Raw genomic sequence first — 72,089 nt, 5'->3', positions numbered from 1 at the left:
CTATTTTCAGTTGTATGTATTCTATATTCTAAATTCAGTGTTCTGCATTCCATGTTCTATAATCCATATTCGGTATTCTGTATTTTTTATAGTAAATACTGTATTCTGCTTTCCATGTTCTAAATTCGGGGTTCTATATTTTCTATCCTATATTCTATATTCTGTGTTCATCTTTCTACATTCTATATTCTATATTCTATATTCTGCATTCCGAAGTCTATATTCTATATTCTGTGTTCTACATTCTATATTCAGTATTCAATATTCTGCATTCCGTATCTAACATTCCATATTCTGTGTTCTACATACTTTATTCAGTATTCTGTATTCTATATTCTAAATTCGGTGTTCTACATTCCATGTTTTTAATTCTGGGTTCTATATTTTCTATTCTATATTCTATATTTTGGGTTCATCATTCTATAATCTATATTCTATATTCTGCATTTCGTAGTCTATATTCTAAATTCTGTGTCCTACATTCTATATTCGAAATTCTATATTCAGTATTCTGTTCTCTATATTCTAAATTCTGTGTTCTACCTTCTATATTCTAAATTCTATTTTCAGTTGTATGTATTCTATATTCTGAATTCAGTGTTGTGCATTCCATGTTCTAAATTCTGGGTTCTGTATTCTGTTTTCCATATTCTATATTCTGTGTTCTAAATTTTATATTCTGTATTCTATATTCTGCATTCCGTATTCTACATTCCATATTCTGTGATCTACATTCTATATTCAAAATTTTATATTTAGTATTCTGTATTCTATATTCTTATTATAGTGCATTCCATGTTCTAAATTCTGGGTTCTATATTGTATACTCTATATTCTATATTCTGTGTTCTAAATTGTATATTCTAAATTCTATAATCAGTATTCCGTATTCTATATTCTATATTCTGGGTTCTGCACTCCATGTTCTCAAATCTATATTCAGTATTCTGTATTCTAAATTCTATATTCTGAGTTTTGCTTTCCATGTTCTAAATTCTATATTCAGTATTCTGTATTCTATATTCTAAATTCTGTGTTCGGCATTCCATGTTCAAAATTCTGGGTTCTCCATTCTATATTCTATAATCTATATTCTGTGTACTACATTCTATATTCTAAATTCTATATTCAGTATTCTGTATTTTATATTCCAAATTCTGTGTTCTTCATTCCATGTTCTAAATCCTGGGATCTATATTCTGTTTTCAATATTCTACATTCTGTGTTCTAGATACTATATTGTGTATTCTATATTTTGCATTCCGTATTCTACATTCTATATTCTGTGTCCTACATTCTATAATCTAAATTCTATATTCAGTATTCTGTATTCTATATTATAAATTCTGTGTACTGCATTCCATTTTCTAAATTCTGGGTTCTATATACTATGCTCTATATACTTTATTCTGTGTTCTAAATTCTATATTCTATATTCTATATTCAGTATTCCATATTCTATATTGTATTTTCTGGGTTCTGCATTCCATGTTCTATAATCCATATTCGGTATTCTGTATTCTATATACTAAATACTGAATTCTGCTTTCCATTTTCTAAATTCTGGGTTCCATATTTTCTATTCTATATTCTATACTTTGGGTTCAACATTCTATATTCTATATTCTATATTCTGCATTCCATAGCGTATATTCTATATTCTGTGTCCTAAATTCTATATTCTAAATTCTTTATTAAGTATTCTGTATTCTATATTGTAAATTCTGTGTTCCGTATTCTATGTTCTAAATCCTATATTCAGTATTCTGTATTCTATATTCTAAATTCTGTGTTCTGAATTCCATGTTCTAAATTCTGGGTTCTATATACTCTATTCTATTTTCTATATTCTGTGTTCAACATTCGATATTCTAAATACTATATTCAGCATTCTGTGTTCTATATTCTAAATTCTGTGTTCTACATTCTATATTCTAAATTCTATTTACAGTTGTATGTATTTTATATTCTATATTCAGTGTTCTGCATTTCATGTTCTAAATTCTGGGTTCTGTGTTCTGTTTTCCATATTCTTTATTCTGTGTTCTACATTCTATATTCTGTATTCTTTATTCTGCATTCCGTATTCTACATTCCGTATTCTGTGTTCTATATTCTATATTCAATATTTTATATTTAGTATCCTGTATTCTATATTCTAAACTCTGTGTTGTGCATTCCATGTTCTAAATTCTCGTTTCTGTATTCTGTTTTCCATATTCTACATTCTGTGTTCTACATTCTATATTCTGTTGTCTATATGTTGCATTCCGTATTCTACATTCTATATTCTGTGTCTTAAATTCTATAATCTAAATTCTATATTCAGTATTCTGTATTCTATATTCTGAATTCTGTGTTCTGCATTCCATGTTCTATAATCCATATTCGGTATTCTCTATTCTATATAATATATACTGAATTCTGCTTTCCATGTTCTAAATTCGGGGTTCTATATTTTCTATCCTATATTCTATATTCTGTGTTCATCTTTCTATATTCTATATTCTATATTCTACATTCTGCATTCCGAAGTCTATATTCTATATTCTGTGTTCTACATTCTATATTCTGTATTCAATATTCTGCATTTTGTATCCAACATTCCATATTCTGTGTTCTACATTCTATATTAAGTATTCTGTATTCTATATTCTAAATTCGGTGTTCTACATTCCATGTTCTTAATTCTGGGTTCTATATTTTCTATTCTATATTCTATACTTTGGGTTCATCATTCTATATTCTATATTCTATATTCTGCATTCCGTAGTCTATATTCTATATTCTGTGTCCTAAATTCTATATTCTAAATTCTATATTCAGTATTCTGTATTCTATATTCTAAATTCTGTGTTCTGCATTCTATGTTCTAAATTCTCGGTTCTATATTCTCTATTCTATATTCTCTATTCTGTGTTCTAAATTCTATATTCTAAATTCCATATTCAGTATTCTGTTTTCTATATTCTAAATTCTGTGTTCAACATTCTATATTCGAAATACTATATTCAGTATTCTGTTCTCTTTATTCTAAATTCTGTGTTCTAAATTCTATATTCTAAATTCTCTATTCAGTATTCTGTTTTCTATATTCTATATTCTGTGTTCTACATTCTATATTCTGTATTCTATATTCTGCTTTCCGTATTCTCTATCCTTTATTCTGTTTTCTACATTGTATATTCTAAATTCTATATTCAGTATTCTGTATTCTATATTCTGAATTCTGTGTTCTACATTGTATATTCATATTCTATATTCAGTATTCGGTATTCTATATTCTAAATTTTGTGTTCTACATTCTAAATTCTAAATTCTATATTCAGTAGTCTGTTTTTTATATTCTAAATTCTTTGTTCTGCATTCCATGTTCTAAATCCTGGGTTCTATATTCTGTTTTCCATATTCTATATTCTGTGTTCTACATTCTATATTCTGTACTCAATATTCTGCATTCCCTATTCTATATTCTATACTCTGTGTTCTACATTCTATATTCTAAATTCTATATTCAGTAATCTGTATTCTATATTCTAAATATTGTGTTCTGCATTCCATGTTTTAAATTCTGTGTTCTATATTCTAAACTCTATATTCTATATTCTGTGTTCTACATTGTATATTCTAAATTCTATATTCAGTATCCCTTATTCTATATTCTATATTCTGGGTTCTGCATTCCATGTTCTAAATTATATATTCAGTATTCTATATTCTATATTCAATATTCTGTGTTCCGCATTCTAAGTTCTAAATTCTATATTAAGTATTCTCTATTATATATTCTAATTGCTGTGTTCCGCATTCTAAGTTATAAATACTATATTAAGTATTCTGTATTCTATATTGTAAATTCTGTGTTCCGCATTCTATGTTCTAAATCCTATATTCAGTATTCTGTATTCTATATTCTAAATTCTGTGTTCGGCATTCCATGTTCAAAATTCTGGGTTCTACATTCTCTATTCTATAATCTATATTCTGTGTTCTACATTCTATATTCTAAATTCTATATTCAGTATTCTGTATTTTATATTCCAAATTCTGTGTTCTGCATTCCATATTGTAAATCCTGTGATCTATATTCTGTTTCCAATATTCTAAATTCTGTGTTGTATATTCTATATTCTGTATTCAATATCTGCATTCCGTATTCTACATTCCAAATACTGTGTTCTACATTCTATATTCTTAATTCGATATTTAGTATTCTGTATTCTATATTGTAAATTCTGTGTTCCGTATTCTATGTTCTAAATCCTATATTCAGTATTCTGTATTCTATTTTCTAAATTCTGTGTTCTAAATTCCATGTTCTAAATTCTGGGTTCTATATACTCTATTCTATTTTCTATATTCTGTGTTCAACATTCGATATTCTAAATACTATATTCAGCATTCTGTGTTCTATATTCTAAATTCTGTGTTCTACATTCTATATTCTAAATTCTATTTTCAGTTGTATGTATTTTATATTCTATATTCAGTGTTCTGCATTTCATGTTCTAAATTCTGGGTTCTGTGTTCTGTTTTCCATATTCTTTATTCTGTGTTCTACATTCTATATTCTGTATTCTTTATTCTGCATTCCGTATTCTACATTCCGTATTCTGTGTTCTATATGCTATATTCAATATTTTATATTTAGTATCCTGTATTCTATATTCTAAACTCTGTGTTGTGCATTCCATGTTCTAAATTCTCGTTTCTGTGTTCTGTTTTCCATATTCTACATTCTGTGTTCTACATTCTATATTCTGTAGTCTATATTTTGCATTCCGTATTCTACATTCTATATTCTGTGTCTTAAATTCTATAATCTAAATTCTATATTCAGTATTCTGTATTCTATATTCTGAATTCTGTGTTCTGCATTCCATGTTCTATAATCCATATTCGGTATTCCCTATTCTATATAATAAATACTGAATTCTGCTTTCCATGTTCTAAATTCGGGGTTCTATATTTTCTATCCTATATTCTATATTCTGTGTTCATCTTTCTATATTCTATATTCTATATTCTACATTCTGCATTCCGAAGTCTATATTCTATATTCTGTGTTCTACATTCTATATTCTGTATTCAATATTCTGCATTTTGTATCCAACATTCCATATTCTGTGTTCTACATTCTATATTAAGTATTCTGTATTCTATATTCTAAATTCGGTGTTCTACATTCCATGTTCTTAATTCTGGGTTCTATATTTTCTATTCTATATTCTATACTTTGGCTTCATCATTCTATATTCTATATTCTATATTCTGCATTCCGTAGTCTATATTCTATATTCTGTGTCCTAAATTCTATATTCTAAATTCTATATTCAGTATTCTGTATTCTATATTCTAAATTCTGTGTTCTGCATTCTATGTTCTAAATTCTCGGTTCTATATTCTCTATTCTATATTCTCTATTCTGTGTTCTAAATTCTATATTCTAAATTCCATATTCAGTATTCTGTTTTCTATATTCTATATTCTGTGTTCAACATTCTGTATTCGAAATTCTATATTCAGTATTCTGTTCTCTATATTCTAAATTCTGTGTTCTGCATTCCATGTTGTCAATTCTGGATTTTGTATTCTGTTTTCAATATTCTATATTCTGTGTTCTACATTCTATATTCTGTATTCTATATTCTGCTTTCCGTATTCTCTATTCTATATTCTGTTTTCTACATTGTATATTCTAAATTCTATATTCAGTATTCTGTATTCTATATTCTAAATTCTGTGTTCTATATTGTATATTCATATTCTATATTCAGTATTCGGTATTCTATATTCTATATTCTGTGTTCTGCATTCCATGTTCTAAATTCTGGGTTCTATATTTTCTATTCTGTATTCTATATTCTGTGTTCTATATTTTATATTCTAAATTATGTATTCAGTATCCTGTTTTCTATATTCTAAATTCTCTCTTCTGCATTCCATGTTCTCAATTCTGGGTTTTGTATTCTGTTTTCCATATTGTATATTCTGTATTCTACATTCTATATTCTGTATTCTAATTTCTGCATTCCGTATTCTATATTCTATATTCTGTGTTCTACGTTGTATATTCTAAATTCTATATTCAGTATTCGGTATTCTATGTTCTAAATTCTGTGTTCTGCATTCCATATTCTAAATTCTGTGTTGTATATTCTCTTTTCAATTTTGTATAATCTGTGTTCAACATTCGATATTCTAAATACTATATTCAGCATTCTGTATTCTATATTCTATATTCTGTGTTCTACATTCTATATTATAAATTCTATTTTCAGTTGTATGTATTCTATATTCTAAATTCTGTGTTCTGCATTCCATGTTCTAAATTCTGGGTTCTGTATTCTGTTTTCCATATTCTATATTCCGTATTCTACATTCCATATTCTGTGTTCTACATTCTATATTCAAAATTTTATATTCAGTAATCTGTATTCTATATTCTAAACTCTGTGTTGTGCATTCCATTATCTAAATTCTCGTTTCTGTATTCTGTATTCCATATTCTACATTCTGTGTTCTATATTCTATATTCTGAATTCTATATTTTGCATTCCGTATTCTACATTCTATATTCTGTGTCCTACATTCTATAATCTTGATTCTATATTCAGTATTCTGTATTCTATATTCTAAATTCTGTGTTCTGCATTCCATATTCTAAATTCTGTGTTCTATATTCTATACTCTATATTCTATATTCTGTGTTCTAAATTCTATATTCTAAATTCTATATTCAGAATTCCGTATTCTATATTGTATATTCTGGGTTCTGCATTCCATGTTCTATAATCCATATTCTGTATTCTGTATTCTATATACTAAATTCTGAATTCTGCTTTCCATGTTCTAAATTCGGGGTTCTATATTTTCTATTCTATATTCTATATTCTGTGTTCATCTTTCTATATTCTTTATTCTATACTCTGCATTCCGATGTGTATATTCTATATTCTGTGTCCTATATTCTATATTCTGTATTCAATATTCTGCATTCCGTATCTATCATTCCATATTCTGTGTTCTAAATTCTATATTCTAAATTCAATATTCAGTACTCTGTATCCTATATTCTAAATTGTGTGTTCTTCATTCAATGTTCTTAATTCTGGGTTCTATATATTCTATTCTATATTCTAAACTTTTGGTTCATCATTCTATATTCTATATTCTATATTCTGCATTCCGTAGACTATATTCTATATTCTGTGTTCTACATTCAATATTCTATATTCTTTATTCAGTAGTCTGTATTCTATATTCTAAATTCTGTGTTCTGCATTCCATGTTCTAAATTCTGGGTTCTATATTCTCTATTCTATGTTCTATTTACAGTGTTCTACATTCTATATTCTAAATTTTTATTCAGTATTCTGTTTTCTATATTCTATATTCTGTGTTCTGCATTCCATGTTCTAAATTTTGGTTTCTGTATTCTGTTTTCCATATTCTGTTATTTGTGTTATATATTCTATATTCTTTATTCTATATTCTACATTCTGAATCCTATAATCTATATTCTGATTTCTATATTCTATATTCTATGTTCGCTAGTCAGTATTGTGTATCCTATAATATAAATTCTGTGTTCTAATTTCCATGATCTAAATTCTGGGTTCTATATTCTCTATTCTATTTTCTATATTCTCTGTTCAACATTCGATATTCTAAATACTATATTCAGCATTGTGTGTTCTATAGCATAAATTCTGTGTTCTACATTCTATATTCTAAATTCTATTTTCAGTTCTATGTATTCTATATTCTAAATTCAGTGTTCTGCATTCCATGTTGTAAATTCTGGGTTCTGTATTCTGTTTTCCATATTCTTTATTCTGTGTTCTATATTCTATATTCTGTATTCTATATCCTGAATTCCATATTCTACATTCCCTATTCTGTGTTCTACATTCTATATTCAAAATTTTATATTCATTATTCTGAATTCTATATTCTAAACTCTGTGTTGTGCATTCCATGTTCTAAATTCTCGTTTCTGTAATCTGTTTTCCATATTCTACATTCTGTGTTCTACATTCTATATTCTGTATTCAATGTTAGACATTCCGTATTCTGCATTCAATATTCTGTGTTCTATATTGTATTTTCTAAATTCAATATTTATCATTCTGTATTTTATATTCCAAATTCTGTGTTCTAATTTCCATGTTATAAATTCTGGGTTCTATATTCTCTATTCTTTATTCTATATTTTGTGTTCATCATTCTATATTCTATATACTATATTCTGCATTCCGTATTCTATATTCTATATTCTGTGTTCTACATTCTATATTTTAAATTGTATATTCAGTATTCTGTTTTCTATATTCTATATTCTGCATTCCATGTTCTAAATTCTGGGTTCTATATTCTCTTTTCTATATTTTGTGCTCATTATTCTATATTCTATATTCTATATTCTGCATTCCGTAGTCTATATTCTATATTCTGTGTTCTTCATTCTATATTCTAAATTGTATATTCAGTATTCTGTATTCTATATTCTAAATTCTGTGTTCTGCATTGCATGTTCTAAATTCTGGTTTCTATATTATGTTTTCCATATTCTAAATTCTGTGTTCTACATTCTATATTCTGTTTTCAATATTCTGCATTCCGTATTCTACATTCCGTATTCTGTGTTCTACATTCTATATTCTAAATTTTATATTCAGTATTCTGTAGTATATAGTCTAAATTCTGTGTTCTGCATTCCATGTTCTAAATTTTGGATTCTGTATTCTGTTTTCCATATTCTATATTTTGTGTTCTATATTCTATATTCTTTATTCTTTATTCTACTTTCCGTATCCTATATTCTAAATTCTGAGTTTTACATTCTATATTCTAATTTCGATACTGAGTATTCTGTATTCTATATTCTAAATTCTGTGTTCTAAATTCCATGTTCTAAATTCTCTCTTCTATATTCTCTATTCTATGTTCTCTATTCTGTGTTCTCAATTCTTTATTCTAAATTCTATATTCAGTATTCTGTTTTCTATATTCTAAATTCTGTGTTCAACATTCTATATTCGAAATTCTATATTCAGTATTCTGTTCTCTATATTCTAAATTCTGTCTTCTGCATTCCATATTCTCAATTCTGGGTTTTGTATTCTGTTTTCCATATTCTATATTCTGTGTCCTAAATTCTATATTCTGTATTCTATATTCTGCTTTTCGTATTCTATATTCTTTATTCTGTATTCTACATTGTATATTCTAAATTCTATATTCAGTATTCTGTATTCTATATTCTAAATTCTGTGTTCTACATTGTATATTCATATTCTATATTCAGTATTCGGTATTCTATATTCTAAATTTTGTGTTCTACATTCTAAATTCTAAATTCTATATTCAGTAGTCTGTATTCTATATTCTAAATTCTGTGTTCTGCATTCCTTGTTCTAAATCCTGTGTTCTATATTCTGTTTTCCATATTCTATATTCTGTGTTCTACATTCTATATTATGTACTCAGTATTCTGCATTCCGTATTCTATATTTTATACTCTGAGTTCTACATTATATATTCTAAATTGTATATTCAGTATTCTGTATTCTATATTCTTAATATTGTGTTCTGCATTCCATGTTCTAAATTCTGGGTTCTATATTCTATATTCTATATTCTATATTCTATATTCTGTGTTCTATATTGTATATTCTAAATTATATATTCAGTATTCCGTATTCTATATTCTATATACTGTGTTCTGCATTCCATGATCTCAAATCTATATTCAGTATTCTGTATTCTATATTCTAAATTCTGAGTTCTGCTTTCCATGTTATAAATACTATATTCAGTATTCTGTATTCTATATTCTAAATTCTGTGTTCGGCATTCCATGTTCAAAATTCTGGGTTCTACATTCTCTATTCTATAATTTATATTCTGTGTTCTACAATCTATATTCTAAATTCTATATTCAGTATTCTGTATTTTGTATTCCAAATTCTGTGTTCTTCATTCCATGTTCTATATCCTGGGATCTATAATCTGTTTTCAATATTCAGCATTCTGTGTTCTAGATACTATATTGTGTATTCTATGTTTTGCATTCCGTATTCTATATTCTATATTCTGTGTCCTACATTCTATAATCTAAATTCTATATTCAGTATTCTGTATTCTATATTCTAAATTCTGTGTTCTTCATTCCATGTTCTAAATTCTGGGTTCTATATACTATACTCTATATTCTTTATTGTGTGTTCTAAATTCTATATTCTATATTCTATATTCAGTATTCCATATTCTATATTGTAATTTCTGGGTTCTGCATTCCATGTTCTATAATCCATATTCGGTATTCTGTATTCTATATACTAAATACTGAATTCTGCTTTCCATTTTCTAAATTCTGGGTTCTATATTTTCTATTCAATATTCTATAATTTGGGTTCAACATTCTATATTCTATATTCTATATTCTGCATTCCGAAGTCTATATTCTGTATTCTGTGTCCTAAATTCTATATTCTAAATTCTATATTAAGTATTCTGTATTCTATATTCTAAATTCTGTGTTCCGCATTCTATGTTCTAAATCCTATATTCAGTATTCTGTATTCTATATTCTAAATTCTGTGTTCTAAATTCCATGTTCTAAATTCTGGGTTCTATATACTCTATTCTATTTTGTATATTCTGTGTTCAACATTCGTTATTCTAAATACTATATTCAGCATTCTGCGTTCTATATTCTAAATTCTGTGTTCTACATTCTATATTCTAAATTCTATTTTCAGTTGTATGTATTCTATATTCTAAATTCAGTGTTCTGCATTCCATGTTCTAAATTGTGGGTTCTGTATTCTGTTTCCCATATTCTATATTCGGTGTTCTACATTCTATATTCTGTAATCTATATTCTGCATTCCGTATTCTATATTCCGTATTCTGTGTTCTACATTCTATATTCAAAATTTTATATTTAGTGTTTTGTATTCTATATTCTAAACTCTGTGTTGTGCATTCCACATTCTAAATTCTCGTTTCTGTATTCTGTTTTCCATATTCTACATTCTGTGTTGTACATTCTATATTCTGTATTCTATATTATGCATTCCGTATTCTACATTCTATATTCTGTGTCTTACATTCTATAATCTAAATTCTATATTCAGTATTCTGTATTCTATATACTGAATTCTGTGTTCTGCATTCCATGTTCTATATTCCATATTCGGTATTCTGTATTCTATATACTAAATACTGAATTCTGCTTTCCATGCTCTAAATTCGGGGTTCTATATTTTGTATCCTATATTCTATATTCTGTGTTCATCTTTCTATATTCTATATTCTATATTCTGCATTCCGATGTCTATATTCTATATTCTGTGTTCTACATTCTATATTCTGTATTCAATATTCTGAATTCCGTATCTAACATTCCATATTCTGTGTTCTACATTCTATATTCTACATTCTATATTCAGTATTCTGTATTCTATATTCTAAATTCGGTGTTCTACATTCCATGTTCTTAATTCTGGGTTCTATATTTTCTATTCTATAATCTATACTTTGGGTTCATCATTCTATATTCTATATTCTATATTCTACATTCCGTAGTCTATATTCTATATTCTGTGTCCTACATTCTATATTCAAATTCTATATACAGTATTCTGTATTCTATATTCTAAATTCTGTGTTCTGCATTCCATGTTCTAAATTCTCGGTTCTATATTCTCTATTCTATTTTCTCTATTCTGTATTCAAACTTCTATATTATGATTCTATATTCTAAATACTATATTCATTATTCTGTTTTCTATATTCTATATTCTGTGTTCAACATTCTGTATTCGAAATTCTATATTCAGTATTCTGTTCTCTATATTCTAAATTCTGTGTTCTGCATTCCATGTTGTCAATTCTGGATTTTGTATTCTGTTTTCAATATTCTATATTCTGTGTTCTACATTCTATATTCTGTATTCTATATTCTGCTTTCCGTATTCTCTATTCTATATTCTGTTTTCTACATTGTATATTCTAAATTCTATATTCAGTATTCTGTATTCTATATTCTAAATTCTGTGTTCTATATTGTATATTCATATACTATATTCAGTATTCGGTATTCTATATTCTAAATTCTGTGTTCTACATTCTAAATTCTAAATTCTATATTCAGTAGTCTGTAGTATGTACTCTAAATTCTGTGTTCTGCATTCCATGTTCTAAATCCTGTGATCTATATTCTGTTTTCCATATTCTAAATTCTGTGTTCTACATTCTATATTTTAAATTGTATATTCAGTATTCTGTTTTCTATATTCTATATTCTGCATTCCATGTTCTAAATTCTGGGTTCTATATTCTCTTTTCTATATTTTGTGCTCATTATTCTATATTCTATATTCTATATTCTGCATTCCGTAGTCTATATTCTATATTCTGTGTTCTTCATTCTATATTCTAAATTGTATATTCAGTATTCTGTATTCTATATTCTAAATTCTGTGTTCTGCATTGCATGTTCTAAATTCTGGTTTCTATATTATGTTTTCCATATTCTAAATTCTGTGTTCTACATTCTATATTCTGTTTTCAATATTCTGCATTCCGTATTCTACATTCCGTATTCTGTGTTCTACATTCTATATTCTAAATTTTATATTCAGTATTCTGTAGTATATAGTCTAAATTCTGTGTTCTGCATTCCATGTTCTAAATTTTGGATTCTGTATTCTGTTTTCCATATTCTATATTTTGTGTTCTATATTCTATATTCTTTATTCTTTATTCTACTTTCCGTATCCTATATTCTAAATTCTGAGTTTTACATTCTATATTCTAATTTCGATACTGAGTATTCTGTATTCTATATTCTAAATTCTGTGTTCTAAATTCCATGTTGTAAATTCTCTCTTCTATATTCTCTATTCTATGTTCTCTATTCTGTGTTCTCAATTCTTTATTCTAAATTCTATATTCAGTATTCTGTTTTCTATATTCTAAATTCTGTGTTCAACATTCTATATTCGAAATTCTATATTCAGTATTCTGTTCTCTATATTCTAAATTCTGTCTTCTGCATTCCATAATCTCAATTCTGGGTTTTGTATTCTGTTTTCCATATTCTATATTCTGTGTCCTAAATTCTATATTCTGTATTCTATATTCTGCTTTTCGTATTCTATATTCTTTATTCTGTATTCTACATTGTATATTCTAAATTCTATATTCAGTATTCTGTATTCTATATTCTAAATTCTGTGTTCTACATTGTATATTCATATTCTATATTCAGTATTCGGTATTCTATATTCTAAATTTTGTGTTCTACATTCTAAATTCTAAATTCTATATTCAGTAGTCTGTATTCTATATTCTAAATTCTGTGTTCTGCATTCCTTGTTCTAAATCCTGGGTTCTATATTCTGTTTTCCATATTCTATATTCTGTGTTCTACATTCTATATTATGTACTCAGTATTCTGCATTCCGTATTCTATATTTTATACTCTGAGTTCTACATTATATATTCTAAATTGTATATTCAGTATTCTGTATTCTATATTCTTAATATTGTGTTCTGCATTCCATGTTCTAAATTCTGGGTTCTATATTCTGTATTCTATATTCTATATTCTATATTCTGTGTTCTATATTGTATATTCTAAATTATATATTCAGTATTCCGTATTCTATATTCTATATACTGTGTTCTGCATTCCATGATCTCAAATCTATATTCAGTATTCTGTATTCTATATTCTAAATTCTGAGTTCTGCTTTCCATGTTATAAATACTATATTCAGTATTCTGTATTCTATATTCTAAATTCTGTGTTCGGCATTCCATGTTCAAAATTCTGGGTTCTACATTCTCTATTCTATAATTTATATTCTGTGTTCTACAATCTATATTCTAAATTCTATATTCAGTATTCTGTATTTTGTATTCCAAATTCTGTGTTCTTCATTCCATGTTCTATATCCTGGGATCTATAATCTGTTTTCAATATTCAGCATTCTGTATTCTAGATACTATATTGTGTATTCTATGTTTTGCATTCCGTATTCTATATTCTATATTCTGTGTCCTACATTCTATAATCTAAATTCTATATTCAGTATTCTGTATTCTATATTCTAAATTCTGTGTTCTTCATTCCATGTTCTAAATTCTGGGTTCTATATACTATACTCTATATTCTTTATTGTGTGTTCTAAATTCTATATTCTATATTCTATATTCAGTATTCCATATTCTATATTGTAATTTCTGGGTTCTGCATTCCATGTTCTATAATCCATATTCGGTATTCTGTATTCTATATACTAAATACTGAATTCTGCTTTCCATTTTCTAAATTCTGGGTTCTATATTTTCTATTCAATATTCTATAATTTGGGTTCAACATTCTATATTCTATATTCTATATTCTGCATTCCGAAGTCTATATTCTATATTCTGTGTCCTAAATTCTGTATTCTAAATTCTATATTAAGTATTCTGTATTCTATATTCTAAATTCTGTGTTCCGCATTCTATGTTCTAAATCCTATATTCAGTATTCTGTATTCTATATTCTAAATTCTGTGTTCTAAATTCCATGTTCTAAATTCTGGGTTCTATATACTCTATTCTATTTTGTATATTCTGTGTTCAACATTCGTTATTCTAAATACTATATTCAGCATTCTGCGTTCTATATTCTAAATTCTGTGTTCTACATTCTATATTCTAAATTCTATTTTCAGTTGTATGTATTCTATATTCTAAATTCAGTGTTCTGCATTCCATGTTCTAAATTGTGGGTTCTGTATTCTGTTTCCCATATTCTATATTCGGTGTTCTACATTCTATATTCTGTAATCTATATTCTGCATTCCGTATTCTATATTCCGTATTCTGTGTTCTACATTCTATATTCAAAATTTTATATTTAGTGTTTTGTATTCTATATTCTAAACTCTGTGTTGTGCATTCCACATTCTAAATTCTCGTTTCTGTATTCTGTTTTCCATATTCTACATTCTGTGTTGTACATTCTATATTCTGTATTCTATATTATGCATTCCGTATTCTACATTCTATATTCTGTGTCTTACATTCTATAATCTAAATTCTATATTCAGTATTCTGTATTCTATATACTGAATTCTGTGTTCTGCATTCCATGTTCTATATTCCATATTCGGTATTCTGTATTCTATATACTAAATACTGAATTCTGCTTTCCATGCTCTAAATTCGGGGTTCTATATTTTGTATCCTATATTCTATATTCTGTGTTCATCTTTCTATATTCTATATTCTATATTCTGCATTCCGATGTCTATATTCTATATTCTGTGTTCTACATTCTATATTCTGTATTCAATATTCTGAATTCCGTATCTAACATTCCATATTCTGTGTTCTACATTCTATATTCTACATTCTATATTCAGTATTCTGTATTCTATATTCTAAATTCGGTGTTCTACATTCCATGTTCTTAATTCTGGGTTCTATATTTTCTATTCTATAATCTATACTTTGGGTTCATCATTCTATATTCTATATTCTATATTCTACATTCCGTAGTCTATATTCTATATTCTGTGTCCTACATTCTATATTCAAATTCTATATACAGTATTCTGTATTCTATATTCTAAATTCTGTGTTCTGCATTCCATGTTCTAAATTCTCGGTTCTATATTCTCTATTCTATTTTCTCTATTCTGTATTCAAACTTCTATATTATGATTCTATATTCTAAATACTATATTCATTATTCTGTTTTCTATATTCTATATTCTGTGTTCAACATTCTGTATTCGAAATTCTATATTCAGTATTCTGTTCTCTATATTCTAAATTCTGTGTTCTGCATTCCATGTTGTCAATTCTGGATTTTGTATTCTGTTTTCAATATTCTATATTCTGTGTTCTACATTCTATATTCTGTATTCTATATTCTGCTTTCCGTATTCTCTATTCTATATTCTGTTTTCTACATTGTATATTCTAAATTCTATATTCAGTATTCTGTATTCTATATTCTAAATTCTGTGTTCTATATTGTATATTCATATACTATATTCAGTATTCGGTATTCTATATTCTAAATTCTGTGTTCTACATTCTAAATTCTAAATTCTATATTCAGTAGTCTGTAGTATGTACTCTAAATTCTGTGTTCTGCATTCCATGTTCTAAATCCTGTGATCTATATTCTGTTTTCCATATTCTAAATTCTGTGTTCTACATTCTATATTCTGTATTCAATATTCTGCATTCCGTATACTACATTCCAAATAGTGTGTTCTACATTCTATATTCTAAATTCGATATTCAGTATTCTGTATTCTATATACTAAATTCTGTGTTCTACATTACATGTTATAAATTCTTGGTTCTATATTCTATATTCTTTATTCTATATTTTGTGTTCATCATTCTATATTCTATATACTATATTCTGCATTCCGTATTCTACATTCCATATTCTGTGTTCTACATTCTATTTTCTTAATTTTATATTCAGTATTCTGTAGTATATACTCTAAATTCTGTTTTCTGCATTCTACGTTCTAAATTTTTGGTTCTGTATTCTGTGTTCCATATTCTATATTTTGTGTTCTATATTCTATATTGTTTATTCTATATTCTACTTTCCGTATCCAATATTCTAAATTCTGAGTTCTACATTGTATATTCTAAATTCGATACTCAGTATTCTGTATTCTATATTCTAAATTCTGTGTTTTAAATTCCATGTTCTAAATTCTCTGTTCTATATTCTCTATTCTATATTTTCTATTCTGTGTTCTAAATTCTATATTCTAAATTCTATATTCAGTATTCTGTTTTCTGTATTCTAAATTCTGTGTTCAACATTCTATATTCGAAATTCTATATTCAGTATTGTGTTCTCTATATTATAAATTCTGTGTTCTGCATTCCATGTTCTCAATTCTGGGTTTTGTATTTTGTTTTCCATATTCTATATTCTGTGCTCTACATTCTATATTCTGTATTCTATATTCTGCTTTCCGTATTCTATATTCTTTATTCTGTTTTCTACACTGTATATTCTAAATTCTATATTCAGTTTTCTGTATTCTATATTCTAAATTCTGTGTTCTACATTGTAGATTCAAATTCTATATTCAGTATTCGGTATTATATATTCTAAATTCTGTGTTCTACATTCTAAATTCTAAATTCTATATTCAGTAGTCTGTATTCTTTATTCTAAATTCTGTGTTCTGCATTCCATGTTCTAAATCCTGGTTTCTATATTCTGTTTTCCATACTCTAAATTCTGTGTTCTACATTCTATATTCTGTAATCAATATTCTGCATTCCGTATTCTATATTCTATACTCTGTGTTCTACATTCTATATTCTAAATTCTATATTCAGTATTCTGTATTCTATATTCTAAATATTGTGTTCTGCATTCCATGTTCTAAATTCTGGGTTCTATATTGTATATTCTATATTCTATATTCTGTGTTCTACATTGTATATTCTAAATTCTATATTCAGTATACCATATTCTATATTCTATATTCTGGGTTCTGCATTCCATATTCCAAAATCTATATTCAGTATTCTGTATTCTATATTCTATATTCTGAGTTCTGCTTTCCATGTTCTAAATTATATTTTCAGTATTCTGTATTCTATATTCTAATTGCTGTGTTCGGCATTCCATGTTCAAAATTCTGGGTTCTACATTCTCTATTCTATAATTTATATTCTGTGTTCTACAATCTATATTCTAAATTCTATATTCAGTATTCTGTATTTTGTATTCCAAATTCTGTGTTCTTCATTCCATGTTCTATATCCTGGGATCTATAATCTGTTTTCAATATTCAGCATTCTGTGTTCTAGATACTATATTGTGTATTCTATGTTTTGCATTCCGTATTCTATATTCTATATTCTGTGTCCTACATTCTATAATCTAAATTCTATATTCAGTATTCTGTATTCTATATTCTAAATTCTGTGTTCTTCATTCCATGTTCTAAATTCTGGGTTCTATATACTATACTCTATATTCTTTATTGTGTGTTCTAAATTCTATATTCTATATTCTATATTCAGTATTCCATATTCTATATTGTAATTTCTGGGTTCTGCATTCCATGTTCTATAATCCATATTCGGTATTCTGTATTCTATATACTAAATACTGAATTCTGCTTTCCATTTTCTAAATTCTGGGTTCTATATTTTCTATTCAATATTCTATAATTTGGGTTCAACATTCTATATTCTATATTCTATATTCTGCATTCCGAAGTCTATATTCTATATTCTGTGTCCTAAATTCTATATTCTAAATTCTATATTAAGTATTCTGTATTCTATATTCTAAATTCTGTGTTCCGCATTCTATGTTCTAAATCCTATATTCAGTATTCTGTATTCTATATTCTAAATTCTGTGTTCTAAATTCCATGTTCTAAATTCTGGGTTCTATATACTCTATTCTATTTTGTATATTCTGTGTTCAACATTCGTTATTCTAAATACTATATTCAGCATTCTGCGTTCTATATTCTAAATTCTGTGTTCTACATTCTATATTCTAAATTCTATTTTCAGTTGTATGTATTCTATATTCTAAATTCAGTGTTCTGCATTCCATGTTCTAAATTGTGGGTTCTGTATTCTGTTTCCCATATTCTATATTCGGTGTTCTACATTCTATATTCTGTAATCTATATTCTGCATTCCGTATTCTATATTCCGTATTCTGTGTTCTACATTCTATATTCAAAATTTTATATTTAGTGTTTTGTATTCTATATTCTAAACTCTGTGTTGTGCATTCCACATTCTAAATTCTCGTTTCTGTATTCTGTTTTCCATATTCTACATTCTGTGTTGTACATTCTATATTCTGTATTCTATATTATGCATTCCGTATTCTACATTCTATATTCTGTGTCTTACGTTCTATAATCTAAATTCTATATTCAGTATTCTGTATTCTATATACTGAATTCTGTGTTCTGCATTCCATGTTCTATATTCCATATTCGGTATTCTGTATTCTATATACTAAATACTGAATTCTGCTTTCCATGCTCTAAATTCGGGGTTCTATATTTTGTATCCTATATTCTATATTCTGTGTTCATCTTTCTATATTCTATATTCTATATTCTGCATTCCGATGTCTATATTCTATATTCTGTGTTCTACATTCTATATTCTGTATTCAATATTCTGAATTCCGTATCTAACATTCCATATTCTGTGTTCTACATTCTATATTCTACATTCTATATTCAGTATTCTGTATTCTATATTCTAAATTCGGTGTTCTACATTCCATGTTCTTAATTCTGGGTTCTATATTTTCTATTCTATAATCTATACTTTGGGTTCATCATTCTATATTCTATATTCTATATTCTACATTCCGTAGTCTATATTCTATATTCTGTGTCCTACATTCTATATTCAAATTCTATATACAGTATTCTGTATTCTATATTCTAAATTCTGTGTTCTGCATTCCATGTTCTAAATTCTCGGTTCTGTATTCTCTATTCTATTTTCTCTATTCTGTATTCAAACTTCTATATTATGATTCTATATTCTAAATACTATATTCATTATTCTGTTTTCTATATTCTATATTCTGTGTTCAACATTCTGTATTCGAAATTCTATATTCAGTATTCTGTTCTCTATATTCTAAATTCTGTGTTCTGCATTCCATGTTGTCAATTCTGGATTTTGTATTCTGTTTTCAATATTCTATATTCTGTGTTCTACATTCTATATTCTGTATTCTATATTCTGCTTTCCGTATTCTCTATTCTATATTCTGATTTCTACATTGTATATTCTAAATTCTATATTCAGTATTCTGTATTCTATATTCTAAATTCTGTGTTCTATATTGTATATTCATATACTATATTAAGTATTCGGTATTCTATATTCTATATTCTGTGTTCTACATTCTAAATTCTAAATTCTATATTCAGTAGTCTGTAGTATGTACTCTAAATTCTGTGTTCTGCATTCCATGTTCTAAATCCTGTGATCTATATTCTGTTTTCCATATTCTAAATTCTGTGTTCTACATTCTATATTCTGTATTCAATATTCTGCATTCCGTATACTACATTCCAAATAGTGTGTTCTACATTCTATATTCTAAATTCGATATTCAGTATTCTGTATTCTATATACTAAATCCTGTGTTCTACATTCCATGATATAAATTCTTGGTTCTATATTCTATATTCTTTATTCTATATTTTGTGTTCATCATTCTATATTCTATATACTATATTCTGCATTCCGTATTCTACATTCCATATTCTGTGTTCTACATTCTATTTTCTTAATTTTATATTCAGTATTCTGTAGTATATACTCTAAATTCTGTTTTCTGCATTCTACGTTCTAAATTTTTGGTTCTGTATTCTGTGTTCCATATTCTATATTTTGTGTTCTATATTCTATATTGTTTATTCTATATTCTACTTTCCGTATCCTATATTCTAAATTCTGAGTTCTACATTGTATATTCTAAATTCGATACTCAGTATTCTGTATTCTATATTCTAAATTCTGTGTTTTAAATTCCATGTTCTAAATTCTCTGTTCTATATTCTCTATTCTATATTTTCTATTCTGTGTTCTAAATTCTATATTCTAAATTCTATATTCAGTATTCTGTTTTCTGTATTCTAAATTCTGTGTTCAACATTCTATATTCGAAATTCTATATTCAGTATTCTGTTCTCTATATTATAAATTCTGTGTTCTGCATTCCATGTTCTCAATTCTGGGTTTTGTATTCTGTTTTCCATATTCTATATTCTGTGCTCTACATTCTATATTCTGTATTCTATATTCTGCTTTCCGTATTCTATATTCTTTATTCTGTTTTCTACACTGTATATTCTAAATTCTATATTCAGTTTTCTGTATTCTATATTCTAAATTCTGTGTTCTACATTGTAGATTCAAATTCTATATTCAGTATTCGGTATTATATATTCTAAATTCTGTGTTCTACATTCTAAATTCTAAATTCTATATTCAGTAGTCTGTATTCTTTATTCTAAATTCTGTGTTCTGCATTCCATGTTCTAAATCCTGGTTTCTATATTCTGTTTTCCATTTTCTAAATTCTGTGTTCTACATTCTATATTCTGTAATCAATATTCTGCATTCCGTATTCTATATTCTATACTCTGTGTTCTACATTCTATATTCTAAATTCTATATTCAGTATTCTGTATTCTATATTCTAAATATTGTGTTCTGCATTCCATGTTCTAAATTCTGGGTTCTATATTGTATATTCTATATTCTATATTCTGTGTTCTATATTGTATATTCTAAATTCTATATTCAGTATACCATATTCTATATTCTATATTCTGGGTTCTGCATTCCATATTCCAAAATCTATATTCAGTATTCTGTATTCTATATTCTATATTCTGAGTTCTGCTTTCCATGTTCTAAATTATATTTTCAGTATTCTGTATTCTATATTCTAATTGCTGTGTTCCGCATTCTACGTTCTAAATTCTATATTAAGTATTCTGTATTCTATTTTGTAAATTCTGCGTTCCGAATTCTATGTTCTAAATTCTATATTCAGTATTCTGTGTTCTATATTCTATATTCTGTGTTCTGCATTCCATGTTCTAAATTCTGGGTTCTTTATTCTCTATTCTCTATTCTATATTCTGTGTTCTACATTCTATATTCTAAATTCTATATTCAGTATTTTTTATTCTATATTCTATATTCTGTGTTCTATATTTTATATTCTAAATTCTATATTCAATATTCTGTTTTCTATATTCTAAATTCTCTGTTCTGCATTCCATGTTCTAAATTCTGGGTTTTGTATTCTGTTTCCCATATTCTATATTCTGTATTCTACATTCTATATTCTGTATTCTAAATTCTGCATTCCATATTCTATATTCTATATTCTGTGTTCTACGTTGTATATTCTAAATTCTATATTCAGTATTCAGTATTCTATATTCTAAATTCTGTGTTCTACATTGTATATTCATATTCTATATTCAGTATTCTGTATTCTATATTCTAAATTCTGTGTTCTGCATTCCATATTCTAAATTCTGTGTTGTATATTCTCTATTCAATTTTGTATAATCTGTGTTCAACATTCGATATTCTAAATACTATATTCAGCATTCTGTGTTCTATATTCTAAATTCTGTGTTCTACAATCTATATTTTAATTTCTATTTTCAGTTTTACGTATTTTATATTGTAAATTCTGTGTTCTGCATTCCATGTTCTAAATTCTGGGTTCTGTATTCTGTTTCCCATATTCTATATTCTGTGTTCTACATTCTATATTCTGTATTCTATATTCTGCATTCCGTATTGTACATTCCCTATTCTGTGTTTTACATTCTATATTCAAAATTTTATATTCAGTATTCTATATTCTATATTCTAAACTCTGTGTTGTGCATTCCATGTTCTAAATTCTCGTTTCTGTACTCTGTTTTCCATATTCTACATTCTGTGTTCTACATTCTATATTCTGTATTCAATATTAGACTTTCCGTATTCTACATTCCATATTCTGTGTTCTATATTGTATTTTCTAAATTCAATATTAAGTATTCTGTATTTTATATTCCAAATTCTGTGTTCTACATTCCATGTTATAAATTCTGGATTATATATTCTCTATACATTATTCTACATTTTGTGTTCATCATTCTATATTCTATATACTTTATTCTGCATTCCGTAGTCTATATTCTATATTCTGTTTTCTACATTCTATATTTTAAATTGTATATTAATTATTCTGTATTCTATATACTATATTCTGTGTTCTGCATTCCATGTTCTAAATTCTGGGTTCTATATTCTCTATTCTATATTTTGTGCTCATTATTCTATATTCTATATTCTATATTCTGCATTCCGTAGTCTATATTCTTTATTCTGTGTTCTTCATTCTATATTCTAAATTCTATATGCAGTAATCTGTATACTATATTCTAAATTCTGTGTTCTGCATTCCATGTTCTAAATTCTGGGTTCTATATTCTGTTTTCCATATTCTAAATTCTGTGTTCTACATTCCGTATTCTGTGTTCTACATTCTATATTCTACATTTTATATTCAGTATTCTGCAGTATATACTCTAAATTCTGTGTTCTGCATTCCATGTTCTAAATTTTGGGTTCTGTGTTCTGTTTTCCATATTGTATATTTTGTGTTCTATATTCTATATTCTTTATTCTATATTCAACATTCCGTATCCTATATTCAAAATTCTGAGTTCTACATTCTATATTATAATTTCGATACTCAGTATTCTGTACACTTTAATCTAAATTCTGTGTTCTAAATTCCATGTTCTAAATTCTCTGTTCTATATTCTCTATTCTTTCTTCTCTATTCTGTGTTCTCAATTCTATATTCTAAATTCTATAGTCAGTATTCTGTTTTCTATATTCTAAATTCTGTGTTCAACATTCTATATTTGAAATTCTATATGCAGTATTCTGTTCTCTATATTCTAAATTCTGTCTTCTGCATTCCATATTCTCAATTCTGGGTTTTGTATTCTGTTTTCCATATTCTATATTCTGTGTCCTACATTCTATATTCTGTATTCTATATTCTGCTTTCCGTATTCTATATTCTTTATTCTGTTTTCTACATTATATATTCTAAATACTATATTCAGTATTCTGTATTGTATATTCTAAATTCTGTGTTCTACATTGTATATTCATATTCTATATTCATTATTCGGTATTCTATATTCTAAATTTTGTGTTCTACATTCTAAATTCTAAATTCTATATTCAGTAGTCTGTATTCTATATTCTAAATTCAGTGTTCTGCATTCCATGTTCTAAATCCTGGGTTCTATATTCTGTTTTCCATATTCTATATTCTGTGTTCTAAATTCTATATTATGTACTCTATATTCTTCATTCAGTATTCTATATTCTATACTCTGTGTTCTACATTCTATATTCTAAATTCTATATTCAGTATTCTGTATTCTATATTCTAAATTCTGTGTTCTGCATTCCATGTTCTAAATTCTATGTTCTCTATACTATTCTCTATATTCTTTATTCTCTGTTGTAAATTCTATATTTTATATTCTATATTCAGTATTCCATATTGTATATTGTATTTTCTGGGTTTTGCATTTCATATTCTATAATCCATATTCGGTATTCTGTATTCTATATACTAAATTCTGAATTCTGCTTTCCATTTTCTAAATTCTGGTTTCTATATTTTCTATTCTATATTCTATACTTTGGTTTCAACATTCTATATTCTATATTCTATATTCTGCATTCCGTAGTCTATATTCTATATTCTGTGTCCTAAATTCTATATTCTAAATTCTATATTAAATATACTGTATTCTATATTGTAAATTCTGTGTTCCGCATTCTATGTTCTAAATTCTATATTCAGTATTCTGTATTCTATATTCTAAATTCTGTGTTCTAAATTCCATGTTCTAAATTCTGGGTTCTATATACTCTATTCTATTTTCTATATTCTGTGTTCAACATTCGACATTCTAAATACTATATTCAGCATTCTGTGTTCTATATTCTAAATTCTGTGTACTACATTCTATATTCTAAATTCTATTTTCAGTTGTATGTATTCTATATTCTAAATTCAGTGTTCTGCATTCCATGTTCTATATTCCATATTCGGTATTCTGTATTTTTTATAGTAAATACTGTATTCTGCTTTCCATGTTCTAAATTCGGGGTTCTATATTTTCTATCCTATATTCTATATTCTGTGTTCATCTTTCTACATTCTATATTCTATATTCTATATTCTGCATTCCGAAGTCTATATTCTATATTCTGTGTTCTACATTCTATATTCAGTATTCAATATTCTGCATTCCGTATCTAACATTCCATATTCTGTGTTCTACATACTTTATTCAGTATTCTGTATTCTATATTCTAAATTCGGTGTTCTACATTCCATGTTTTTAATTCTGGGTTCTATATTTTCTATTCTATATTCTATATTTTGGGTTCATCATTCTATAATCTATATTCTATATTCTGCATTTCGTAGTCTATATTCTAAATTCTGTGTCCTACATTCTATATTCGAAATTCTATATTCAGTATTCTGTTCTCTATATTCTAAATTCTGTGTTCTACCTTCTATATTCTAAATTCTATTTTCAGTTGTATGTATTCTATATTCTGAATTCAGTGTTGTGCATTCCATGTTCTAAATTCTGGGTTCTGTATTCTGTTTTCCATATTCTATATTCTGTGTTCTAAATTTTATATTCTGTATTCTCTATTCTGCATTCCGTATTCTACATTCCATATTCTGTGATCTACATTCTATATTCAAAATTTTATATTTAGTATTCTGTATTCTATATTCTTATTATAGTGCATTCCATGTTCTAAATTCTGGGTTCTATATTGTATACTCTATATTCTATATTCTGTGTTCTAAATTGTATATTCTAAATTCTATAATCAGTATTCCGTATTCTATATTCTATATTCTGGGTTCTGCACTCCATGTTCTCAAATCTATATTCAGTATTCTGTATTCTAAATTCTATATTCTGAGTTTTGCTTTCCATGTTCTAAATTCTATATTCAGTATTCTGTATTCTATATTCTAAATTCTGTGTTCGGCATTCCATGTTCAAAATTCTGGGTTCTCCATTCTATATTCTATAATCTATATTCTGTGTACTACATTCTATATTCTAAATTCTATATTCAGTATTCTGTATTTTATATTCCAAATTCTGTGTTCTTCATTCCATGTTCTAAATCCTGGGATCTATATTCTGTTTTCAATATTCTACATTCTGTGTTCTAGATACTATATTGTGTATTCTATATTTTGCATTCCGTATTCTACATTCTATATTCTGTGTCCTACATTCTATAATCTAAATTCTATATTCAGTATTCTGTATTCTATATTATAAATTCTGTGTACTGCATTCCATTTTCTAAATTCTGGGTTCTATATACTATGCTCTATATACTTTATTCTGTGTTCTAAATTCTATATTCTATATTCTATATTCAGTATTCCATATTCTATATTGTATTTTCTGGGTTCTGCATTCCATGTTCTATAATCCATATTCGGTATTCTGTATTCTATATACTAAATACTGAATTCTGCTTTCCATTTTCTAAATTCTGGGTTCCATATTTTCTATTCTATATTCTATACTTTGGGTTCAACATTCTATATTCTATATTCTATATTCTGCATTCCATAGCGTATATTCTATATTCTGTGTCCTAAATTCTATATTCTAAATTCTTTATTAAGTATTCTGTATTCTATATTGTAAATTCTGTGTTCCGTATTCTATGTTCTAAATCCTATATTCAGTATTCTGTATTCTATTTTCTAAATTCTGTGTTCTGAATTCCATGTTCTAAATTCTGGGTTCTATATACTCTATTCTATTTTCTATATTCTGTGTTCAACATTCGATATTCTAAATACTATATTCAGCATTCTGTGTTCTATATTCTAAATTCTGTGTTCTACATTCTATATTCTAAATTCTATTTACAGTTGTATGTATTTTATATTCTATATTCAGTGTTCTGCATTTCATGTTCTAAATTCTGGGTTCTGTGTTCTGTTTTCCATATTCTTTATTCTGTGTTCTACATTCTATATTCTGTATTCTTTATTCTGCATTCCGTATTCTACATTCCGTATTCTGTGTTCTATATTCTATATTCAATATTTTATATTTAGTATCCTGTATTCTATATTCTAAACTCTGTGTTGTGCATTCCATGTTCTAAATTCTCGTTTCTGTATTCTGTTTTCCATATTCTACATTCTGTGTTCTACATTCTATATTCTGTTGTCTATATGTTGCATTCCGTATTCTACATTCTATATTCTGTGTCTTAAATTCTATAATCTAAATTCTATATTCAGTATTCTGTATTCTATATTCTGAATTCTGTGTTCTGCATTCCATGTTCTATAATCCATATTCGGTATTCTCTATTCTATATAATATATACTGAATTCTGCTTTCCATGTTCTAAATTCGGGGTTCTATATTTTCTATCCTATATTCTATATTCTGTGTTCATCTTTCTATATTCTATATTCTATATTCTACATTCTGCATTCCGAAGTCTATATTCTATATTCTGTGTTCTACATTCTATATTCTGTATTCAATATTCTGCATTTTGTATCCAACATTCCATATTCTGTGTTCTACATTCTATATTAAGTATTCTGTATTCTATATTCTAAATTCGGTGTTCTACATTCCATGTTCTTAATTCTGGGTTCTATATTTTCTATTCTATATTCTATACTTTGGGTTCATCATTCTATATTCTATATTCTATATTCTGCATTCCGTAGTCTATATTCTATATTCTGTGTCCTAAATTCTATATTCTAAATTCTATATTCAGTATTCTGTATTCTATATTCTAAATTCTGTGTTCTGCATTCTATGTTCTAAATTCTCGGTTCTATATTCTCTATTCTATATTCTCTATTCTGTGTTCTAAATTCTATATTCTAAATTCCATATTCAGTATTCTGTTTTCTATATTCTAAATTCTGTGTTCAACATTCTATATTCGAAATACTATATTCAGTATTCTGTTCTCTTTATTCTAAATTCTGTGTTCTAAATTCTATATTCTAAATTCTCTATTCAGTATTCTGTTTTCTATATTCTATATTCTGTGTTCTACATTCTATATTCTGTATTCTATATTCTGCTTTCCGTATTCTCTATCCTTTATTCTGTTTTCTACATTGTATATTCTAAATTCTATATTCAGTATTCTGTATTCTATATTCTGAATTCTGTGTTCTACATTGTATATTCATATTCTATATTCAGTATTCGGTATTCTATATTCTAAATTTTGTGTTCTACATTCTAAATTCTAAATTCTATATTCAGTAGTCTGTTTTTTATATTCTAAATTCTTTGTTCTGCATTCCATGTTCTAAATCCTGGGTTCTATATTCTGTTTTCCATATTCTATATTCTGTGTTCTACATTCTATATTCTGTACTCAATATTCTGCATTCCCTATTCTATATTCTATACTCTGTGTTCTACATTCTATATTCTAAATTCTATATTCAGTAATCTGTATTCTATATTCTAAATATTGTGTTCTGCATTCCATGTTTTAAATTCTGTGTTCTATATTCTAAACTCTATATTCTATATTCTGTGTTCTACATTGTATATTCTAAATTCTATATTCAGTATCCCTTATTCTATATTCTATATTCTGGGTTCTGCATTCCATGTTCTAAATTATATATTCAGTATTCTATATTCTATATTCAATATTCTGTGTTCCGCATTCTAAGTTCTAAATTCTATATTAAGTATTCTCTATTATATATTCTAATTGCTGTGTTCCGCATTCTAAGTTATAAATACTATATTAAGTATTCTGTATTCTATATTGTAAATTCTGTGTTCCGCATTCTATGTTCTAAATCCTATATTCAGTATTCTGTATTCTATATTCTAAATTCTGTGTTCGGCATTCCATGTTCAAAATTCTGGGTTCTACATTCTCTATTCTATAATCTATATTCTGTGTTCTACATTCTATATTCTAAATTCTATATTCAGTATTCTGTATTTTATATTCCAAATTCTGTGTTCTGCATTCCATATTGTAAATCCTGTGATCTATATTCTGTTTCCAATATTCTAAATTCTGTGTTGTATATTCTATATTCTGTATTCAATATCTGCATTCCGTATTCTACATTCCAAATACTGTGTTCTACATTCTATATTCTTAATTCGATATTTAGTATTCTGTATTCTATATTGTAAATTCTGTGTTCCGTATTCTATGTTCTAAATCCTATATTCAGTATTCTGTATTCTATTTTCTAAATTCTGTGTTCTAAATTCCATGTTCTAAATTCTGGGTTCTATATACTCTATTCTATTTTCTATATTCTGTGTTCAACATTCGATATTCTAAATACTATATTCAGCATTCTGTGTTCTATATTCTAAATTCTGTGTTCTACATTCTATATTCTAAATTCTATTTTCAGTTGTATGTATTTTATATTCTATATTCAGTGTTCTGCATTTCATGTTCTAAATTCTGGGTTCTGTGTTCTGTTTTCCATATTCTTTATTCTGTGTTCTACATTCTATATTCTGTATTCTTTATTCTGCATTCCGTATTCTACATTCCGTATTCTGTGTTCTATATGCTATATTCAATATTTTATATTTAGTATCCTGTATTCTATATTCTAAACTCTGTGTTGTGCATTCCATGTTCTAAATTCTCGTTTCTGTGTTCTGTTTTCCATATTCTACATTCTGTGTTCTACATTCTATATTCTGTAGTCTATATTTTGCATTCCGTATTCTACATTCTATATTCTGTGTCTTAAATTCTATAATCTAAATTCTATATTCAGTATTCTGTATTCTATATTCTGAATTCTGTGTTCTGCATTCCATGTTCTATAATCCATATTCGGTATTCCCTATTCTATATAATAAATACTGAATTCTGCTTTCCATGTTCTAAATTCGGGGTTCTATATTTTCTATCCTATATTCTATATTCTGTGTTCATCTTTCTATATTCTATATTCTATATTCTACATTCTGCATTCCGAAGTCTATATTCTATATTCTGTGTTCTACATTCTATATTCTGTATTCAATATTCTGCATTTTGTATCCAACATTCCATATTCTGTGTTCTACATTCTATATTAAGTATTCTGTATTCTATATTCTAAATTCGGTGTTCTACATTCCATGTTCTTAATTCTGGGTTCTATATTTTCTATTCTATATTCTATACTTTGGCTTCATCATTCTATATTCTATATTCTATATTCTGCATTCCGTAGTCTATATTCTATATTCTGTGTCCTAAATTCTATATTCTAAATTCTATATTCAGTATTCTGTATTCTATATTCTAAATTCTGTGTTCTGCATTCTATGTTCTAAATTCTCGGTTCTATATTCTCTATTCTATATTCTCTATTCTGTGTTCTAAATTCTATATTCTAAATTCCATATTCAGTATTCTGTTTTCTATATTCTATATTCTGTGTTCAACATTCTGTATTCGAAATTCTATATTCAGTATTCTGTTCTCTATATTCTAAATTCTGTGTTCTGCATTCCATGTTGTCAATTCTGGATTTTGTATTCTGTTTTCAATATTCTATATTCTGTGTTCTACATTCTATATTCTGTATTCTATATTCTGCTTTCCGTATTCTCTATTCTATATTCTGTTTTCTACATTGTATATTCTAAATTCTATATTCAGTATTCTGTATTCTATATTCTAAATTCTGTGTTCTATATTGTATATTCATATTCTATATTCAGTATTCGGTATTCTATATTCTATATTCTGTGTTCTGCATTCCATGTTCTAAATTCTGGGTTCTATATTTTCTATTCTGTATTCTATATTCTGTGTTCTATATTTTATATTCTAAATTATGTATTCAGTATCCTGTTTTCTATATTCTAAATTCTCTCTTCTGCATTCCATGTTCTCAATTCTGGGTTTTGTATTCTGTTTTCCATATTCTATATTCTGTATTCTACATTCTATATTCTGTATTCTAATTTCTGCATTCCGTATTCTATATTCTATATTCTGTGTTCTACGTTGTATATTCTAAATTCTATATTCAGTATTCGGTATTCTATGTTCTAAATTCTGTGTTCTGCATTCCATATTCTAAATTCTGTGTTGTATATTCTCTTTTCAATTTTGTATAATCTGTGTTCAACATTCGATATTCTAAATACTATATTCAGCATTCTGTATTCTATATTCTATATTCTGTGTTCTACATTCTATATTATAAATTCTATTTTCAGTTGTATGTATTCTATATTCTAAATTCTGTGTTCTGCATTCCATGTTCTAAATTCTGGGTTCTGTATTCTGTTTTCCATATTCTATATTCCGTATTCTACATTCCATATTCTGTGTTCTACATTCTATATTCAAAATTTTATATTCAGTAATCTGTATTCTATATTCTAAACTCTGTGTTGTGCATTCCATTATCTAAATTCTCGTTTCTGTATTCTGTATTCCATATTCTACATTCTGTGTTCTATATTCTATATTCTGAATTCTATATTTTGCATTCCGTATTCTACATTCTATATTCTGTGTCCTACATTCTATAATCTTGATTCTATATTCAGTATTATGTATTCTATATTCTAAATTCTGTGTTCTGCATTCCATATTCTAAATTCTGTGTTCTATATTCTATACTCTATATTCTATATTCTGTGTTCTAAATTCTATATTCTAAATTCTATATTCAGAATTCCGTATTCTATATTGTATATTCTGGGTTCTGCATTCCATGTTCTATAATCCATATTCTGTATTCTGTATTCTATATACTAAATTCTGAATTCTGCTTTCCATGTTCTAAATTCGGGGTTCTATATTTTCTATTCTATATTCTATATTCTGTGTTCATCTTTCTATATTCTTTATTCTATACTCTGCATTCCGATGTGTATATTCTATATTCTGTGTCCTATATTCTATATTCTGTATTCAATATTCTGCATTCCGTATCTATCATTCCATATTCTGTGTTCTAAATTCTATATTCTAAATTCAATATTCAGTACTCTGTATCCTATATTCTAAATTGTGTGTTCTTCATTCAATGTTCTTAATTCTGGGTTCTATATATTCTATTCTATATTCTAAACTTTTGGTTCATCATTCTATATTCTATATTCTATATTCTGCATTCCGTAGACTATATTCTATATTCTGTGTTCTACATTCAATATTCTATATTCTTTATTCAGTAGTCTGTATTCTATATTCTAAATTCTGTGTTCTGCATTCCATGTTCTAAATTCTGGGTTCTATATTCTCTATTCTATGTTCTATTTACAGTGTTCTACATTCTATATTCTAAATTTTTATTCAGTATTCTGTTTTCTATATTCTATATTCTGTGTTCTGCATTCCATGTTCTAAATTTTGGTTTCTGTATTCTGTTTTCCATATTCTGTTATTTGTGTTATATATTCTATATTCTTTATTCTATATTCTACATTCTGAATCCTATAATCTATATTCTGATTTCTATATTCTATATTCTATGTTCGCTAGTCAGTATTGTGTATCCTATAATATAAATTCTGTGTTCTAATTTCCATGATCTAAATTCTGGGTTCTATATTCTCTATTCTATTTTCTATATTCTCTGTTCAACATTCGATATTCTAAATACTATATTCAGCATTGTGTGTTCTATAGCATAAATTCTGTGTTCTACATTCTATATTCTAAATTCTATTTTCAGTTCTATGTATTCTATATTCTAAATTCAGTGTTCTGCATTCCATGTTGTAAATTCTGGGTTCTGTATTCTGTTTTCCATATTCTTTATTCTGTGTTCTATATTCTATATTCTGTATTCTATATCCTGAATTCCATATTCTACATTCCCTATTCTGTGTTCTACATTCTATATTCAAAATTTTATATTCATTATTCTGAATTCTATATTCTAAATTCTGTGTTGTGCATTCCATGTTCTAAATTCTCGTTTCTGTAATCTGTTTTCCATATTCTACATTCTGTGTTCTACATTCTATATTCTGTATTCAATGTTAGACATTCCGTATTCTGCATTCAATATTCTGTGTTCTATATTGTATTTTCTAAATTCAATATTTATCATTCTGTATTTTATATTCCAAATTCTGTGTTCTAATTTCCATGTTATAAATTCTGGGTTCTATATTCTCTATTCTTTATTCTATATTTTGTGTTCATCATTCTATATTCTATATACTATATTCTGCATTCCGTATTCTATATTCTATATTCTGTGTTCTACATTCTATATTTTAAATTGTATATTCAGTATTCTGTTTTCTATATTCTATATTCTGCATTCCATGTTCTAAATTCTGGGTTCTATATTCTCTTTTCTATATTTTGTGCTCATTATTCTATATTCTATATTCTATATTCTGCATTCCGTAGTCTATATTCTATATTCTGTGTTCTTCATTCTATATTCTAAATTGTATATTCAGTATTCTGTATTCTATATTCTAAATTCTGTGTTCTGCATTGCATGTTCTAAATTCTGGTTTCTATATTATGTTTTCCATATTCTAAATTCTGTGTTCTACATTCTATATTCTGTTTTCAATATTCTGCATTCCGTATTCTACATTCCGTATTCTGTGTTCTACATTCTATATTCTAAATTTTATATTCAGTATTCTGTAGTATATAGTCTAAATTCTGTGTTCTGCATTCCATGTTCTAAATTTTGGATTCTGTATTCTGTTTTCCATATTCTATATTTTGTGTTCTATATTCTATATTCTTTATTCTTTATTCTACTTTCCGTATCCTATATTCTAAATTCTGAGTTTTACATTCTATATTCTAATTTCGATACTGAGTATTCTGTATTCTATATTCTAAATTCTGTGTTCTAAATTCCATGTTCTAAATTCTCTCTTCTATATTCTCTATTCTATGTTCTCTATTCTGTGTTCTCAATTCTTTATTCTAAATTCTATATTCAGTATTCTGTTTTCTATATTCTAAATTCTGTGTTCAACATTCTATATTCGAAATTCTATATTCAGTATTCTGTTCTCTATATTCTAAATTCTGTCTTCTGCATTCCATATTCTCAATTCTGGGTTTTGTATTCTGTTTTCCATATTCTATATTCTGTGTCCTAAATTCTATATTCTGTATTCTATATTCTGCTTTTCGTATTCTATATTCTTTATTCTGTATTCTACATTGTATATTCTAAATTCTATATTCAGTATTCTGTATTCTATATTCTAAATTCTGTGTTCTACATTGTATATTCATATTCTATATTCAGTATTCGGTATTCTATATTCTAAATTTTGTGTTCTACATTCTAAATTCTAAATTCTATATTCAGTAGTCTGTATTCTATATTCTAAATTCTGTGTTCTGCATTCCTTGTTCTAAATCCTGTGTTCTATATTCTGTTTTCCATATTCTATATTCTGTGTTCTACATTCTATATTATGTACTCAGTATTCTGCATTCCGTATTCTATATTTTATACTCTGAGTTCTACATTATATATTCTAAATTGTATATTCAGTATTCTGTATTCTATATTCTTAATATTGTGTTCTGCATTCCATGTTCTAAATTCTGGGTTCTATATTCTATATTCTATATTCTATATTCTATATTCTGTGTTCTATATTGTATATTCTAAATTATATATTCAGTATTCCGTATTCTATATTCTATATACTGTGTTCTGCATTCCATGATCTCAAATCTATATTCAGTATTCTGTATTCTATATTCTAAATTCTGAGTTCTGCTTTCCATGTTATAAATACTATATTCAGTATTCTGTATTCTATATTCTAAATTCTGTGTTCGGCATTCCATGTTCAAAATTCTGGGTTCTACATTCTCTATTCTATAATTTATATTCTGTGTTCTACAATCTATATTCTAAATTCTATATTCAGTATTCTGTATTTTGTATTCCAAATTCTGTGTTCTTCATTCCATGTTCTATATCCTGGGATCTATAATCTGTTTTCAATATTCAGCATTCTGTGTTCTAGATACTATATTGTGTATTCTATGTTTTGCATTCCGTATTCTATATTCTATATTCTGTGTCCTACATTCTATAATCTAAATTCTATATTCAGTATTCTGTATTCTATATTCTAAATTCTGTGTTCTTCATTCCATGTTCTAAATTCTGGGTTCTATATACTATACTCTATATTCTTTATTGTGTGTTCTAAATTCTATATTCTATATTCTATATTCAGTATTCCATATTCTATATTGTAATTTCTGGGTTCTGCATTCCATGTTCTATAATCCATATTCGGTATTCTGTATTCTATATACTAAATACTGAATTCTGCTTTCCATTTTCTAAATTCTGGGTTCTATATTTTCTATTCAATATTCTATAATTTGGGTTCAACATTCTATATTCTATATTCTATATTCTGCATTCCGAAGTCTATATTCTGTATTCTGTGTCCTAAATTCTATATTCTAAATTCTATATTAAGTATTCTGTATTCTATATTCTAAATTCTGTGTTCCGCATTCTATGTTCTAAATCCTATATTCAGTATTCTGTATTCTATATTCTAAATTCTGTGTTCTAAATTCCATGTTCTAAATTCTGGGTTCTATATACTCTATTCTATTTTGTATATTCTGTGTTCAACATTCGTTATTCTAAATACTATATTCAGCATTCTGCGTTCTATATTCTAAATTCTGTGTTCTACATTCTATATTCTAAATTCTATTTTCAGTTGTATGTATTCTATATTCTAAATTCAGTGTTCTGCATTCCATGTTCTAAATTGTGGGTTCTGTATTCTGTTTCCCATATTCTATATTCGGTGTTCTACATTCTATATTCTGTAATCTATATTCTGCATTCCGTATTCTATATTCCGTATTCTGTGTTCTACATTCTATATTCAAAATTTTATATTTAGTGTTTTGTATTCTATATTCTAAACTCTGTGTTGTGCATTCCACATTCTAAATTCTCGTTTCTGTATTCTGTTTTCCATATTCTACATTCTGTGTTGTACATTCTATATTCTGTATTCTATATTATGCATTCCGTATTCTACATTCTATATTCTGTGTCTTACATTCTATAATCTAAATTCTATATTCAGTATTCTGTATTCTATATACTGAATTCTGTGTTCTGCATTCCATGTTCTATATTCCATATTCGGTATTCTGTATTCTATATACTAAATACTGAATTCTGCTTTCCATGCTCTAAATTCGGGGTTCTATATTTTGTATCCTATATTCTATATTCTGTGTTCATCTTTCTATATTCTATATTCTATATTCTGCATTCCGATGTCTATATTCTATATTCTGTGTTCTACATTCTATATTCTGTATTCAATATTCTGAATTCCGTATCTAACATTCCATATTCTGTGTTCTACATTCTATATTCTACATTCTATATTCAGTATTCTGTATTCTATATTCTAAATTCGGTGTTCTACATTCCATGTTCTTAATTCTGGGTTCTATATTTTCTATTCTATAATCTATACTTTGGGTTCATCATTCTATATTCTATATTCTATATTCTACATTCCGTAGTCTATATTCTATATTCTGTGTCCTACATTCTATATTCAAATTCTATATACAGTATTCTGTATTCTATATTCTAAATTCTGTGTTCTGCATTCCATGTTCTAAATTCTCGGTTCTATATTCTCTATTCTATTTTCTCTATTCTGTATTCAAACTTCTATATTATGATTCTATATTCTAAATACTATATTCATTATTCTGTTTTCTATATTCTATATTCTGTGTTCAACATTCTGTATTCGAAATTCTATATTCAGTATTCTGTTCTCTATATTCTAAATTCTGTGTTCTGCATTCCATGTTGTCAATTCTGGATTTTGTATTCTGTTTTCAATATTCTATATTCTGTGTTCTACATTCTATATTCTGTATTCTATATTCTGCTTTCCGTATTCTCTATTCTATATTCTGTTTTCTACATTGTATATTCTAAATTCTATATTCAGTATTCTGTATTCTATATTCTAAATTCTGTGTTCTATATTGTATATTCATATACTATATTCAGTATTCGGTATTCTATATTCTAAATTCTGTGTTCTACATTCTAAATTCTAAATTCTATATTCAGTAGTCTGTAGTATGTACTCTAAATTCTGTGTTCTGCATTCCATGTTCTAAATCCTGTGATCTATATTCTGTTTTCCATATTCTAAATTCTGTGTTCTACATTCTATATTCTGTATTCAATATTCTGCATTCCGTATACTACATTCCAAATAGTGTGTTCTACATTCTATATTCTAAATTCGATATTCAGTATTCTGTATTCTATATACTAAATTCTGTGTTCTACATTCCATGTTATAAATTCTTGGTTCTATATTCTATATTCTTTATTCTATATTTTGTGTTCATCATTCTATATTCTATATACTATATTCTGCATTCCGTATTCTACATTCCATATTCTGTGTTCTACATTCTATTTTCTTAATTTTATATTCAGTATTCTGTAGTATATACTCTAAATTCTGTTTTCTGCATTCTACGTTCTAAATTTTTGGTTCTGTATTCTGTGTTCCATATTCTATATTTTGTGTTCTATATTCTATATTGTTTATTCTATATTCTACTTTCCGTATCCAATATTCTAAATTCTGAGTTCTACATTGTATATTCTAAATTCGATACTCAGTATTCTGTATTCTATATTCTAAATTCTGTGTTTTAAATTCCATGTTCTAAATTCTCTGTTCTATATTCTCTATTCTATATTTTCTATTCTGTGTTCTAAATTCTATATTCTAAATTCTATATTCAGTATTCTGTTTTCTGTATTCTAAATTCTGTGTTCAACATTCTATATTCGAAATTCTATATTCAGTATTGTGTTCTCTATATTATAAATTCTGTGTTCTGCATTCCATGTTCTCAATTCTGGGTTTTGTATTTTGTTTTCCATATTCTATATTCTGTGCTCTACATTCTATATTCTGTATTCTATATTCTGCTTTCCGTATTCTATATTCTTTATTCTGTTTTCTACACTGTATATTCTAAATTCTATATTCAGTTTTCTGTATTCTATATTCTAAATTCTGTGTTCTACATTTTAGATTCAAATTCTATATTCAGTATTCGGTATTATATATTCTAAATTCTGTGTTCTACATTCTAAATTCTAAATTCTATATTCAGTAGTCTGTATTCTTTATTCTAAATTCTGTGTTCTGCATTCCATGTTCTAAATCCTGGTTTCTATATTCTGTTTTCCATACTCTAAATTCTGTGTTCTACATTCTATATTCTGTAATCAATATTCTGCATTCCGTATTCTATATTCTATACTCTGTGTTCTACATTCTATATTCTAAATTCTATATTCAGTATTCTGTATTCTATATTCTAAATATTGTGTTCTGCATTCCATGTTCTAAATTCTGGGTTCTATATTGTATATTCTATATTCTATATTCTGTGTTCTACATTGTATATTCTAAATTCTATATTCAGTATACCATATTCTATATTCTATATTCTGGGTTCTGCATTCCATATTCCAAAATCTATATTCAGTATTCTGTATTCTATATTCTATATTCTGAGTTCTGCTTTCCATGTTCTAAATTATATTTTCAGTATTCTGTATTCTATATTCTAATTGCTGTGTTCCGCATTCTACGTTCTAAATTCTATATTAAGTATTCTGTATTCTATTTTGTAAATTCTGCGTTCCGAATTCTATGTTCTAAATTCTATATTAGTATTCTGTGTTCTATATTCTATATTCTGTGTTCTGCATTCCATGTTCTAAATTCTGGGTTCTTTATTCTCTATTCTCTATTCTATATTCTGTGTTCTACATTCTATATTCTAAATTCTATATTCAGTATTCTTTATTCTATATTCTATATTCTGTGTTCTATATTTTATATTCTAAATTCTATATTCAATATTCTGTTTTCTATATTCTAAATTCTCTGTTCTGCATTCCATGTTCTCAATTCTGGGTTTTGTATTCTGTTTCCCATATTCTATATTCTGTATTCTACATTCTATATTCTGTATTCTAAATTCTGCATTCCATATTCTATATTCTATATTCTGTGTTCTACGTTGTATATTCTAAATTCTATATTCAGTATTCTGTATTCTATATTCTAAATTCTGTGTTCTACATTGTATATTCATATTCTATATTCAGTATTCTGTATTCTATATTCTAAATTCTGTGTTCTGCATTCCATATTCTAAATTCTGTGTTGTATATTCTCTATTCAATTTTGTATAATCTGTGTTCAACATTCGATATTCTAAATACTATATTCAGCATTCTGTGTTCTATATTCTAAATTCTGTGTTCTACATTCTATATTTTAATTTCTATTTTCAGTTTTACGTATTTTATATTGTAAATTCTGTGTTCTGCATTCCATGTTCTAAATTCTGGGTTCTGTACTCTGTTTTCCATATTCTACATTCTGTGTTCTACATTCTATATTCTGTATTCAATATTAGACTTTCCGTATTCTACATTCCATATTCTGTGTTCTATATTGTATTTTCTAAATTCAATATTAAGTATTCTGTATTTTATATTCCAAATTCTGTGTTCTACATTCCATGTTATAAATTCTGGATTATATATTCTCTATACATTATTCTACATTTTGTGTTCATCATTCTATATTCTATATACTTTATTCTGTATTCCGTAGTCTATATTCTATATTCTGTTTTCTAGATTCTATATTTTAAATTGTATATTAATTATTCTGTATTCTATATACTATATTCTGTGTTCTGCATTCCATGTTCTAAATTCTGGGTTCTATATTCTCTATTCTATATTTTGTGCTCATTATTCTATATTCTATATTCTATATTCTGCATTCCGTAGTCTATATTCTTTATTCTGTGTTCTACATTCTATATTCTAAATTCTATATTCAGTATTCTTTATTCTATATTCTATATTCTGTGTTCTATATTTTATATTCTAAATTCTATATTCAATATTCTGTTTTCTATATTCTAAATTCTCTGTTCTGCATTCCATGTTCTCAATTCTGGGTTTTGTATTCTGTTTCCCATATTCTATATTCTGTATTCTACATTCTATATTCTGTATTCTAAATTCTGCATTCCATATTCTATATTCTATATTCTGTGTTCTACGTTGTATATTCTAAATTCTATATTCAGTATTCTGTATTCTATATTCTAAATTCTGTGTTCTACATTGTATATTCATATTCTATATTCAGTATTCTGTATTCTATATTCTAAATTCTGTGTTCTGCATTCCATATTCTAAATTCTGTGTTGTATATTCTCTATTCAATTTTGTATAATCTGTGTTCAACATTCGATATTCTAAATACTATATTCAGCATTCTGTGTTCTATATTCTAAATTCTGTGTTCTACATTCTATATTTTAATTTCTATTTTCAGTTTTACGTATTTTATATTGTAAATTCTGTGTTCTGCATTCCATGTTCTAAATTCTGGGTTCTGTACTCTGTTTTCCATATTCTACATTCTGTGTTCTACATTCTATATTCTGTATTCAATATTAGACTTTCCGTATTCTACATTCCATATTCTGTGTTCTATATTGTATTTTCTAAATTCAATATTAAGTATTCTGTATTTTATATTCCAAATTCTGTGTTCTACATTCCATGTTATAAATTCTGGATTATATATTCTCTATACATTATTCTACATTTTGTGTTCATCATTCTATATTCTATATACTTTATTCTGTATTCCGTAGTCTATATTCTATATTCTGTTTTCTACATTCTATATTTTAAATTGTATATTAATTATTCTGTATTCTATATACTATATTCTGTGTTCTGCATTCCATGTTCTAAATTCTGGGTTCTATATTCTCTATTCTATATTTTGTGCTCATTATTCTATATTCTATATTCTATATTCTGCATTTCGTAGTCTATATTCTTTATTCTGTGTTCTTCATTCTATATTCTAAATTCTATATGCAGTAATCTGTATACTATATTCTAAATTCTGTGTTCTGCATTCCATGTTCTAAATTCTGGGTTCTATATTCTGTTTTCCATATTCTAAATTCTGTGTTCTACATTCCGTATTCTGTGTTCTACATTCTATATTCTACATTTTATATTCAGTATTCTGCAGTATATACTCTAAATTCTGTGTTCTGCATTCCTTGTTCTAAATTTTGGTTTCTGTGTTCTGTTTTCCATATTGTATATTTTGTGTTCTATATTCTATATTCTTTATTCTATATTCAACATTCCGTATCCTATATTCAAAATTCTGAGTTCTACATTCTATATTTTAATTTCGATACTCAGTATTCTGTACACTTTAATCTAAATTCTGTGTTCTAAATTCCATGTTCTAAATTCTCTGTTCTATATTCTCTATTCTTTCTTCTCTATTCTGTGTTCTCAATTCTATATTCTAAATTCTATAGTCAGTATTCTGTTTTCTATATTCTAAATTCTGTGTTCAACATTCTATATTTGAAATTCTATATGCAGTATTCTGTTCTCTATATTCTAAATTCTGTCTTCTGCATTCCATATTCTCAATTCTGGGTTTTGTATTCTGTTTTCCATATTCTATATTCTGTGTCCTACATTCTATATTCTGTATTCTATATTCTGCTTTCCGTATTCTATATTCTTTATTCTGTTTTCTACATTATATATTCTAAATACTATATTCAGTATTCTGTATTGTATATTCTAAATTCTGTGTTCTACATTGTATATTCATATTCTATATTCATTATTCGGTATTCTATATTCTAAATTTTGTGTTCTACATTCTAAATTCTAAATTCTATATTCAGTAGTCTGTATTCTATATTCTAAATTCAGTGTTCTGCATTCCATGTTCTAAATCCTGGGTTCTATATTCTGTTTTCCATATTCTATATTCTGTGTTCTACATTCTATATTATGTACTCTATATTCTTCATTCAGTATTCTATATTCTATACTCTGTGTTCTACATTCTATATTCTAAATTCTATATTCAGTATTCTGTATTCTATATTCTAAATTCTGTGTTCTGCATTCCATGTTCTAAATTCTATGTTCTCTATACTATTCTCTATATTCTTTATTCTCTGTTGTAAATTCTATATTTTATATTCTATATTCAGTATTCCATATTGTATATTGTATTTTCTGGGTTTTGCATTTCATATTCTATAATCCATATTCGGTATTCTGTATTCTATATACTAAATTCTGAATTCTGCTTTCCATTTTCTAAATTCTGGTTTCTATATTTTCTATTCTATATTCTATACTTTGGTTTCAACATTCTATATTCTATATTCTATATTCTGCATTCCGTAGTCTATATTCTATATTCTGTGTCCTAAATTCTATATTCTAAATTCTATATTAAATATACTGTATTCTATATTGTAAATTCTGTGTTCCGCATTCTATGTTCTAAATTCTATATTCAGTATTCTGTATTCTATATTCTAAATTCTGTGTTCTAAATTCCATGTTCTAAATTCTGGGTTCTATATACTCTATTCTATTTTCTATATTCTGTGTTCAACATTCGATATTCTAAATACTATATTCAGCATTCTGTGTTCTATATTCTAAATTCTGTGTACTACATTCTATATTCTAAATTCTATTTTCAGTTGTATGTATTCTATATTCTAAATTCAGTGTTCTGCATTCCATGTTCTATAATCCATATTCGGTATTCTGTATTTTTTATAGTAAATACTGTATTCTGCTTTCCATGTTCTAAATTCGGGGTTCTATATTTTCTATCCTATATTCTATATTCTGTGTTCATCTTTCTACATTCTATATTCTATATGCTATATTCTGCATTCCGAAGTCTATATTCTATATTCTGTGTTCTACATTCTATATTCAGTATTCAATATTCTGCATTCCGTATCTAACATTCCATATTCTGTGTTCTACATACTTTATTCAGTATTCTGTATTCTATATTCTAAATTCGGTGTTCTACATTCCATGTTTTTAATTCTGGGTTCTATATTTTCTATTCTATATTCTATATTTTGGGTTCATCATTCTATAATCTATATTCTATATTCTGCATTTCGTAGTCTATATTCTATATTCTGTGTCCTACATTCTATATTCGAAATTCTATATTCAGTATTCTGTTCTCTATATTCTAAATTCTGTGTTCTACCTTCTATATTCTAAATTCTATTTTCATTTGTATGTATTCTATATTCTGAATTCAGTGTTGTGCATTCCATGTTCTAAATTCTGGGTTCTGTATTCTGTTTTCCATATTCTATATTCTGTGTTCTAAATTTTATATTCTGTATTCTATATTCTGCATTCCGTATTCTACATTCCATATTCTGTGATCTACATTCTATATTCAAAATTTTATATTTAGTATTCTGTATTCTATATTCTTATTATTGTGTTCTGCATTCCATGTTCTAAATTCTGGGTTCTATATTGTATACTCTATATTCTATATTCTGTGTTCTAAATTGTATATTCTAAATTCTATAATCAGTATTCCGTATTCTATATTCTATATTCTGGGTTCTGCACTCCATGTTCTCAAATCTATATTCAGTATTCTGTATTCTAAATTCTATATTCTGAGTTTTGCTTTCCATGTTCTAAATTCTATATTCAGTATTCTGTATTCTATATTCTAAATTCTGTGTTCGGCATTCCATGTTCAAAATTCTGGGTTCTCCATTCTATATTCTATAATCTATATTCTGTGTACTACATTCTATATTCTAAATTCTATATTCAGTATTCTGTATTTTATATTCCAAATTCTGTGTTCTTCATTCCATGTTCTAAATCCTGGGATCTATATTCTGTTTTCAATATTCTACATTCTGTGTTCTAGATACTATATTGTGTATTCTATATTTTGCATTCCGTATTCTACATTCTATATTCTGTGTCCTACATTCTATAATCTTAATTCTATATTCAGTATTCTGTATTCTATATTATAAATTCTGTGTACTGCATTCCATTTTCTAAATTCTGGGTTCTATATACTATGCTCTATATACTTTATTCTGTGTTCTAAATTCTATATTCTATATTTTATATTCAGTATTCCATATTCTATATTGTATTTTCTGGGTTCTGCATTCCATTTTCTATAATCCATATTCGGTATTCTGTATTCTATATACTAAATACTGAATTCTGCTTTCCATTTTCTAAATTCTGGGTTCCATATTTTCTATTCTATATTCTATACTTTGGGTTCAACATTCTATATTCTATATTCTATATTCTGCATTCCATAGCGTATATTCTATATTCTGTGTCCTAAATTCTATATTCTAAATTCTTTATTAAGTATTCTGTATTCTATATTGTAAATTCTGTGTTCCGTATTCTATGTTCTAAATCCTATATTCAGTATTCTGTATTCTATTTTCTAAATTCTGTGTTCTGAATTCCATGTTCTAAATTCTGGGTTCTATATACTCTATTCTATTTTCTATATTCTGTGTTCAACATTCGATATTCTAAATACTATATTCAGCATTCTGTGTTCTATATTCTAAATTCTGTGTTCTACATTCTATATTCTAAATTGTATTTTCAGTTGTATGTATTTTATATTCTATATTCAGTGTTCTGCATTTCATGTTCTAAATTCTGGGTTCTGTGTTCTGTTTTCCATATTCTTTATTCTGTGTTCTACATTCTATATTCTGTATTCTATATTCTGCATTCCGTATTCTACATTCCGTATTCTGTGTTCTATATTCTATATTCAATATTTTATATTTAGTATCCTGTATTCTATATTCTAAACTCTGTGTTGTGCATTCCATGTTCTAAATTCTCGTTTCTGTATTCTGTTTTCCATATTCTACATTCTGTGTTCTACATTCTATATTCTGTAGTCTATATTTTGCATTCCGTATTCTACATTCTATATTCTGTGTCTTAAATTCTATAATCTAAATTTTATATTCAGTATTCTGTATACTATATTCTGAATTCTGTGTTCTGCATTCCATGTTCTATAATCCATATTCGGTATTCTCTATTCTATATAATAAATACTGAATTCTGCTTTCCATGTTCTAAATTCGGGGTTCTATATTTTCTATCCTATATTCTATATTCTGTGTTCATCTTTCTATATTCTATATTCTATATTCTACATTCTGCATTCCGAAGTCTATATTCTATATTCTGTGTTCTACATTCTATATTCTGTATTCAATATTCTGCATTTTGTATCCAACATTCCATATTCTGTGTTCTACATTCTATATTAAGTATTCTGTATTCTATATTCTAAATTCGGTGTTCTACATTCCATGTTCTTAATTCTGGGTTCTATATTTTCTATTCTATATTCTATACTTTGGGTTCATCATTCTATATTCTATATTCTATATTCTGCATTCCGTAGTCTATATTCTATATTCTGTGTCCTAAATTCTATATTCTAAATTCTATATTCAGTATTCTGTATTCTATATTCTAAATTCTGTGTTCTGCATTCTATGTTCTAAATTCTCGGTTCTATATTCTCTATTCTATATTCTCTATTCTGTGTTCTAAATTCTATATTCTAAATTCCATATTCAGTATTCTGTTTTCTATATTCTAAATTCTGTGTTCAACATTCTATATTCGAAATACTATATTCAGTATTCTGTTCTCTATATTCTAAATTCTGTGTTCTAAATTCTATATTCTAAATTCTCTATTCAGTATTCTGTTTTCTATATTCTATATTCTGTGTTCTACATTCTATATTCTGTATTCTATATTCTGCTTTCCGTATTCTCTATCCTTTATTCTGTTTTCTACATTGTATATTCTAAATTCTATATTCAGTATTCTGTATTCTATATTCTGAATTCTGTGTTCTACATTGTATATTCATATTCTATATTCAGTATTCGGTATTCTATATTCTAAATTTTGTGTTCTACATTCTAAATTCTAAATTCTATATTCAGTAGTCTGTTTTTTATATTCTAAATTCTTTGTTCTGCATTCCATGTTCTAAATCCTGGGTTCTATATTCTGTTTTCCATATTCTATATTCTGTGTTCTACATTCTATATTCTGTACTCAATATTCTGCATTCCCTATTCTATATTCTATACTCTGTGTTCTACATTCTATATTCTATATTCTATATTCAGTAATCTGTATTCTATATTCTAAATATTGTGTTCTGCATTCCATGTTTTAAATTCTGTGTTCTATATTCTAAACTCTATATTCTATATTCTGTGTTCTACATTGTATATTCTAAATTCTATATTCAGTATCCCTTATTCTATATTCTATATTCTGGGTTCTGCATTCCATGTTCTAAATTATATATTCAGTATTCTATATTCTATATTCAATATTCTGTGTTCCGCATTCTAAGTTCTAAATTCTATATTAAGTATTCTCTATTATATATTCTAATTGCTGTGTTCCGCATTCTAAGTTATAAATACTATATTAAGTATTCTGTATTCTATATTGTAAATTCTGTGTTCCGCATTCTATGTTCTAAATCCTATATTCAGTATTCTGTATTCTATATTCTAAATTCTGTGTTCGGCATTCCATGTTCAAAATTCTGGGTTCTACATTCTCTATTCTATAATCTATATTCTGTGTTCTACATTCTATATTCTAAATTCTATATTCAGTATTCTGTATTTTATATTCCAAATTCTGTGTTCTGCATTCCATATTGTAAATCCTGTGATCTATATTCTGTTTCCAATATTCTAAATTCTGTGTTGTATATTCTATATTCTGTATTCAATATCTGCATTCCGTATTCTACATTCCAAATACTGTGTTCTACATTCTATATTCTTAATTCGATATTTAGTATTCTGTATTCTATATTGTAAATTCTGTGTTCCGTATTCTATGTTCTAAATCCTATATTCAGTATTCTGTATTCTATTTTCTAAATTCTGTGTTCTAAATTCCATGTTCTAAATTCTGGGTTCTATATACTCTATTCTATTTTCTATATTCTGTGTTCAACATTCGATATTCTAAATACTATATTCAGCATTCTGTGTTCTATATTCTAAATTCTGTGTTTTACATTCTATATTCTAAATTCTATTTTCAGTTGTATGTATTTTATATTCTATATTCAGTGTTCTGCATTTCATGTTCTAAATTCTGGGTTCTGTGTTCTGTTTTCCATATTCTTTATTCTGTGTTCTACATTCTATATTCTGTATTCTATATTCTGCATTCCGTATTCTACATTCCGTATTCTGTGTTCTATATTCTATATTCAATATTTTATATTTAGTATCCTGTATTCTATATTCTAAACTCTGTGTTGTGCATTCCATGTTCTAAATTCTCGTTTCTGTATTCTGTTTTCCATATTCTACATTCTGTGTTCTACATTCTATATTCTGTAGTCTATATTTTGCATTCCGTATTCTACATTCTATATTCTGTGTCTTAAATTCTATAATCTAAATTCTATATTCAGTATTCTGTATTCTATATTCTGAATTCTGTGTTCTGCATTCCATGTTCTATAATCCATATTCGGTATTCTCTATTCTATATAATAAATACTGAATTCTGCTTTCCATGTTCTAAATTCGGGGTTCTATATTTTCTATCCTATATTCTATATTCTGTGTTCATCTTTCTATATTCTATATTCTATATTCTACATTCTGCATTCCGAAGTCTATATTCTATATTCTGTGTTCTACATTCTATATTCTGTATTCAATATTCTGCATTTTGTATCCAACATTCCATATTCTGTGTTCTACATTCTATATTAAGTATTCTGTATTCTATATTCTAAATTCGGTGTTCTACATTCCATGTTCTTAATTCTGGGTTCTATATTTTCTATTCTATATTCTATACTTTGGGTTCATCATTCTATATTCTATATTCTATATTCTGCATTCCGTAGTCTATATTCTATATTCTGTGTCCTAAATTCTATATTCTAAATTCTATATTCAGTATTCTGTATTCTATATTCTAAATTCTGTGTTCTGCATTCTATGTTCTAAATTCTCGGTTCTATATTCTCTATTCTATATTCTCTATTCTGTGTTCTAAATTCTATATTCTAAATTCCATATTCAGTATTCTGTTTTCTATATTCTAAATTCTGTGTTCAACATTCTATATTCGAAATACTATATTCAGTATTCTGTTCTCTATATTCTAAATTCTGTGTTCTAAATTCTATATTCTAAATTCTCTATTCAGTATTCTGTTTTCTATATTCTATATTCTGTGTTCTACATTCTATATTCTGTATTCTATATTCTGCTTTCCGTATTCTCTATCCTTTATTCTGTTTTCTACATTGTATATTCTAAATTCTATATTCAGTATTCTGTATTCTATATTCTGAATTCTGTGTTCTACATTGTATATTCATATTCTATATTCAGTATTCGGTATTCTATATTCTAAATTTTGTGTTCTACATTCTAAATTCTAAATTCTATATTCAGTAGTCTGTTTTTTATATTCTAAATTCTTTGTTCTGCATTCCATGTTCTAAATCCTGGGTTCTATATTCTGTTTTCCATATTCTATATTCTGTGTTCTACATTCTATATTCTGTACTCAATATTCTGCATTCCCTATTCTATATTCTATACTCTGTGTTCTACATTCTATATTCTAAATTCTATATTCAGTAATCTGTATTCTATATTCTAAATATTGTGTTCTGCATTCCATGTTTTAAATTCTGTGTTCTATATTCTAAACTCTATATTCTATATTCTGTGTTCTACATTGTATATTCTAAATTCTATATTCAGTATCCCTTATTCTGTATTCTATATTCTGGGTTCTGCATTCCATGTTCTAAATTATATATTCAGTATTCTATATTCTATATTCAATATTCTGTGTTCCGCATTCTAAGTTCTAAATTCTATATTAAGTATTCTCTATTATATATTCTAATTGCTGTGTTCCGCATTCTAAGTTATAAATACTATATTAAGTATTCTTTATTCTATATTGTAAATTCTGTGTTCCGCATTCTATGTTCTAAATCCTATATTCAGTATTCTGTATTCTATATTCTAAATTCTGTGTTCGGCATTCCATGTTCAAAATTCTGGGTTCTACATTCTCTATTCTATAATCTATATTCTGTGTTCTACATTCTATATTCTAAATTCTATATCCAGTATTCTGTATTTTATATTCCAAATTCTGTGTTCTGCATTCCATATTGTAAATCCTGTGATCTATATTCTGTTTCCAATATTCTAAATTCTGTGTTGTATATTCTATATTCTGTATTCAATATCTGCATTCCGTATTCTACATTCCAAATACTGTGTTCTACATTCTATATTCTTAATTCGATATTTAGTATTCTGTATTCTATATTGTAAATTCTGTGTTCCGTATTCTATGTTCTAAATCCTATATTCAGTATTCTGTATTCTATTTTCTAAATTCTGTGTTCTGAATTCCATGTTCTAAATTCTGGGTTCTATATACTCTATTCTATTTTCTATATTCTGTGTTCAACATTCGATATTCTAAATACTATATTCAGCATTCTGTGTTCTATATTCTAAATTCTGTGTTCTACATTCTATATTCTAAATTCTATTTTCAGTTGTATGTATTTTATATTCTATATTCAGTGTTCTGCATTTCATGTTCTAAATTCTGGGTTCTGTGTTCTGTTTTCCATATTCTTTATTCTGTGTTCTACATTCTATATTCTGTATTCTATATTCTGCATTCCGTATTCTACATTCCGTATTCTGTGTTCTATATTCTATATTCAATATTTTATATTTAGTATCCTGTATTCTATATTCTAAACTCTGTGTTGTGCATTCCATGTTCTAAATTCTCGTTTCTGTATTCTGTTTTCCATATTCTACATTCTGTGTTCTACATTCTATATTCTGTAGTCTATATTTTGCATTCCGTATTCTACATTCTATATTCTGTGTCTTAAATTCTATAATCTAAATTCTATATTCAGTATTCTGTATTCTGTATTCTGAATTCTGTGTTCTGCATTCCATGTTCTATAATCCATATTCGGTATTCTCTATTCTATATAATAAATACTGAATTCTGCTTTCCATGTTCTAAATTCGGGGTTCTATATTTTCTATCCTATATTCTATATTCTGTGTTCATCTTTCTATATTCTATATTCTATATTCTACATTCTGCATTCCGAAGTCTATATTCTATATTCTGTGTTCTACATTCTATATTCTGTATTCAATATTCTGCATTTTGTATCCAACATTCCATATTCTGTGTTCTACATTCTATATTAAGTATTCTGTATTCTATATTCTAAATTCGGTGTTCTACATTCCATGTTCTTAATTCTGGGTTCTATATTTTCTATTCTATATTCTATAATTTGGGTTCATCATTCTATATTCTATATTCTATATTCTGCATTCCGTAGTCTATATTCTATATTCTGTGTCCTAAATTCTATATTCTAAATTCTATATTCAGTATTCTGTATTCTATATTCTAAATTCTGTGTTCTGCATTCTATGTTCTAAATTCTCGGTTCTATATTCTCTATTCTATATTCTCTATTCTGTGTTCTAAATTCTATATTCTAAATTCCATATTCAGTATTCTGTTTTCTATATTCTAAATTCTGTGTTCAACATTCTATATTCGAAATACTATATTCAGTATTCTGTTCTCTATATTCTAAATTCTGTGTTCTAAATTCTATATTCTAAATTCTCTATTCAGTATTCTGTTTTCTATATTCTATATTCTGTGTTCTACATTCTATATTCTGTATTCTATATTCTGCTTTCCGTATTCTCTATCCTTTATTCTGTTTTCTACATTGTATATTCTAAATTCTATATTCAGTATTCTGTATTCTATATTCTGAATTCTGTGTTCTACATTGTATATTCATATTCTATATTCAGTATTCGGTATTCTATATTCTAAATTTTGTGTTCTACATTCTAAATTCTAAATTCTATATTCAGTAGTCTGTTTTTTATATTCTAAATTCTGTGTTCTGCATTCCATGTTCTAAATCCTGGGTTCTATATTCTGTTTTCCATATTCTATATTCTGTGTTCTACATTCTATATTCTGTACTCAATATTCTGCATTCCCTATTCTATATTCTATACTCTGTGTTCTACATTCTATATTCTAAATTCTATATTCAGTAATCTGTATTCTATATTCTAAATATTGTGTTCTGCATTCCATGTTTTAAATTCTGTGTTCTATATTCTAAACTCTATATTCTATATTCTGTGTTCTACATTGTATATTCTAAATTCTATATTCAGTATCCCTTATTCTATATTCTATATTCTGGGTTCTGCATTCCATGTTCTAAATTATATATTCAGTATTCTATATTCTATATTCAATATTCTGTGTTCCGCATTCTAAGTTCTAAATTCTATATTAAGTATTCTCTATTATATATTCTAATTGCTGTGTTCCGCATTCTAAGTTATAAATACTATATTAAGTATTCTGTATTCTATATTGTAAATTCTGTGTTCCGCATTCTATGTTCTAAATCCTATATTCAGTATTCTGTATTCTATATTCTAAATTCTGTGTTCGGCATTCCATGTTCAAAATTCTGGGTTCTACATTCTCTATTCTATAATCTATATTCTGTGTTCTACATTCTATATTCTAAATTCTATATTCAGTATTCTGTATTTTATATTCCAAATTCTGTGTTCTGCATTCCATATTGTAAATCCTGTGATCTATATTCTGTTTCCAATATTCTAAATTCTGTGTTGTATATTCTATATTCTGTATTCAATATCTGCATTCCGTATTCTACATTCCAAATACTGTGTTCTACATTCTATATTCTTAATTCGATATTTAGTATTCTGTATTCTATATACTAAATTCTGTGTTCTACATTCCATGTTATAAATTCTGGGTTCGATATTCTGTATTTTTTATTCTATATATTGTGTTCATCATTCTATATTCTATATACTATATTCTGCATTCCGTTGTCTATATTCTATATTCTGTGTTCTACATTTTATATTCTAAATTCTATATTCAGTAATCTGTCTTTTATATTCTAAATTCTGAGTTCTGAATTCCATGTTCTAAATTCTGGGTTCTGTGTTCTGTTTTATATATTCTAAATTCTGTGTTCTACATTCTATATTCTGTTTTCAATATTCTGCATTCCGTATTCTACATTCCATGTTCTGTGTTCTACATTCTATATTCTAAATTCTATATTCAGTATTCTGTATTTTATATTCCAAATTCTGTGTTCTGCATTTCATGTACTAAATTTTGGGTTCTGTATTCTGTTTTCCATATTCTATATTTTGTGTTCTATTTTCTATATTCTTTATTCTATATTCTACTTTCCATATCCTATATTCTAAATTCTGAGTTCTACATTCTATATTGTAAATTCGATACTCAGTATTCTGTATTCAATATTCTAAATTCTGTGTTCTAAATTCCATGTTCTAAATTCTCTGTTCTCTATTCTCTATTCTATATTCTCTATTCTGTGTTTTAATTTCCATTTTCTAAATTCTATATTCAGTATTCTGTTTTCTATATTCTAAATTCTGTGTTCTGCATTGCATGTTCTCAATTCTGGGTTTTGTATTCTGTTTTCCATATTCTATATTCTGTGCTCTAAATTCTATATTCTGTATTCTATATTCTGCTTTCCGTATTCTATATTCTTTATTCTGTTTTCTACATTGTATATTCTTAATTCTATATTCAGTATTCTGTATTCTATATTCTAAATTCTGTGTTCTATATTCAAAATTCTATACTCAGTAGTCTGTATTCTATATTCTAAATTCTGTGTTCTACATTCTATGTTCTAAATCCTGGGTTCTATATACTGTTTTCCATATTCTAAATTCTGTGTTCTACATTCTATATTCTGTACTCAATATTCTGCATTCCGTATTCTATATTCTATAGTGTGTTCTACATTCTATATTCTAAATTCTATATTCAGTTTTCTGTATTCTATATTCTAAATATTGTGTTCTGCATTCCATGTTCTAAATTCTGGGTTCTATATTCTATACTCTATATTATATATTCTGTGTTCTACATTGTATATTCTAAATTCTATATTCAGTATTCCGTATTCTATATTCTAAATTCTGGGTTCTGCTTTCCATGTTCTAATTTATATATTCAGTATTCTATATTCTATATTCTAATTGCTGTGTTCCGCATTCTAAGTTCTAAATTCTATATTAAGTATTCTGTATTCTATACTGTATTGTCTGTGTTCCGCATCCTATGTTCTAAATTCTATATTCAGTATTCTGTATTCTGTATTCTAAATTCTGAGTTCGGCATTACATGTTCAAAATTCTGGGTTCTACATTCTCTATTCTATAATCTATATTCTGTGTTCTACATTCAATATTCTAAATTCTATATTCAGAATTCTGTATTTTATATTCCAAATTCTGTGTTCTGCATTCCATGTTCTAAATTCTGGGTTCTATATTCCCTATTCTCTGTTCTATATTCTGTTTTCTACATTGTATACTCTAAATTCTATATTTAGTATTTTTTATTCTATATTCTAAATTCTGTGTTCAACATTGTATATCCATATTCTATATTCAGAATTCGGTATTCTATATTCTAAATCCTGTGTTGTGAATTCCAAGTTCTAAATTTTGTGTTGTATATTCTGTATACTATATTCTGCATTCCGTATTCTATATTCTATATTCTGTGTTCTACATTGTATATTCTAAGTTCTATATTCTGTATTCTGTATTCTATATTCTAAATTCTGTGTTCTACATTGGATATTCACATTCTATATTCAGTATTAGGTATTCTATATTCTAAATTCTGTGTTCTACATTCTATATTCTAAATTCTATATTCAGTATTCTGTATTATATATTCTAAATTCTGTGTTCTGCATTCCATGTTCTAATTTTTGTGTTCCATATACTCTATTCTATATTCTATATTCTGTGTTCTCCATTCTATATTCTGTATTCTATATTCTGCATTCCATATTCTATAGTCTATTTTCTGTGTTCCACATTGTATATTCTAAATTCTATATTCAGTAATCTGTATTCTATATATTAAATTCAGTGTTCTGCATTCCATGTTCTAATTTCTGGGTTCTATATTGTGTTTTCCATATTCTAAATTCTGTGTTCTACATTCTATTTTCTGTATTCCATATTCTGCATTCCGTATTCTACATTCCATATACTGTGTTCTACAATCTATATTCTAAATTCGATATTCAGTATTCTGTATTCTATATTCTAAATTCTGTGTTCTATATTCCATGTTATAAATTCTGGGTTCTATATTCTGTATTCTTTATTCTACATTTTGTGTTCATCATTCTATATTCTATATACAATATTCTGCATTCCGTAGTCTATATTCTAAATTCTGTGTTCTACATTCTATATTCTAATTTCTATATTCAGTAATCTGGATTCTATATTCTTAATTCTGTGTTCTGCATTCCATGTTCTAAATTCTGGGTTCTGTATTCTGTTTTCCATATTCTATATTGTGTGTTCTACATTCTATATTCTGTATTCTATATTCTGCATTCCGTATTCTACATTCCATATTCTGTGTTATACTTTCTATATTCAAAATTTTATACTCAGTATTCTTTATTCTATATACTAAACTCTATGTTGTGCATTCCATGTTCTAAATTCTGGGTTCTATATACTATACTCTATATTCTATATTCTGTGTTCTACATTCTATATTCTAAATTCTATATTCTGTATTCTGTATTCTATATTCTAAATTCTGTGTTCTGCATTTCATGTTCTAAATTTTGTGTTCCATATACTCTATTCTATATTCTATATTCTATGTTCTACATTCTATATTCTGTATTCTAAATTCTGCATTCCGTATTCTATATTCTATTTTCTGTGTTCTACATTGTATATTGTAAATTCTATATTCACTATTCCGTATTCTATATTCTATACTCTGTGTTCAACATTCTATATTCTAAATTTTATAATAATTATCCTGTATTCTATATTCTAAATTCAGTGTTCTGCTTTCAGTGTTCTAAGTTCTGGGTTGTATATTCACTATTATATATTCTATATTTGTGTTCTTCATTCTATATTTTACCTACTATATTCTGCATTCACAAATCTATATTCTATATACTGTGTTCTACATACAATATTTTAAATTCAATATTCAGTATTCTTTATTGTATATTCTAAATTCTGTGTTCAACTTTCTATTTTTGAAATTCTATATTCAGTATTTTGTTTTCTATATTCTAAATTCTGTGTTCTTCTTTCCTTTTTCTCAATTCTGGGTTTTGTATACTGTTTTCCATATTCTTTATTCTGTGTTCTATATTCTATCTTCTGTATTCTATATTCTGCATTCTGTACTATATTCTATATTCTGTGTTCTAAATTGAATATTCTAAATTCTATATAAAATATTCTGTGTTCCATAGTCTAAATACTGTGTTCTGCATTGTATATTCATATTCTATATTCAGTATTCGGAATTCTATATTCTAAATTCTGTGTTCTGCATTCCATGTTCTAAATTTTGGGTTCTATAATCTGTATTCTATATTCTATATTCTGTGTTCTACATTATATATTCTAAATTCTATATTCAGTATTCTATACTCTATATTCTATATTTTGTGTTCTACATTCTATATTCTGTATTCTATATTCTACATTCCGTATCCTATATTCTAAATTCTGTGTTCTACATTCTTTATTTAAAATTCTATATTCATTATTCGGTATTCTATATTCTATATTCTACATTCTGCATTCCATGTTCTACATTCTGGGTTCTATATTCTCTATACTATATTCTATATTCTGTGTTCTTCATTCTATATTCTAAATTCTATATTCAGAAATTTGTATTTTATTTTCTAAATTCTGTGTTCTGCATTCCATGTTCTAAATTCTGTGTTCTATATTCTGTTTTCTATATTCTAAATTCAGTCTTCTACATTCTATATTCTGTATTCAATATTCTTCATTCCGTATTCTACATTACATATTCTGTGTTTTACATTCTATATTCTTATTTCGATATTATGTATTCTGTAATCCATATTCTAAATTCTGTTTTCTTCATTCCATGTTCTATATTTTGGGTTCCATATTCTCTATTCTATATACTGTATTCTGTGTTCTACATTCCATGTTCTTAATTCTGAGTTCTATATTCTCTATTCTTTATTCTATATTTTGTGTTCATCATTCTATATTGTGTATTCTTTATTCTGCATTCCGTAGTCTAGATTCTATATTCTGTTTCTACTTTCTATATTCTGAATCCAATATTCAGTATTCTGTATTCTATATTCTCAATTCTGATTTCTGCATTCCATGTTCTAAATTCTGGGTTCTATATACTCTATTCTATATTCTGTTTACTACATCCAATATTCTAAATTCTATATTCAGTATTTTTTATTCTATATTCTAAATTCTGTGTTCAACATTGTATATTCATTTTCTATATTCAGTATTCGGTATTCTATATTCTAAATCCTGTGTTGTGCATTCCATGTTCTAAATTTTGTGTTCTATATTTTGTATACTATATTCTGCATTCCGTATTCTTTATTCTGTGTACTACATTGTATATTCTAAATTCTATATTCTGTATTCTGTATTCTATATTCTAAATTCTGTGTTCTACATTGTATATTCATATCCTATATTCAGTATTCGGTATTCTATATTCTAAATTCTGTTTTGTGCATTCCATATTCTAAATTCTGGTTTGTATATTCTCTATTCCATTTTGTATAATCTGTGTTCAACATTCGATATTCTAAATACTATAGTCAGCATTCTGTGTTCTATATTCTAAATTCTGTGTTCTACATTCTATATTATATTTTCTATTTTCAGTTGTATGTATTCTATTTTCTAAATTCAGTGTTCTGCATTCCATGTTCTAAATTCTGGGTTCTGTATTCAGTTTTCCATATTCTATATTCTGTGTTCTACATTCTATATTCTGTATTCTATATTCTGCATTCCGTATCTATCATTCCATATTGTGTTTTCTTCATTCTATATTCTAAATTCGATATTCAGTATTCTGTATTCTATATTCTAAATTGTGTGTTCTGCATTCAATATTCTCAATTCTGGGTTCTATATTTTCTATTCTATATTCTATACATTGGGTTCATCATTCTATATTCTATATTCTATATTCTGCATTCCGTAAACTATATTCTATATTCTGTGTTCTACATTCAATATTCTAAATACTATATTCAGTATTCTGTATTCTATATTCTAAATTCTGTGTTCTGCATTCCATGTTCTAAATTTTGGGTTGTATATTCTCTATTCTATATTCTATTTACAGTGTTATACATTCTATATTCTAAAATTTTATTCAGTATTCTGTTTTCTATATTCTAAATTCTGTGTTCTGCATTCCATGTTCTAAATTCTGAGTTCTATATTCTGGTTTCCATATTCTAAATTCAGTCTTCTACATTCTATATTCTGTATTCAATATTCTGCATTCCGTATTCTATATTACATATTCTGTGTTTTACATTCTATATTCTAAATTCGATATTATGTATTCTGTAATCTATATTCTAAATTCTGTGTTCTTCATTCCATGTTCCATATTTTGGGTTCCATATTCTCTATTCTATATACTGTATTCTGTGTTCTACTTTCCATGTTCTTAATTCTGAGTTCTATATTCTCTATTCTTTATTCTATATTTTGTGTTCATCATTCTATATTGTGTGTTCTATATTCTGCATTCCGTAGTCTATATTCTATATACTGTGTTCTACATTCTATATTCTGTATTCTAAATTCTGCATTCCGTATTCTATATTCTATATTCTGTGTTATACGTTGTATATTCTAAATTCTATATTCAGTATTCTGTATTCCATATTCTAAATTCTGTGTTCTACATTGTATATTCATATTCTATATTCAGTATTCGGTATTCTATATTCTTAATTCTGTGTTCTAAATTCCATATTCTAAATTCTGTGTTGTATATTCTCTATTTAATTTTGTATAATCTGTGTTCAACATTCGATATCCTTAATACTATATTCAGCATTCTGTGTTCTATATTCTAAATTTTGTGTTCTACATTCTATATTATAAATTATATTTTCAGTTGTATGTGTTCTATATTCTAAATTCAGTGTTCTGCATTCCATGTTCTAAATTGTGGGTTCTGAATTCTGTTTTCCATGTTCTATATTCTGTGTTCTACATTCTATATTCTGTATCCTATATTCTGCATTCCGTATTCTACATTCCATATTCTGTTTTCTACATACTATATTCAAAATTTTATATTCAGTAATCTGTACTCTATATTCTAAATTCTGTGTTGTGCATTCCATGTTCTAAATTCTCGTTTCTGAATTCTGTATTCCATATTCTACATTCTGTGTTCTACATTCTATATTCTGAATTCTATATTTGCATTCCGTATTCTACATTCTATATTCTGTGTCCTACATTTTATAATCTAAATTCTATATTCAGTATTCTGTATTCTATATTCTAAATTCTTTGTACTGCATTCCATGTTCTTAATTCTGTGTTCTACATTCTATACACTATATTCTATATTCTATGTCCTAAATTCTATATTCTAAATTCTATGTTCAGTATTCCATATTCTATATTGTATATTCTGGGTTCTGCATTCCATGTTCTATTATCCATATTCGGTATTCTGTATTCTATATACTAAATACTGAATTCTGCTTTCCATGTTCTAAATTCTGGGTTCTATATTTCCTATTCTATATTCTATATTCTGTGTTCATCTTTCTATATTCTATATTCTATATTCTGCATTCCGAACTGTATATTCTAAATTCTGTGTTCTATATTCTATATTCTGTATTCAATATTCTGCATTCCGTATCTATCATTCCATATTCTGTGTTCTAAATTCTATATTCTAAATTCGATATACATTATTCTGTATTCTATATTCTAAATTGTGTGTTCTACATTCAATGTTCTAAATTCTGGGTTGTATATATTCTATTCTATATTCTATACATTGGGTTCATCATTCTATATTCTATATTCTATATTCAGCATTCCGTAGTCTATATTCTATATTCTGTGTTCTACATTCAATATTCTAAATTCTATATTCAGTATTCTGTATTCTATATTCTATATTCTGTGTTCTGCATTCCATGTTCTAAATTCTGGGTTCTATATTCTCTATTCTATATTCTATTTACAGTGTTCTACATTCTATAATCTAAATTTTTATTCAGTATTCTGTTTTCTATATTCTAAAGTCTGTGTTCTGCATTCCATGATCTAAATTTTGGTTTCTGTATTCTGTTTTCCATATTCTATATTTTGTGTTATATATTCTATATTCTTTATTCTATATTCTACATTCTGTATCCTATAATCTATATTCTGATTTCTATATTCTATATTCTATGTTCGCTAGTCAGTATTGTGTATCCTATATTATAAATTCTGTGTTCTAATTTCCATGTTCTAAATTCTGGGTTCTATATTCTCTATTCTATTTTCTATATTCTGTGTTCAACATTCGATATTCTAAATACTATATTCAGCATTGTGTGTTCTATATTCTAATTTCTGTGTTCTACATTCTATACTCTATATTCTATTTTCAGTTCTATGTATTCTATATTCTAAATTCAGTGTTCTGCATTTCATGTTGTAAATTCTGGGTTCTGTATTCTGTTTTCCATATTCTATATTCTGTGTTCTATATTCTATATTCTGTATTCTATATCCTGAATTCCGTATTCTACATTCCCTATTCTGTGTTCTACATTCTATATTCAAAATTTTATATTCAGTATTCTGTATTCTATATTCTAAACTCTGTGTTGTGCATTCCATGTTCTAAATTCTCGTTTCTGTATAATGTTTTCCATATTCTACATTCTGTGTTCTACATTCTATATTCTGTATTCAATATTAGACATTCCGTATTCTACATTCCATATTATGTGTCCTATATTGTATTTTCTAAATTCAATATTAAGTATTCTGTATTTTATATTCTAAATTCTGTGTTCTGCATTCCATGTTCTAAATTCTCGGTTCTATATTCTCTATTCTATATTCTCTATTCTGTGTTCTAAATTCTATATTCTAAATTCTATATTCAGTATTCTGTTTTCTATATTCTAAATTCTGTGTTCAACATTCTATATTCGAAATTCTATATTCAGGATTCTGTTCTCTATATACTAAATTCTGTGTTCTACATTCTATATTCTAAATTCTATTTTCAGTTCTATGTATTCTATATTCTAAATTCAGTGTTCTGCTTTCCATGTTCTAAATTCTGTGTTCTGTATTCTGTTTTCCATATTCTATATTCAGTGTTCTAAATTTTATATTCTGTATTCTATATTCTGCATTCCGTATTCTACATTCCATATTCTGTGATCTACATTCTATATTCAAAATTTTATATTTAGTATTCTTTATTCAATATTCTTAATATTGTGTTCTGCATTCCATGTTCTAAATACTGGGTTCTATATTCTATACTCTATATTCTATATTCTGTGTTCTAAATTGTATATTCTAAATTCTATATTCAGTATTCCGTATTCTATATTCTATATTCTGTGTTCTGCACTCCATGTTCCAAAATCTATATTCAGTATTCTGTATTCTAAATCCTATATTCTGAGTTCTGCTTTCCATGTTCTAAATTCTATATTCAGAATTCTGTATTCTGTATTCTAAATTCTGTGTTCGGCATTCCATGTTCAAAATTCTGGGTTCTACATTCTCTATTCTATAATCTATATTCTGTGTTCTGCATTCTATATTCTGTTTTCAATATTCTGCATTCCATATTCTACATTCCGTATTCTGTGTTGTACATTCTATATTCTAAATTCTATATTCAGAAGTCTGTATTCTATTTTCTAAATTCTGTGTTCTGCATTCCATGTTCTAAATTCTGAGTTCTATATTCTGTTTTCCATATTCAAAATTCAGACTTCTACATTCTATATTCTGTATTCAATATTCTGCATTCCGTATTCTACATTACATATTCTGTGTTTTACATTCTATATTCTAAATTCGATGTTATGTATTCTGTAATCTAAATTCTAAATTCTGTGTTCTTCATTCCATGTTCTATATTTTGGGTTCCATATTCTCTATTCTATATTCTATATTTTGTGTTCATCATTCTATATTCTGTATTCAATATTCTGCATTCCGTATTCTACATTACATATTCTGTGTTTTACATTCTATATTCTAAATTCGATGTTATGTATTCTGTATTCTATATACTGTATTCTGTGTTCTGCTTTCCATGTTCTTAATTCTGGGTTCTATATTCTCTATTCTATATTTTATATTTTGTGTTCATCATTCTATATTGTGTATTCTATATTCTGCATTCCGTAGTCTATATACTATATTCTGTGTTCTACATTCTATATTCTGTATTCTAAATTCTGCATTCCGTATTCTATATTCTATATTCTGTGTTCTACGTTGTATATTCTAAATTCTATATTCAGTATTCTGTATTGCATATTCTAAATTCTGTGTTCTACATTGTATATTCATATTATATATTCAGTATTCGGTATTCTATATTCTAAATTCTGTGTTCTAAATTCCATATTCTAAATTCTGTGTTGTATATTCTCTATTTAATTTTGTATAATCTGTGTTCAACATTCGATATTCTAAATACTATATTCAGCATTCTGTGTTCTATATTCTAAATTCTCTGTTCTACATTCTATATTATAAATTATATTTTCAGTTGTATGTATTCTATATTCTAAATTCAGTGTTCTGCATTCCATGTTCCAAATTCTGTGTTCTGTATTCTGTTTTCAATATTCTATATTCTGTGTTCTGCAGTCTATATTCTGTATCCTATATTCTGCATTCCGTATTCTACATTCCATATTTTGTGTTCTACATTCTATATTCAAAATTTTATATTCAGTAATCTGTATTCTATATTCTAAACTCTGTGTTGTGCATTCCATGTTCTAAATTCTCGTTTCTGTATTCTGTATTCCATATTCTACATTCTGTGTTCTACATTCTATATTCTGAAATCTCTATTTTGCTTTCCGTATTCTACATTCTATATTCTGTGTCCTACATTCTATAATCTAAATTCTATATTCAGTATTCTGTATTCTATGTTCTAAATTCTGTGTTCTGCATTCCATGTTCTAAATTCTGGGTTCTATATACTATACTCTTTATTCTTTATTCTGTGTTCTAAATTCTATATTCTATATTCTATATTCAGTATTCCATATTCTATATTGTGTTTTCTGGGTTCTGCATTCCATGTTCTATAATACATATTCGGCATTCTGTATTCTATATACTAAATACTGAATTCTGCTTTCCAATTTCTAAATTCTGGGTTCTATATTTTGTATTCTATATTCTATATTTTGGGTTCAACATTCTATATTCTATATTCTATATTCTGCATTCCATAGTGTATATTCTATATTCTGTGTCCTAATTTCTACATTCTAAATCCTTTATTAAGTATTCTGTATTCTATATTTTAAATTCTGTGTTCCGTATTCTATGTTCTAAATTCTATATTCAGTATTCTGTATTCTATATACTAAATTCTGTGTACTAAATTCCATGTTCTAAATTCTGGGTTCTATATACTCTATTCTATTTTCTATATTCTGTGTTCAACATTCGATATTATAAATACTATATTCAGCATTCTGTGTTCTATATTCTAAATTCTGTGTTCTACATTCTATATTCTAAATTCTATTTTCAGTTGTATGTATTCTATATTCTAAATTCAGTGTTCTGCATTCCATGTTCTAAATTCTCGGTTCTGGATTCTGTTTTCCATATTCTATATTCTGTGTTCTACATTCTATATTCTGTATTCTATATTCTGCATTCCGTATTCTACATTCCGTATTGTGTGTTCTATATTCTATATTCAATATTTTATATTTAGTGTTCTTATTCTATATTCTAAACTCTGTGTTGTGCATTCCATGTTCTAAATTCTCGTTTCTGTATTCTGTTTTCCATATTCTACATTCTGTGTTCTACATTCTATATTCTGTATTCTATATTTTGCATTCCGTATTCTACATTCTATATTCTGTGTCTTACATTCTATAATCTAAATTCTATATTCAGTATTCTGTATTCTATATTCTGAATTCTGTGTTCTGCATTCCATGTTCTATAATCCATATTCGGTATTCTGTATTCTATATACTAAATACTGAATTATGCTTTCCATGTTCTAAATTCGGTGTTCTATATTTTCTATACTATATTCTATATTCTGTGTTCATCTTTCTATATTCTATATTCTATATTCTATATTCTGAATTCCGAAGTCTATATTCTATATTCTGTGTTCTACATTCTATATTCTGTATTCAATATTCTGCAGTCCGTATCTAACATTCCATATTCTGAGTTCTACTTTCTATATTCAGTATTCTGTATTCTATATTCTAAATTCGGTGTTCTACATTCCATGTTCTTAATTCTGTTTTCTATATTTTCTATTCTATATTCTATACTTTGGGTTCATCATTCTATATTCTATATCCTATATTCTGCATTCCGTAGTCTATATTCTATATTCTGTGTCCTACATTCTATATTCTTAATTCTATATTCAGTATTCTGTATTCTATATTCTAAATTCTGTGTTCTGCATTCCATGTTCTAAATACTCGTTTCTATATTCTCTATTCTATATTCTCTATTCTGTGTTCTATATTCTATATTCTAAATTCTATATTCAGTATTCTGTTTTCTATATTCTAAATTCTGTGTTCAACATTCTATATTCTAAATTCTATATTCAGTATTCTGTATTCTATATTCTAAATTCTTTGTTCTGCATTCCATGTTCTAAATTCTGGGTTCTATATTCTATACACTATATTCTATATTCTGTGTTCAAAATTCTATATTCTAAATACTGTATTCAGTATTCCATATTCTATATTGTATATTCTGGGTTCTGCATTCCATGTTCTATTATCCATATTCGGTATTCTGTATTCTATATACTAAATACTGAATTCTGCTTTCCATGTTCTAAATTCTGGGTTCTATATTTTCTTTTCTATATTCTATATTCTGTGTTCATCTTTCTATATTCTATATTCTATATTCTGCATTCCGAAGTGTATATTCTAAATTCTGTGTTCTATATTCTATATTCTGTATTCAATATTCTGCATTCCGTATCTATCATTCCATATTCTGTGTTCTACATTCTATATTCTAAATTCGATATTCAGTATTCTGTATTCTATATACTAAATTGTGTGTTCTACATTCAATGTTCTTAATTCTGAGTTCTATATTATCTATTCTATATTCTATACTTTGGGTTCATCTTTCTATATTCTATATTCTATATTCTGCATTCCGTAGTCTATATTCTATATTCTGTGTTCTACATTCAATATTCTAAATTCTATATTCAGTATTCTATATTCTATATTCTATATTCTGTGTTCTGCACTGCATGCTCTAAATTCTGGGTTCTATATTCTCTATTCTATATTCTATTTACAGTGTTCTACATTCTATATTCTAAATTTTTATTCAGTATTCTGTTTTCTATATTCTAAATTCTGTGTTCTGCATTCCATGTTCTAAATTTTGGTTTCTGTATTCTGTTTTCCATATTCTATATTTTGTGTTATATATTCTATATTCTTTATTCTATATTCTACATTCTGTATCCTATAATCTATATACTGATTTCTATATTCTATATTCTATGTTCGATAGTCAGTATTGTGTATTTTATATTATAAATTCTGTTTTCTAATTTCCATGTTCTAAATTCTGGGTTCTATATTCTCTATTCTATTTTCTATATTCTTTGTTCAACTTTCGATATTCTAAATACTATATTCAGCATTGTGTGTTCTATATTCTAATTTCTGTGTTCTACATTCTTTATTCTAAATTCTATTTCCAGTTCTATGTATTCTATATTCTAAATTCAGTGTTCTGTATTCCATGTTGTAAATTCTGGGTTCTGTATTCTGTTTTCCATATTCTATATTCTGTGTTCTATATTCTATATTCTGTATTCTATATCCTGAATTCCATATTCTACATTCCCTATGCTGTGTTCTACATTCTATATTCAAAATTTTATATTCAGTATTCTGTATTCTATATTCTAAACACTGTGTTGTGCATTCCATGTTCTAAATTCTCGTTTCTGTATAATGTTTTCCATATTCTACATTCTGTGATCTACATTCTATATTCTGTATTCAATATTAGACATTCCGTATTCTACATTCCATTTTCTGTGTTCTATATTGTATTTTCTAAATTCAATTTTAAGTATTCTGTATTTTATATTCCAAATTCTGTGTTCTACTTTCCATGTTATAAATTCGGGGTTCTATATTCTCTATTCTTTATTCTACATTTTGTGTTCATCATTCTATATTCTATATACTATATTCTGCATTCCATAGTCTATATTCTATATTCTGTGTTCTACATTCTATATTTTAAATTGTATATTCAGTATTCTGTATTCTATATTCTATATTCTGTGTTCTGCATTCCATGTTCTAAATTCTGGGTTCTATATACTCTATTATATATTTTGTGCTCATTATTCTATATTCTATATTCTATATTCTGCATTCCGTAGTCTATATTCTATATTCTGTGTTCTTCATTCTATATTCTAAATTCTATATTCAGTTATCTGTATTCTATATTCTAAATTCTGTGTTCTGCCTTCCATGTTCTAAATTTTGGTTTCTGTATTCTGTTTTCCATATTCTATATTTTGTGTTATATATTCTATATTCTTTTTTCTATATTCTACATTCTGTATCCTATAATCTATATACTGATTTCTATATTCTATATTCTATGTTCGATAGTCAGTATTGTGTATTCTTTATTATAAATTCTGTGTTCTAATTTCCATGTTCTAAATTCTGGGTTCTATATTCTCTATTCTAGTTTCTATCTTCTGTGTTCAACATTCGATATTCTAAATAATATATTCAGCATTGTGTGTTCTATATTCTAATTTCTGTGTTCTACATTCTTTATTCTAAATTCTATTTTCAGTTCTATGTATTCTATATTCTAAATTCAGTGTTCTGTAATCCATGTTGTAAATTCTGGGTACTGTATTCTGTTTTCCATATTCTATATTCTGTGTTCTATATTCTATATTCTGTATTCTATATCCTGAATTCCGTATTCTACATTCCCTATTCTGTGTTCTACATTCTATATTCAAAATTTTATATTCAGTATTCTGTATTCTATATTCTAAACACTGTGTTGTTCATTCCATGTTCTAGATTCTCGTTTCTGTATAATGTTTTCCATATTCTACATTCTGTGATCTACATTCTATATTCTGAATTCAATATTAGACATTCCTTATTCTACATTCCATATTCTGTGTTCTATATTGTATTTTCTAAATTCAATTTTAAGTATTCTGTATTTTAAATTCCAAATTCTGTGTTCTACTTTCCATGTTATAAATTCGGGGTTCTATATTCTCTATTCTTTATTCTACATTTTGTGTTCATCATTCTATATTCTACATACTATATTCTGCATTCCGTAGTCTATATTCAATATTCTGTGTTCTACATTCTATATTTTAAATTGTATATTCAGTATTCTGTATTCTATATTCTATATACTGTGTTCTGCATTCCATGTTCTAAATTCTGGGTTCTATATACTCTATTATATATTTTGTGCTCATTATTCTATATTCTATATTCTATATTCGGCATTCCGTAGTCTATATTCTATATTCTGTGTTCTACGTTCTATATTCTAAATTTTATATTCAGTATTCTCTATTCTATATTCTAAATTCTGTGTTCTACATTGTATATTCATATTCTATATTCAGTATTCGGTATTCTATATTCTAAATTCTGTGTTCTGCATTCCATGTTCTAAACTCTGGGTTGTATATTCTCTATTCAATTTTGTATTATCTGTGTTCAACATTCGATATTCTAAATACTATATTCAGCATTCTGTGTTGTATATTCTAAATTCTGTGTTCTACATTCTATATGATAAATTCTATTTTCAGTTTTATGTATTTTATATTCTAAATTCTGTGTTCTGCATTCCATGTTCTAAATTCTGGGTTCTGTATTCTGTTTTCCATATTCTATATTCTGTGTTCTACATTCTATATTCTGTATTCTATATTCTGCATTCCGTATTGTACATTCCCTATTATGTGTTTTACATTCTATATTCAAAATTTTATATTCAGTATTCTGTATTCTATATTCTAAACTCAGTGTTGTGCATTCCATGTTCTAAATTCTCGTTTCTGTATTCTGTTTTCCATATTCTACATTCTGTGTTCTACATTCTATATTCTGTATTCAATATTAGAGATTCCATATTCTACATTCCATATTCTGTGTTCTATATTGTATTTTCTGAATTCAATATAAAGTATTCTGTATTTTATATTCCAAATTCTGTGTTCTACATTCCATGTTATAAATTCGGGTTTATATATTCTCTATTCTTTATTCTACATTTTGTGTTCATCATTCTATATTCTATATACTTTATTCTGCATTCCGTAGTCTATATTCTATATTCTGTGTTCTACATTCTATATTTTAAATTGTATATTCATTATTCTGTATTCTATATACTATATTCTGTGTTCTGCATTCCATGTTCTATATTCTGGGTTCTATATTCTCTATTCTATATTTTGTGCTCATTATTCTATATTCTATATTCTATATTCTGCATTCCATAGTCTATATTCTTTATTCTGTGTTCTTCATTCTATATTCTAAATTCTATATGCAGTATTCTGTATACTATATTCTAAATTATGTGTTCTGCATTCCATGTTCTAAATTCTGGGTTCTATATTCTGTTTTCCATATTCTAAATTCTGTGTCCTAAATTCCGTATTCTGTGTTCTACATTCTATATTCTACATTTTATATTCACTATTCTGTAGTATATACTCTAAATTCTGTGTTCTGCATTCCATGTTCTAAATTTTGGGTTCTGTATTTTGTTTTCCATATTCTATATTTTGTGTTCTATATTCTATATTCTTTATTCTATATTCTACATTCCGTATCCTATATTCAAAATTCTGAGTTCTACATTCTATATTCTAATTTCGATACTCAGTATTCTGTACACTTTATTCTAAATTCTATGTTCTAAATTCCATCTTCTAAATTCTCTGTTCTATATTCTCTATTCTATATCCTATATTCTGTGTTCTCAATTCTATATTCTAAATTCTATATTCAGTATTCTGTATTTTATATTCCAAATTCTGTGTTCTGCATTCCATGTTGTGAATCCTGGGATCTATATTTGGTTTTCAATATTCTAAATTCTGTGTTCTACATTCTATATTCTGTATTCCATATTCTGCATTCCGTATTCTACATTCCATATACTGTGTTCTACACTCTATTTTCTAAATTCGATATTCAGTATTCTGTATTGTATATTCTAAATTCTGTGTTCTACATTCCATGTTATAAATTCTGGGTTCTATATTCTGTATTCTTTATTCTTTATTTTGTGTTCATCATTCTATATTCTAAATACAATATTCTGCATTCCGTAGTCTATATTCTAAATTCTGTGTTCTACATTCTATATTCTAAATTCTATATTCAGTAATCTGTATTCTATATTCTAAATTCTGTGTTCTACATTCCATGTTCCAAATTCTGGGTTCTGTATTCTGTTTCCCATATTCTATATTCTGTGTTCTACATTCTATATACTGTATTCTATATTCTGCATTCCGTATTCTACATTCCATATTTTGTGTTCTACATTCTATATTCTAAATTTTATATTCAGTATTCTGTAGTATATACTCTAAATTCTGTGTTCTGCATTGCATGTTCTAAATTTTGGGTTCTGTATTCTGTTTTCCATATTCTATATTTTGTGTTCTATTTTCTATATTCTTTATTCTATATTCTACTTTCCGTATCCTATATACTTAATTCTGAGTTCTATATTCTATATTCTAAATTCAATACTCAGTATTCTGTATTCTATATTCTAAATTCTGTGTTCTAAATTCCATGTTCTAAATTCTCTGTTCTATATTCTCTATTCTATATTCTCTATTCTGTGTTTTAAATTCCATATTCTAAATTCTATATTCAGTATTCGGTATTCTATATTCTAAGTTCTGTGTTCTACATTCTAAATTCTAAATTCTATATTCAGTAGTCTGTATTCTATATTCTAAATTCTGTGTTCTGCATTCCATGTTCTAAATCCTGGGTTCTATATACTGTTTTCCATATTCTAAATTCTGTGTTCTACATTCTATATTCTGTACTCAATATTCTGCATTCTGTATTCTATATTCTATACTCTGTGTTCTAGATTCTATATTCTAAATTCTATATTCAGTGTTCTGTATTCTATATTCTAAATATTGTGTTCTGCATTCCATGTTCTACATTCTGGGTTCTATATTCTATATTCTATATTCTGTGTTCTACATTGTATATTCTAAATTCTATACTCAGTATACCGTATTCTATATTCTATATTCTGGGTTCTGCATTCCATGTTCTAAAATCTATATTCAGTATTCTGTTTTCTATATTCTATATTCTGAGTTCTGCTTTCCATGTTCTAGATTATATATTCAGTATTCTGTATTCTATATTCTAATTGTTGTGTTCCGCATTCTACGTTCTAAATTCTATATTAAGTATTCTGTATTCTATATTGTAAATTCTGTGTTCCGCATTCTATGTTCTAAATTCTATATTCCGTATTCTGTATTCTAAATCTGTGTTCGGAATTCCATGTTCAAAATTCTGGGTTCTACATTCTCTATTCTATAATCTATATTCTGTGTTCTACATTCTATATTCGAAATTCTATTTTCAGTATTCTGTATTTTTTATTCCAAATTCTGTGTTCTGCATTCCATGTTCTAAATCCTGGGATCTATATTCTGTTTCCCATATTCTATATTCTGTGTTCTACATTCTATATTCTAAATTCTATATTCTGTATTCTGTATTCTATATTCTAAATTCTGTGTTCTGCATTACATGTTCTAAGTTTTGTGTTCCATATACTCTATTCTATATTCTATATTCTATGTTCTACATTCTATATTCTGTATTCTAAATTCTGCATTCCGTAATCTATATTCTATTTTCTGTGTTCTGCATTGTATATGGTAAATTCTATATTCACTATTCCGTATTCTATATTCTATACTCTGTGTTCAACATTCTATATTCTAAATTTTATAATAATTATCCTGTATTCTATATTCTAAATTCAGTGTTCTGCTTTCAGTGTTCTAAGTTCTGGGTTCTATATTCACTATTATATATTCTATATTTGTGTTCTTCATTCTATATTTTACCTACTATATTCTGCATTCCCAAATCTATATCCTATATACTGTGTTCTACATACAATATTCTAAATTCAATATTCAGTATTCTTTATTGTATATTCTAAATTCTGTGTTCAACTTTCTATATTTGAATTTCTATATTCAGTATTCTGTTTTCTATATTCTAAATTCTGTGTTCTTCATTCCTTTTTCTCAATTCTGGGTTTTGTATACTGTTTTCCATATTCTATATTCTGTGTTCTGTATTCTATCTTCTGTATTCTATATTCTGCATTCTGTAGTCTATATTTTATATTCTGTGTTCTACATTGAATATTCTAAATTTTATATAAAATATTGTGTATTCCATAGTCTAAATACTGTGTTCTGCATTGTATATTCATATTCTATATTCAGTATTTGGAATTCTATATTCTAAATTCTGTGTTCTGCATTCCATGTTCTAAATTTTGTGTTCTATAATCTGTATTCTATATTCTATATTCTGTGCTCTACATTCTATATTCTAAATTCTATATTCAGTATTCTATACTCTGTATTCTAAATTCTGTGTTCTACATTCTATATTCTGTATCCAATATTCTGCATTCCGTATTCTGTGTTCCATATTCTGTGTTCCACATTGTATATTCTAAATTAGATATTCTGTATTCTGCATTCTATATTCTAAATTCTGTGTTCTACTCTCCATGTTCTTAATTTTGGGTTCTATATTCTCTATTCTATATTCTATATTTTGTTTTCAACATTCTATATTCTGCATTCCGTATTCTCTATTCTATATTCTGTTTTCTACATTCTATATTCTAAATTCTATATTCAGTATTATTTATTCTATATTCTAAATTCTGTGTTCAACATTGCATATCCATATTCTATATTCAGAATACGGTATTCTATATTCTAAATCCTGTGTTGTGCATTCCATGTTCTAAATTTTGTGTTCTATATTCTGTATACCATATTCTGCATTCCGTATTCTATATTCTATATTCTGTGTTCTACATTGTATATTCTAAATTCTATATTCTGTATTCTGTATTCTATATTCTAAATTCTGTGTTCTACATTGGATATTCATATTCTATATTCAGTATTCGATATTCTATATTCTAAATTCTGTGTTCTACATTCTATATTTTAAATTCTATATTCAGTATTCTGTATTCTATATTCTAAATTCTGTGTTCTGCATTCCATGTTCTAATTTTTGTGTTCCATATACTCTATACTTTATTCTAAATTATGTGTTCTCCATTCTATATTCTGTATTCTATATTCTGCATTCCATATTCTATATTCTATATTCTGTGTTCTACATTGTATATTCTAAATTCTATATTCATTAATCTGTATTCTATATTTTAAATTCAGTGTTCTGCATTCCATGTTCTAAATTCTGGGTTCTATATTCTGTTTTCCATATTCTAAATTCTGTGTTCTACATTCTATATTCTGTATTCAATATTCTGCATTCCGTTTTCTGCATTCCATATTCTGTGTTCTACATTCTATATTCTAAATTTTATATTCAGTAATCTGTATTATATACTCTAAATTCTGTGTTCTGCATTCCATGTTCTAAATTTTGGGTTCTGTATTCTGTTTTCCATATTCTATATTTTGTGTTCTACATTCTATATTCTGTATTCTATATTCTACATTCCCTATCCTATATTCTTAATTCTGTGTTCTACATTCTTTATTTAAAATTCTATATTCATTATTCGGTATTCTATATTCTATATTCCGCATTCTGCATTCAATGTTCTAAATTCTGGGTTTTATATTATCTATAATATATTCTATATTCTGTGTTCTTCATTCTATATTATAAATTCTATATTCAGTATTCTGTATTCTATATTCTAAAATCTGTGTTCTGCATTCCATG

Source organism: Vicugna pacos, unplaced genomic scaffold, assembly GCF_048564905.1.
Source record: "Vicugna pacos unplaced genomic scaffold, VicPac4 scaffold_16, whole genome shotgun sequence".
In the NCBI taxonomy this organism is placed as follows: Eukaryota; Metazoa; Chordata; class Mammalia; order Artiodactyla; family Camelidae; genus Vicugna; species Vicugna pacos.
Note: the sequence above shows the minus strand (reverse complement) of the source record.